Source organism: Nicotiana sylvestris, chromosome 12 (assembly GCF_000393655.2).
Source record: "Nicotiana sylvestris chromosome 12, ASM39365v2, whole genome shotgun sequence".
NCBI classification, from domain to species: Eukaryota; Viridiplantae; Streptophyta; class Magnoliopsida; order Solanales; family Solanaceae; genus Nicotiana; species Nicotiana sylvestris.
This window is the reverse complement of record NC_091068.1, coordinates 23291959-23364047: the sequence shown is the minus strand read 5'-3', so window position 1 is coordinate 23364047 and position 72089 is coordinate 23291959. Positions and strand designations below refer to the sequence as shown.

Below are 72089 nucleotides of genomic sequence, written 5' to 3'. Positions count from 1 at the left end.
CCCTAAATTGATAGCTTCTGTTTCATTTAAGTTGGGCTTGGGTTTTTCTTCGAACTGGCTTAATTCTCTGTTTATGTCTTCGAAGGCTTCATCCTCATCGTATTCCGATTCATTATCATAATCGACATCTTGTATAGTTAGTTTAGAATCAGATTGATCTTTTAGACTAGGTTGAATATCCGTTGTGCATGTCATGTAATTAGAACCAGTATGAAAAGAACTGTTTAGAAAAATAAAAGATGAAAACAGAATTAAAATATAAACAAAAATAAAGAGAGAATTTTTTTTTACTTTATTAAACTGCGGGTTAACATAGTTTCACACTTTTGTGGACTACAAAAATAAAACAAAAACTGGATTACAACTCTGAATAATCCCAAAACATAAGAAAGAAAATCCAAAGCCTACTACCAAGACTCCTTCCGAGTAGGAAGAGGAGTAGATGTCCAATTGTTGACCTTGGCCTTAGGACCCACAAACTGTATGTCTGCCTTACTGGAACCCTCTCCAGCTTCTATCATGTTGACATCAACGAACATCCTTTCAAAGCCCTCATTCAAATCTCCATCTGGCCCGATCAGGGGTCCGAGAACTTTCGGGACCGATAACTTTCTGAACCCTGCTCTGACAAATGATCTGGATAGGCGTGGGATTGGCTTAGGAAGGACCCAGACTCTTTTCTTCAACTTGCGGGCACGCTTTACATCCGCTGAGGTAGGCTTGAATCCTAACCCAAAAGTATCCAGGTTCTTGGGCAAGGAAATTGGCTGGACAATACCCTGCAGATCAACCCCCAAACCTTTTCCCGGTACAAATCCGTTGTTCAACATTTCTGAGGCTATCATGAAGGTCGCAGCTGCGATTCTGGGAGTCAGCAGGCCCCTGCTCTCAGAAATTTTGTCTACTGAGACTGCGTCAAAAACCTGATAAACCCATGGACCTTGGTCATCGTCGGTTTCTATGAAGGGCACAATGGCATCACTAATGGCATGTGTACCGTCATCCCCGTGTACCACAATCTCTTGTATATCCCATTCAAATTTGACCATCTGATGTAGTGTAGAATGCACTGCTTTGGCTGTGTGGATCTAGGGTCGTCCCAACAGAAGATTATACGACACCACCACATCTATCACTTGAAATTCCATGGTGAACTCGACAGGACCAATAGTTAATTCCAGTACGATATCACCCACTGTGTCAGTACCGCCCCCATCAACACCTCGGACGCAGACGCTGTTCTTGTGAATCCTATCATCATCCACCTTCAGTTTGTTTAGAGTGGCCAAAGGATAAATATTGGCACTGGACCCATTATCAATCAGTACTTGAGTGACTACCGAGTCTTCGCATTTCACAGTCAGGTAGAGTGCTCTGTTGTGTTCTGTACCCTCTACCGGCAACTCATCGTCAGAGACTGTCACTCGGTTTACCTCGAAGATTTTGTGCGCTATTTTCTCCAAATAGTTCACTGAGAGCTTGTCCGGGACATGGGCTTCATTCAGAATCTTCATTAATGCCCTACAATGATCGCTTGAATGGATCAACAAGGATAGCAACAAAATCTGGGCTGGAGTCTTCCTTAACTGCTCTACAATGGAGTAGTCCTGTGCCTTCATCTTCTTCAAAAACTCCTCTGCTTCCTCCTCCATCACTGGCTTCTTTATTGTTACAGGATTGGCCCTTCTCAATTCTGTGGGAGCAAAACACCTTCCTGAATGGGTTAAACCCTGGGCCTCGCATACTTCTTCCACAACCTCCTTACCCTTATGCATCACCGTTACTTGACTGTAACTCCATGGCACAACTTTCTCACTTGTTATCGGCAACTGCATTACTGGCCTGATAACAACTGGTTCTACGTGGGCCCCCTTCACTACCAATACTGGTGTGCTTGATACTCCTTGTAGCATTACCTTGACCGGTTCTGGCTTCTTCGTAACAACAGATGAACCTTTACCTATTACCACAACTGGCTTGTCATCTACCCTTCCCAACTGTACCACTGCCTTTCCACTGGTCGGCTTTTCGCTTGGACTGACACGAATCATCATTATCGTTTGTGAGGGTTTCTTGGGCTTCCCTCCTTCATGCACTAGTTCGATCATGTGGGCCTCATGGTGTACTGGTAATGGGTTCTCATTGATGTTGGGTGCCTCTGGTGCCTGAACCTCGATCCTATTTGTATAAATAAGATCTTGTACGGCAGTCTTCAACTTCCAACACTTTTCAGTATCATGCCCGGGAGCCCCTGAAAAATATTCACAGCTTACTGAATGGTCCAGATTTTTGGGAAGAGGATTTGGCAATTTGGGCTCAACAGTGCTTAATAGGCCTAACTGCCTCAACTTGTGGAATAAAGTAGTATATGTTTCTCCCAGTGGAGTGAATGTTCTCGGCCTCTGCACCATCTCGTTCCTGAAAGCCTGATTTCCGCGGAAGCTTGGCCCTGAAGGATTCTTGTAAGCCCTTGGTGGTGGGTATGTGCTTTGCGGAGGTGGGTATGTGTTTTGTGGAGGTGAATATGTATTCTGGGTAAAAGGCACATGCCATTGCGGGCGAGCCAGAGGCTGGGTGTATGTTTGGGCGTGATGGACAGAGAAATGTGGCTCTTGTGGTGGATAATATGGTTGTGGAGGGTTGTATGGAGTGTGTGGATAATTTGGGTAATAGGGTCTGGGTTGGTAGCGAGGGGAAGGACCTCTGGATTTGGACCAAGTACCTGCTTCGACTATTGCGACCTCCTCTCTCTTTTTTTTCCCGAGCGCACCTCCCATGCCGCTTTGGATAGCCTGAGTTGTGGCCTTGATCGCCGAATAACTCATTATCTTGTTGGACCTGAGTCCCTCTTCAACCATGCCGCCCATTTTTACTACTTCATTGAAAGATTTACCAACTGACGTCACCAGGTGACCAAAGTAAGTTGGCTCCAAAGTTTGTAAGAAGTAGTCCACCATTTCACCTTCCCTCATTGGCGGATCGACTTTTGCTGCTTGTTATCTCCAACGGAATCCGAATTCCCTGAAGCTCTCTCCAGGATTTTTCTCAAGTTTCAACAGTGTGAGACGGTCAGGGACGATCTCAAGGTTATACTGGAAGTGACCCGCAAATGCTTGTGCTAGATCATCCCAAGTATACCACCTGCTAGGATCCTGCCTCATGTACCATTCTAGTGCGGATCCGCTTAACCTTTGACCAAAATAAGCTATCAACAGCTCATCCTTTCCACCTGCCCCTCTCATCTTACTACAGAAGCCTCGTAAATGTGCCATGGGATCACCGTGTCCCTCATATAGATCAAACGTTGGCATCTTAAAACCTGCCGGCAATTGAACATCGGGGAAGGGACATAGATCTTTGTAGGCCACACTAACTTGGCTTCCCAATCCATGCATATTCCTGAAGGATTGCTCCAGGCTTTTCATTTTACGAAGAACTTCGTCCTTCTCCAGATTCTTAGCCGGCCTCTCAGTTTCTGCCGGGAGCTGAAGGTGAGGGGTGTAAGTGTATGGCTCGGCTGTTTTGAAGGTGAGTTCAGGAGGATAGTATTGGTTGTCATGAACCTGAAACACTGGTTCCTCGGGTGATTTTTGCAATGTGGCGGGTGGAGCTGCCACGAAAATAGGAACAGTTGGTGGAGAAGGATTTTGTTTGGGTGGTGGAGCTTGGGGATTATAGGATGTTTCCCCTTGACAGTATTGGGCAATGGGGAAACTCGTCGATGGACCAATGGGAGGGTGTTCCGGAGTCCGAGCCGGTGAGAGGGTAGGAGTAGGGGGAAGGATTGATGATGTTTGTCCCCTAGCCCAGGCTAGGTGCATCCCAGCTATCTCTTGTCTCAACCTGTCTACTTCCTCCTTCATCATTTGCATCTCTGTCTTTTCCTCCTCAACACTTTTGTCCGAACCAGACATACTTTCCGAAATTGGCCCTTTAGATCTTGTGTGGTAACGGTAATCTGCCAGATTATTCTAACGAGCTAACTGTTTCGAAATCTTTCTCTGATATAAACAACAAACTTATTAGTGTTAGAGTTTAACACATATTGCAATTTCACATTGGGAAATGCAATGTTCCTAGGCAGTTTAACCATTTCTAACATGTTTTTGCTTCGATTGCATACGTCATCCCGGTTTACTCTTTCTTTTTATGTCCTTTTTTCCTTTCTTTTATTCACAGTGCCTTTTCTCTTTTTTTTTTCTTTTTAGTGATGGTCGAATCTTATGTGGATTGCCTACGTATCATGTCCCCGCATGAATCAGACCGGGCGTAGATCTGCCACAAGTGCGGAAAATAAAGACACTATTTTTGGATTTTTCAACCTTTACTAGCAAAACATTTTATTATAAGACAAAACATTTTTGATAGGAAATTAACAGACTTGATACAAACTACAGAATTTTATACCAAAAAGGGAAATACAAACTCCGACGGTCAACAGACTCTGAAGACAAGGAAGATACAGATTCAAGCTATGAATGTTTCAAGAGTTTTGAATTTTTGCGCCCGCGGGGCGTCGTTCGGCTTTGCCGCGGGTTTTGGTGCAAGGTCCCTTTGCATATCCTTCAAATCTTCCATGATCTGGTGGACATAAATCATTATTGAAGCAAGGAAGGTGGTGCGAGACATATCCTCACAAGCTCGGCACTTTATGGTGATGTAGTGCCCGATATCGTCGATTCTTCCCTTGATTCTGTCCCTTTCCATAAGCAATCGCTCTATTTGTTGATTCCGCGTCCCCAGCATTTGAGCGTTGTAAAGGAGTTGATCCTGAAACTCATTCAGTTGTTTCTCCATTCGGGCCATTAGATCATAGTAGCGCTTCCTCTCTGCTCTGGCATCTCGGGCTTGTCTGAAGATCCGCCCTTCGAGAGTGGATATTGTTTCTCTCAATAGAGCGATGCTCCTTTCGTAATCCCTCCTCATTTGTTGCATAGACAGTGCTCGATGTTCTGCTTACTTTATCCATTTCACCTGGATTCTCGCTAGACCAGCTTTAGATTTTTCCAGGTCTTCTTAATCTCGAGGACTTTCTTCTTCAGACCGTTTATAAGCTTTTCATCAGCCCGACTTCTCTTCGGGTTTCTGGCAACTATTTTCATTTACCAGATTTAATCTTTGAGGATCTAGCTTTCGCGGGCTAATTTGTTCTTTTCTCCTTCATCGGCATCAACTTGCACCTTGTTCTCAAATTTCAGATCCTTAATCTGTTGTTTCAGCTTGCCTATTTCGGCCCGGTATTCCCACTCTTTGGCCAACCAGTCCCACGGTTCTTGCAATGCCTCAATGAACTCTTGAATGTGAGGTTTTTTGGCTGGTCGTTCTGGCTCATCTCTTACAACATTTCTCTTCATGTACCAGGCGATATAAACCGGTGAGACTTCACCTCTGGATAGGTTGCGCACTCAAGTGTTTACCGTTAAATATTGGCATTCATTCCATATAGAATGAATGGCTTCTTCATGAAATTGGTTGTTGGTACCAATCTCGATTGCATAAACACTGAGATCTTCATCTGCGTGTACCACCTGACACCTCCCTAACTGTCTCATCACCCGGTAAGGCACATAAGGTTGAATGCCTCGGAGTCCCATTAAGAGGAAGTAAGGACCCGTGGCGGGAATGTACACAATTTCTTCAACAGGAAGTCAACCCAATATCCACCCTATTTGTGCTGCAGTGATGGCGCGAAGGCAAGATACCCAGTCTTCAAACCCTTCTGGCAATTTGAGCCCTGAAACCCTTGTGTTATATCCTTCAATACAACCTTCGTTTGTAGATCTATAGCTCATATACTGAGGATGATGGCACAAGTGCTCGACTATCCACATCTGCAATAACAAATTGCATCCTTCAAAAAAAATCTGCCCTGGCTTTGCAGGCTGTGAGAGCTCGGTATATCTCGGACACTATCACAGGGGCAAACGTGCTTTTGTTGTTGGTAATTAGGACCTTGACGACTCCGGCCACCTTCAAATAAATATTTCTATCTTTCCGAGGAAATACCACAATGCCCAAGAATGCTACCATGAAGGCGAATCGCCTATGTTCATCCCATTTTGTCCGATTTCCTCTGATGCAAACCCCGCTTTCCAGATCATCGAACCCTCCTATATGCTCATACCTCTGGTATATGAACTACAAAGTAGAAAAAACCCTATCCAATTCAGAGTACATGACTCCCTTGCTTATCTTCAGTAGATCCATGAACTTGTGCGAATTGACGGCTCTTGGAGCAATCAGATATTTGTGCCTTAGCCCCTCAGTAATGTCCATATAACTTGCTACTTCTTCTAAGGTTGGGGTGAGTTCAAAATCCGAGAAGTGGAATACGTTGAGGGCCGAGTCCCAAAATGTAACCAAAGCCTTTATGATGTCACATCTGGGTCTGACGTTCAACAAACTTGTGAGACCTCCTAGATGTAGTTTGATCTTATCTCGCTCTGACTTTTCCAAATCCTCCCACCACAAGCGCAACTCCAAAGGGATCTTGCTCCTAACTGTTACCGGCAAACTTTGACCCAGACTCATTCTGTTTATTTGTTTGGGGTGATTAACACTCATTGGACTCAAAGAAAGAATAAACTAAAATTGACACACATTAAAATAAAACTCCGGTCTTGTCAATACGGCCTTTCAGCACTTCAAAGAAGATTTAAAGGCTGTGTTTTACCAACCGGACAAAACATTGAAAATGACCAAAAGTGGCTATTTTCGCAAAAACAGCCTTCCGATGTCTTTTTAGGGACATTTGGCTATTTTTACAAGAATTAAATCACCCGACTTATTTATGATGAAAGATTAAAATTTTTGACATTTTTGGCTATTTTTGCAAAAGGGGAGGTTGGACCCGATGAGGGTTGCCTACGTATCTCACATCCTGTGAGAATCAAACTGGTGTAGTTCGGGCAACGAAAATAAACTAATTCTGAAAACAAGACTTGTTTCAATAAATTATACTAAAAAAACATTTTTCATTTTCTCAAAATTTTGGCAGAGTTTGCTATTTGGGCATTGTTTTTTTTGTTGAAAAAAAGGTAATTATCTCTCTACACCGCTATTTTCTTCTTCTTTTTCCGATATTCCAGTATTTTTAGAAGCCGGTCAGCATGCAAGTCTGCAGCAAATAAATGCGTAAAACAAACAGGATGCAGCAGGATGGTCTTTTCATTTCAGGTCGCTTGTCCTAGACGGACCCAACCCCTGTGTTGAGTCCCCTATGTCAAGTGAACAGGATGCAAATAAGCGTTCCTACTAGGGATCCGACATGAGGTTTTGTTATACTAAGTTTATCCTGGGTGTTTGTTCTAGACCTGGCTTATCCGAGTGGACAACTCGAGCCGAGGATGGGAACTGCGTACCGGTAACCAAAAGATCATCCGGTTTTGCAACTCCTCCGAATCCTCGTTCTATTTTGGGATTTGACACTAACAGAAAGAAGTCACGACCAGCGTTCACTCCTCAAGAGAGAGAAGAGGAGGTTTCGGCATAGTTTATATATATACAGTTCAAATATTATCAAAGTGGTAGAAGCAACATTTTGCACATTAAATTCAAAATGTAATAAAAATAAGATAACAGATAAAGTCAAATATAACAATTATTCTAAGCTCGAATCCTTGAACCCTGAACCAGATATTCTGGGTTGGATCCCCAGCAGAGTCGCCAGAGCTATCACACCTCCTTTTTACCTACGCCCGCAGGGGCGTAAGGCGTAAGTGGAGTTTTTTCAATTAAAGGACAATCGAAACGGGATTTATTATTTAAGAATTAGAGTCACCACTTGGGAGATTTATAGTGTTCCAAGTCACCGATTTTAACCCCGAATCGAGGAAAAGAATGACTCTGTATTACAGTCCGCTAACCAGAAATCCGGATAAGGAATTCTGTTAACCCGGGAGAAGGTGTTAGGCATTCCCGAGTTCCGTGGTTCTAGAACGGTCGCTCAACTATCGTATTTAGCTTAATTATCTGATTTTAACAATTATGAACTTATGTGCCAATTTTAAATTTGAACAACTTTTATTATTATTATTTTTTTTTAAAAAAAGACTTACAACTTCGTGAAAACGGGTCTCGAACCACGTCACATCAATGCACCCGTGGTTATTGACACGTTTCGATGATGTTGAAATTTGAATTTGGGTCACATAAATGTGCACCCGAATTTAGAGAGATAACATTATTAAAATACGCGCCTAAAGAGACTAACACATTGTTATTTTTGGGAAAAAGCCGAGAAATTCCCTAAGTGGCCGATCCCGAAGTCTATATAATTATTAACCAATTATTGAGGGCCCCGCAGCTCGTGCGTTTTATTTGGTGAGGCTCATCTCGTTTATTTTAAAAGGATAATCCTAAAGTGACTACATTTTTTCTATTTAAGTTCGTCTCTAAAAAAGAGAAAAATCCTAGTTAATTACATGCTTAAAAAGGCCGCTACTTATTTATCGGATTAAGACAAATGCAAACTGAAAATTGCAATCGAGACAAAGGGAGATTGTTTCATGCCTTTTTCTATAATTGAATATTTCTAAAATTGAAATTATAAATAGAATACGGAATTTACAAATAATATTACCAAAATAAACTAATTATCCTCTAACTAATTTAAACCCACATTGTTAGATGAATTGAACCGTTGGAATTAATTGTTTACAACTATTTGAAACTAGAATTAACCTTAATCACTAATGCTTATTCGAAAGTTTGTTAAACTTAATCGTTAACTCGTCTTGTTTGAATTCAGCTCATGCCTATTGGATTAATGATCTTAGCAATTACTACTATGATCCTAACTTAAAATATAGTGGGCCTACTGATTCTACGAAATTACTGGCCATTTTTGATTCTGCCTAATATTTACAGATCTCCATTACTAACATGATTAAAAATTCACGAGCTTTGACTCATTTCTATTCCAGTTTGCATGAATTCAGAATTTTACTTCACTAATTATACTAAATCAAAATAATTTCCAGTAATGACTATCTATCAATTCATGTACCCTTAGGCATATAGAAAACAATTCAAACTACTTAGAATAGTTCTAGGTACAGTCCAATTTTCAGTATAGTTGTACAATGTAAATACATATCTAAGATGAGCATAAACATATACAATATTTCCTAATGTACATTCTAATACATTAATTGAACACACTTTAATAGGCAATCTGTTAAGCCTTTTAATTCAGCATTTTTGTAGTTTGAAGTCACATCAGAACTAATCTCAGAAATGTGTACCTAGAAAGGGACCACAAGGAAAAGGAAGAAAAGGATCAGCAAGAGCAGTAGCAACAACACAGCAACAACAACAGTAACGGAAACAGAACAGCCCAGTAACAGTGTTTAATAAAACCAGCAGAATTGCAGCAATACCCCAATGAAACAATAATGAATAACCAACCAAATTCAAGGAACAAACCAAATGAAAGCCCAGAAACACCAACAGCAATCAACGGGCAGAAACAAAGTGAACCAGAAATGCAATAGGACAATCGATTTCTGACTCTCTGTCTTTCAGACTCTTAAGGAAAGAAACTCAGAACTTCAATTCAACAAAAAAAACCGACACTAATTCTGATTTTCAGTAGTCAAAGCAAGACCTCACTCTTTCAGTTTTTAGTTCTTAAATTACTCACTTTTTTTCAGACTGAAAGACCAGTTAATGTTTAACCCTTAAATTCTGACTCCCCCCTTCAAGTCTATCTCTGTCCTCTTTTTATGGCCGAATGTCTAAGCCCCCCCTTTTTTTTATTCTCTAAGTCTTTCAATCCCCTTATCTTTTCCGGATCTTTAGGCCCTGATGGATAGTCAAAACTTAAAAGTGGTCTTCCACTATTAGTGGTCTATTAACTATTCAATCCCACTTGAAATTGTCCCCTCTCTTTTTTAAATCCACTAACCTTTTTCTCAATTAAGCCCTTAGCAGCCTGTCTATTGATTATTGAGGGTCCCACATTCCCAAATTACTCCTTAAATTACGCCTGAAACTACTACCCATCAGCTGTACCAACTCACCTAAGGAGGAAAACTAAGCATTGACTAAACTAGTTCCCAGATGATCACCTAAATTACTACAGCTATAAACCAATTCCAGCTAGTAATTTAAGACAGAAAAATACATCATATACAAGAGTTCCAGTGATTCAGAACAATGCTTATAATCAAACAGAATCTTAATTAATCAGACAACTAACAAATGAAAAACTATAAACAACAGAATGCCAAATGATTCAAACTATACGAACGACCTAATCAACGAAGCTTAATTAATCAATTACATATTACAATTGACATTAAACAATCAGAAATAGAGAATCAGGCAATTCACGGGTAATTTCAGTGGTATTGACAGAAACAGGGACTAACAGGAAGCTAATTAATCGATGCAACTTATTAATCGATTATACATACACAATTGGTAACAACAAACAGAATCAAACATACAAACAGGGTGATTCATGGCTTTGGACAAAACAGGGGACTTATGAAACTAATTATTCGACGACATTAATCAAATCGAATGTGTAGTTTATAACAGGTACAATTAATCAACAAACAGAAAAATCGACCAAATAAAAAGGTCACTAGGGATGAGAAGATGAATTGATAAAGAATGGAAAAATCAACAAAACTAAACTAAACAGATACACAGATAAAAAAACATGAACACAGAACAAGGGAAAAAGAAAAATACCTCAGAACATCAGAACTATACAGACCCAGGCTCGAACTCGGACTCGGACACTTGAGGTCGAAAAGACCTTAGTCGAAGTGTTCTCAACTGAGAACACTTTGATTAAGGTCGATTAGGCCCCAAATCCTCACTTAAGTTGGACGGATTCCATGATTTGGAATTTCTAGGGTTCCTGGTTTTCGATTTAGGGTTTGAATGTTTCTAGGCAGATTTGAACGGAACCAAAGTCATTTATGGTATGAGGGAGGTTTGGGGGTTGCCTGGTATGAATTTGGAGTGGATTGGGATAGGTTCATGTTTGGCTCGAATCTTCAAATGAAGATTCGAGGAGTTTTAGGAAGATTCGAGCCAGATGGTTAACATATTTGGAGCGAGGGTGATCTGATGGTCTTATGGTGTTGATTTGGTGACCGGCGGTGTTGTTGCCGACGGGTTTTAGGTGGTGGGGTGTCATGACGGCTAGGGTTTCGGTGAGGGGTATTTGGTTCAGTCTCTGAGTTGAGACGATGAACAGGAAGACGAGGGGGGTGTTTGGTTATGGGGGCTAGGGTAGGAGATTGAGTTTATATAGGGGCGGGGTTGTTTGATCCTAGCCGTTTGATCAAGCACGATCGACGGCCTGGATCATTTCATTTAATGGCACGACGCCGTTTGGTCTCTATACGAAATTGGGCCGACCTTGGTTGAGAATGGGTGGGGTATAGAGGAGGCCTTGAGGCTGTTGGACCAAGATAGATGAACGGCTCAGATCTGATCACCTAAAACGGTGTCGTTTCAATTATGCAGGGGCTGAACTGGACCGTTTGATTGAAACAAATCAACGGCCCAGATTTGAGACTCAGAAACGACGTCGTTCGAGTCTTCTAAGGAACTGGCTAAAATGGACCGGGTCTTTTAAATGTTTGGGCCTGATTTTTGTTCTAAAATTTTGGCCCAAATCCGATTTGCCTTATATTTTCAACTCTTTTCATTTTCTTCTTTTAATTAATAATTAACAAAAATTCTAAAAATAAATTGTAAAACCAAAATTAAACTACAAAATATTAATTAACTCTTAACAACAATTAGCACACAAGTTAAAACATTTAATTAAAATAAAATCACACGATGGCACACTTTAAATGACATAAAATAGACTAAATGCATATTTTTGTGATTTTCTTCTTTTAAAACCAAATTATGGTTCGATTAGTTCCTAAATGCACAATCAAATCCTAAATATGCATGCAACATATTTTTGTTTTTGTATTTTAATTAATTAAAATAGGATAAATATTCACAGGTAAAAACACAAATAATTATCCAATAATGCCACGCAAATTCTAAAAATTGTACACCAAGGAAATTTGTTTTAATTTTCGATTTCTTTTGGAGTAGTTTTTTTTGAAGCAAAAATCACGTGCTCACAATTATTTTCTTGCTGGTTTAACACATAACGCAAGTTATCTTTCACACTTTTTCTTGTCCGAGAATCTTTGATTTTAGGTAAAAATGTCTAACTCAGTGAACGCACATGAAAATAACGGCCTTGCGGACCATGGGGAGAGCGGCGTAGCTGTTCCAAGTATTGGTGTAGCACCACAAAACCCTAAAAGTACGCCAGAACCAATCCCCGCGAGTACGATCTCACGCAACGACCAACATATTGACATCAACACCCATATTAATGGGGATACACACCGAGAAAGTCAATGGGGAACTTGGGAAAATCCCGCCCGAGAAGAAAGAGAAGCAGACAACAGAAACGGAGTAGGAAAATCTCAGCACATCGTTCATAAGATCATTGGGGGTACCGATATTCCCCAGGGACCCGTGATCAAATGGGTAAAAGTGTTCGCCGTGACAGAAGGGTCAATTCGGGGCCGCATGCCGGGTGTCACGATCCAAACTGAGGGTCGTGACTAGCACACGGGCCATACTTGCCGATCACCAATGTACATTTTATCTAACATTCCTTACTATCTTTAAGGGCCGACGAGTTCCATATAAATGGTAGACATAGGTCAAGAACAACTAACAATGAAAGGTAATGACAGGAACATACATAACATAGGATGACAAGACTATCAAGAAACTATATATAAGGTATGAGCTACCATGCTGCCATAAAAAGCTATACAACCGAAATCAACCAACAAGGCATACCAAACTATACATGAGTCGACACCTGTCTATGAGCCTCTAAAGGAACATAAGTGTTGCAACATTACTGGAACAGGGCCCCGACATACCCATAATATCTATAACAAAAATGCCAACCAAGACCACGGCAAGACCGGAGGAGGGATATCACCAATAACCGCTGAACTGGGCAGTGTACTGTGGTGGGGGAGCTGCGTCTACCTGTCTATCAGGACCTCTATCACAACATGCAGCGTCCACAAATAAAAAGGACGTCAATACGAATAAAGTACTAAGTATGCAAGGTAGGAAAACATAAGTATGAACAGTAATGTAATTAAGGATAGAGAATATACAACCTGTAACATCTGGGTACCTCTGAGGGCTACTAACATGAAATGCATTATACAAACATATATATACATAAATTTTTAAAACATACGCCTCTGTGGGCATCATCATCATCATATCGTATCCGACCTAAAAGAGGACTCGGTAAAAATGTACACGGCCATGTTGAGCTCGGTAAAAGCCAACTGATCAGTGGTTGAAAAATAGGTGCCAAACTCGGCCGACTATATCGCAGCTCGGTAGAGTAAAATAGATACATATATATAATGCAAGCTCGACTCATAGAATCACGTTCTAAACCTTTCAGAGTGACGTAAGGTGTGTTTCCTCTATACACGTTATTAGGACTAACTCTTCACTATGAATCTTATAAGAATTGGGAAGTACCAACAACATTGATACCATAAGAATAAGAGAAGCAACATCAACATCAACATCAATCGCTCCATAAGAAGAGAAACAATGTAAGTACTGCTAGCTTCTAAGAGTAGAGTATCCTTGGAAGCTCGTTCATTACATTATGTACAATCAAAGTCGTGCAAAAAAAGGAAAGGGATAGCCTCACATACCTTGTATATACTTTCAACCTCAAGCTATACAAATGTCACGACTCCTTAGTCTACAATAGGAGAAATGACACTATCGTTAACATTTAAGCGCCGTAACTATTATGTAACGACCACAACCTATTTTACGATGAAACAGACATAACCTCCCCTATATATGACTTCACAAAAGTCAAAACAATCACCAAACAGCCCAACATTGCTCTATCACTTCATACACAAAACGACGACCATAATAGTATCAAATAATCCGAAGATGTTACGACGAACGACCAGCAAACTATCCTACCATTATGTGGTGTTTCTCTACACCCTTTCTCTTCTCAACTCCATAAAAGCAGTAGCAAAATAAACAACCCAATAGCAACACAAAACAACCCACAAAACACCCCCACAAGTTCCGCAACTCAAAATTCATTTTTCAGTTTATTTAAATACGTTTCAACTTGTTTTTCCTTTCAAATGGAGAAACACAACAAAAAGTACATAATTAAGCCTCTTATATAATAAACCAGCCATGAATGCAACTTAAAAATAAATTCTCAAACAACCAACCATGACGCAAAAACAAACAACATACCACTCTTTCGAAACTTGCTAGGTCTAGTCTTTACGATCGAGTTACAACTCGCAAACGCATAGTGGGAGGAGGAGAATATACTTACCTTGTATTGAATATAAACCACGAAACCTTGTCCTTTTTAATCAAAAATCAGTTCCCCAATGCAGCTACAAGAAGGAGAAAGAGAAACTAGCAAGTTGTCCGGACTTTTCGGCACTAGAATCACGTCGTAACACTAGAAATACCCTAGGGTTTGTGTGAGATTTTTGGGGAGGAGTTGCAGGGGTTCAATTTGGTTTTCAAGGTCTGAAATATGGGTGAAATAACTGAGTTGATAATCCCTTAAAAGTCCGCTCTTGGACGACTTTGGGGCTTTTAATTTTGTCCTCTCATTTTGGCAAGTAGGTGATGCACCTACTTGTCACCTACCAATCTGCGCAGGCTCTCAAAAATACGAATATCTCTATACTCCGAGATCGTATTGACAAACAGTTTAATGCATTGGAAACTAGACTCAAAGATATTTAATTTGGTGGGTATATCACCCCGTAATTCCTAGTAAATTGGGAGAAAAACTTAGTAACATTCGACCTAAAGTTTAAGTAAAACTATGAACCTAAGTTGCGACAACTTTTGTCGACTTTTGTTTCATAACTCGTTTGACTTCAAAACTTATGATAAGGATATTATATGATTCAAGTACCTTAAAACACAACCTCTTGGGTATATTAAGCACCACTAGGTTTACCCGAAAATACGAGTTACAACATCCTTGATTCATTTAACTTCTAATACTTGTTAATCACCCTTATACACCCTTGTATCACTTAAGACCAATAGGATTAACTTCTTATCATCTCAAAGATAATTCCTTCTTGGATTTACGTTGACTACTTATGGCATGAACTAACGCGTGTGGATATGGGTTGTAACACTGGGGACTTGCATTTAGCGAGAAAGCTTTCGGGACCTAGACTCAACCACACAACGATGCAGTGGTCATTTCTTTTCTCTTGAATAACATTCGAATTAAACGTGTACTCGTGGATGCAGATAGCTCGGCCAATGTAATCAGGTCGAAGGTGGTAGAGCAGCTCGGACTGATCGATCAAATTATACCTACCTCTTGAGTCCTCAACGGCTTCAACATGGCCGGCGAAGCTACGAAGGGGGAGATCACCCTCCCGCTCAACGTGTTCGAAGCAGTTCAGGACGCCATATGCCATGTCGTCGACGGTGACATGAGGTATACTGCATTGCTTGGGAGGCCGTGGATACACAATATGAGGGCAATATCGTTAACTCTGCATCAGATGATGAAGTTTCCTACGAAGGATGGTATAAAAATAGTATATGGAGAACAACAGGCGACGAAAGAAATGTTCGCGGTCCACTGGGAAATGCCAGGTTCTATACGCTCTACCTCGGAAGAGCTGGGACAAAAACATACCCTCGAGGATGAAGAAGAAGATTTCCTCACTCCTCGAACTTTTGTGGCCCCTGAAGATTCAGACAAAACAAGTCGGCAATTGAAGAACTAGAGCAAGTTGTTCTGATCGAACATCTCCCAGATCGAAAGGTATACCTGGGAATGGGGCTAACCCCCAAACTCAGGAGAAAACTCATTCAATTTCTTATTAATAATATTGATTGCTTCACTTGGTCCCACTTAGATATGACAGGGATCCCATCGGAAATAACCACCCATCGACTAAGTGTCAACCCTAGATTCAAACTGGTGAAGCAAAAAAGAATACCCCAGTCCGAAGTAAAATACGCATTCATTAAGGACGAGGTAACAAAACTCCTCAAAATAGGGTCTATTAGGGAGGTAAAGTATCTTGAATGGCTGACCAGTGGCGGTAGTTCCCAAGAAGGGAAATAAGTTAAGAATGTGCGTAGATTATAAAGACTTAAATAAGGCATGCCCCAAAGATTCATTCCCTTTGCCTAACATTGACTGTTTGATCGATGCCACGGACGATCATGAGACCCTCATTTTATCGATGCCTACTCGGGGTATAATCAAATTTAGATGAACCCCGAGGACAGGGAAAAGACTTCTTTCATCACGAAGTATGGTACATACTGTTACAATGTAATTCCCTTCGAACTAAAAAATGCGGGAGCCACATACCAACGCCTAGTTAATAAAATGTTCGACCATCAAATAGGCAATTCCATGGAGGTTTATATTGATGATATGCTAGTTAAGTTCCTACGCGTAGAGGACCATTTGACTCATTTTAGGAGACATTCGACATCCTCGGAAGCTACAACATGAAACTCAACCCTGAGAAATGTGCCTTCGGAGTGGGTTCGGGTAAATTCCTAGGCTTCATGATGTCAAACAGGGGAATCGAGATCAACCCTGACAAAATCAAGGACATCGAACAAATCACGATAGTAAACAATGTGAAGGCCGTGGAATGGCTAATAGGGCGAATAGTAGCCTTGGGCCGATTCATATCGAGGTCATCACACAGGAGTCATCATTTCTTCTCCTTACTCAAAAAGAAAAACAACTTCGAATGGACTCTTTAATGCCAACGCGCCTTGGAGGAGTTGAAGCGATATTTAACTAGCCCGCCTTTACTCTACACACCAAAGGAGGATGAGACACTGTATTTATACCTGGCCATATCCGAGATAGAGGTAAGCGGTGTGCTAGTTTGAGAAGAGCAAGGTACGCAATTCCCTGTTTATTATGTAAGTTGGATCTTGGGAGATGCCAAAACCAGGTATCTGCACTTAGAAAAATTAGCTCTTGCATTAATAAGCGCATCACGAAAATTGAAACATTACTTTCAATGTCACCATATTTGTGTTTTAACAACATATCCTTTTCAAAGCATATTGTATAAGCCCGAATTATCGTGTCGATTGGCTAAATGGGCCATCAAACTCGGGGATATGATATCGAGTATCAACCCCGAATGGCTATCAAGTCCCAAATTTTGGCGGATTACGTGGCCGACTTCTCGCCCTCCATTGTGCCCGAGGTAGAGAAAGAACTCTTACTTAAAATAGGCACATCTTCTGGGGTGTGGACCCTGTCCACTGACGGCGCCTCAAACGTTACAGGGTCCGGGCTCGGCATAGTTCTGAAGCCACCTACGAGCGGCATAATCAGGTAATCTATAAAAAATGCAAGGTTGACTAACAACGAAGCCGAATATGAGGCTATGATTTCAGGTCTGGAGTTAGCCAAAGGCCGAGGAGCTGAAGTCATCGAAGTAAGATGTGATTCCCTCCTAGTGGTAAATCAGGTAAATGGGATCTTTGAGGTTCGAGAAGACAGGATGCAAAGATACTTAGACAAGATTCAAGTCACATTGCACCACTTCAAAGAATGGACTTTGGTCCACCTACCTCGAGAGCAGAATAGCGAGGATGATGCCCTTGTAAACCTGGGATCATCTGTCGAAGAAGATGACCTATTCCCTAGGGCCGTTGTTCAGCTATCCAAATCGGTGATCGAGGAAGGCCATGCCGAAATCAACTCCACTAGCCTAACATGGGATTGGAGAAATAAATACATCGATTATTTGGAAAGTGGGAAACTGCCCACGGACCCAAAAGAGTCGAGGGCCCTGCGAACCAAAGCAACCCCTAGCAGTGTGCCTGGGACCGGGGGACACCGATTATATGCCTCGAGAAATCCATGAGGGCATCTGCGGAAATCATTCAGGTGCCGATTCCTTAGTCCGAAAGGTAATCAGAGCAGGCTACTATTAGGACAACATGGAAAAGGATACCAAAGAATTCGTCCGTAAATGCGACAAATCCCAGAGATTTACCTTGAAGATTCACCAACCCGGTGAACGGCAGTATTCAATCTTGTCAATATGGCCATTCATGAAATGGGGGATGGACATCGTTGGGCCTCTACCAACGGCACCAGGTAAAGCTAGATTTATTTTATTTATGACTGACTACTTCTCAAAGTGCAGCCTTCGAGAAGATAAGAGAAAAAGAAGTCATTAACTTCATCTTGGACCATATCATGTGCCGATTCGGAATCCCTTCCGAGATAACATGCGATAACAGGAAATAGTTAATCAGAAGCAAAGTAACATAGTTCCTCGAGTATCATAAAATCAAAAGAATCATATCAACACCCTACCATCCGTGTGCTAAGGGTCAGGCCGAATATACAAACAAGATCATCATTCAAAACTTAAAGAAGAAGTTGGAAAGTGCTAAGGGAAAATGGAGAGAAATATTACCCGAAGTGCTTTGGGCATATCGAACAACTCCAAATCAAGCACAGGAGAAACACCCTTCTCTTTGGTATATGGTGTCGAGGCTTTGATATCTGTAAAAATCGGGGAGCCAAGCACCAGATTTTGACACAGCACCGAGAGCTCAAACAACGAGGCCAAAAATAAAGGATCGAAAGGTATTATAACAGGAGAACAAATCTCCGACATTTCGGGGTCGGGGACTTAGTCCCAATGAAGTCACCCTCAACACCTGAAACCCTAATGAAAGAAAGCTAGGCCAAAACTGGGAAGGACCGTACCGCGTCCTCAGAGTGATCGACAAAGGGTCCTACAAGCTCGGTACAATAGAAGGCGAACAACTTCCAAGAAATTTGAACATATCAATGCTCAAACATTACTACTGCTAAGGTGTCCGAAGGAATATGCCGAAACTCCCCCGAGCCTTTGAAGACCTCGGGTTTTTAGAGAATGCGTTGCACTCTTTTCCTTCGACCGGATTTTGTCCCAATAAGGGTTTTACTGGCAAGATTTTTAACGAGGCAAAACCTATATCCTACGCGAGGAAAATTTCATAAGTATCCAAGGTTTCTCTTCAATCAACCTCGAACACTTGGGGGCATCCCCCCAAAAGATCACCTTCTCGAAGAAGTCAAAATGAACCAAAAGGGGTCTCACTAGGAAAATGATGTATCGTGCCAAATGGTCGAATGAACCGTGTCCGCATAAAATAATTGAGCCCCTGACGGCAAGAACATGTGTACTTGTGCCAAGTAATCAAAAAATATCTTTCCATCAAAACACTTTAAGTTTCAAAGAAGCACGATATTTTAACAAAAAAATGGCTTCGGAGCCAGAAATTTCCCGAACACATAGGGACTAATGCGAAAACTCGAGGCCACATGACCTTCGGGTCAGAAATTTTGAACCCGTAATCCCTCAATGAGGCAGCACCATGTTTACAAAAATAATGGCTCTAGAGCCAAAAAAACTATCGACGTCTCGGGGACTGTCGTCGACTGTCTTCCTTGCAAGCAATAAGTAATGTCGTGCCCCCTTTTTCTCGCGAAATCGGGTTTGTGACATTTGGAAGGACAACTCTTTCCCTCTTGGGAATTGGGTTTTGGAACTTGAAGGATCGCCACCTAATGATTAAGTGCATTAGGACACTAAGAAGGGTTTGAGTTTGAAGAACCAGAGTTTGGGTAAAGGCTAGAAATTATCTCGAGGGGAAGGTGTTAGGCACCCCTCAAGATCTACTAGTGTGGTTCCTGGCCATGTTACAATTGTGACTTCACATAATCAAGTAAGCAATTAAGGGCCTCAAAGAGAAGAGGATTTTCACATATTATTGCAAGCAAATTGAAAGTTTGGAGAGAATAAGGAAAGCAGAAATAGTTCTGATAATAAAACAAATTAAAAGAGAGGGGGTCCTAAGTTTACAAATAATATGGATCATATCAATGCAATACCCGGCAATCGCTCCTCAGAAAAGGGGTTTCACGTGGTATTAGAGCACCGGTCATCATATCCATATCTACCCTTCCCACCCTGTTAAGAAATTAAAGCGCGGAATAGTATCGTTACTTATTACATGCTAGTACCCGCCCCAATCCTATCAGTTCCGGAGGCATTTGGGACTACTAGTCCTAAAGGGAAGGGAAATTTGGCTTTTCAGAGTTTTAAACGGATAAAATTCTAGGGCGACAATCAAAACATATAAGGCAGGTATGGGAGAACATGTAACAGTTAACGGGCTCAAACATGCCTCCTCAACTTAAAGATAGATTGTTTAGCATGTCTTGCATGTACTGGTTATGGTCTAAATTCAATTAAAGCGTAGGATAGGCTAATTCATCACATATTTCTCAGATGAGGAGTCCGAATTAGCCTTCCCAATTTATCAAAGACTGATGCAGTTAATTAATTACCTAATGGATTGCCTAAGTGAGACCTATAGGCATGATATCTAACAGTGCTTACTCCGATTTTAAAGAAGGCTTACTGATTGTAGAAAACACATAAGTTCTGCAGATGTTAAACGACATTACCGCTGATTTTAGACTTTTAAATGAAATAAATGAATCAAATTCAACTGGTTACTCCTATATGCATGACTTCTAGGCATTTTTGATTTTAAGATGATTATGAAAGTGCAGGAGTCCTATAGACATGGTATCTAGAGTGAAACTTATTATTACTTAACCTATAACTGTTTGCCTAATGATATATGTATAATGCAGAAGTGCCGAAGACCTATAGTCATGATTTCTATATGCAGAAGTGCAGAGAAACCCACAGACAGGACCGAAAGTGCAAAAAACCTATAGACATGATCTCTATGTATGCAGAGGTGCAGAAAATCCTATAGACAGGATTTCTAATGTGGAAGTGCAGAAACTATACGCAGGATTTCTAATGAAATGCGGCAAGTGCAGAAATTGTAAATGGTAACACCTATAAGCATGTTGTCTACCCTTTGCATACATAAGTGACCCTCCCCTTTTCACTAGAACCCCATAAGTTATTACAATATAGTATAGACCAGAATGAATTAAGAAAAGTAAAATAACATCAGAAATCAAGCTACAACCAAGGAGCCTAATTCAGACTCAAGGTCCAACAATATAAGGTGAACCAACTTCCAGGATTTGGTTTCCAAAGCCTTCTCTTATTTAGGATGTGTCAAAGTTCCTCAAGAGCCTCAAATAGACTCCGGGTAGTGCTTACAACCCAAATATATTACAGAATTAAGAGCATAGTGCAGTGTGGAAATGCCAGCCCTCAGATGTCCAAGTTTAGAGGGAACTCAAGGTCCCAAAGAAAGGCTCATAAGAGGGGGACAGAACTTAGAATCTAAGAGTAAGTGTAAGTGCATAGAGGCGGAATTAGGGAGAGCCATGGTAGGTTGGTGGTCATGCCCAGCAATCAGGAGTGCTGGCACACCCCTGACTAGCCTATTAGCCTTATTTTGAGAGTTAGGATCCATTGAGGATCAGGTTCAGACCTAATCAACAATTTGGATGTTGTCAGGCCATGAACCTTAACTCAAACACATAGAAGGGGGTGGGGGTATAGGGAGTTCTTAACACACAGCAGATGCAAAGAGAGAGTAGCATTCTCAATACAGAACATGAACAACAAAGTAGACAGGAGTGTAGCAACTGTAAAATAAACACATAAGGATGGTGCTGAAATCGAAATTAAGGCATACCAGTTTCAGGGAAACAAATAAGTGAAAGCTAAAGTCTTGTAAACCAATTTGCAAGCAAACAATACCAAAGATCTCAGAAGAGAGTAGAGTATTGAAAGAGTATTGTAATTGAGAGGTGTGTGTGTAAAGTGTTGAATTCGAAGTACTGAACTAAAGGTTCAAGGTGTCTAAGTGCAGAAGGGTTGTGCCCCTTTTGTAGTGCAAAAAACAAGTAAGAAAAGGTAAGGGAATAGTTTGCAATCAATCACACAGAATCTCCCTTCAGTTAAGGGATTCTGATTTCAAATGGGTAGAAGACAATTAAGGAAAGAATTGGATTAAAATCTTTTCCAATGAAACACAAGAAGGGTAAATACACAGGGCTTATTTAAGTCAAAAGTCCAATGGTACACGGTTTGTTAAAAAATAAGGAAAGGGAATCAATCAAAGAGCTAGTAAAAAATCGAAATTGCAGGCTTTGTTCGAATGAACCAAGTCAGAAAAAGGTAAAGAAGGTTCAATTAGAGAGAATCAGTAACAATCAATCAAACCCTATTAAAGGAATTCAGAATCAATCAATAGTTGGCAAAACCCTTTTTGAAAGAAGAATTTCTTATATATAAAGCACACAAGTATGTGAATCAAGAAGGAACTATCATATTACTTAGAAAAGAGTCTAACATAGAAAGGTTCAGAATCATAAGCAAAAGGATACAAGTCTAGTTTGTAGACTCATAATGAGTCTAAGAGTCCAGGGTCCCAAAGTAGAACCCTAACCTGAACACAAAATCAAACTTGCCAAAGAAAACCCCAAATCCTAGGGCTTCCACTTGAATCAGACACAGAGGTGAGAAGGTAAGCCATTGAAACAGACTCAGAGGTCTCTTTCAGAGACTCATGAGAACCAACATACATGATAGCAGGTTTGAAACAACAAAGTGAAAAAAAAGTTGACTTAAAGAGCATAAAGAACATGTTTAAGAAAAGTCGGAACTTAAGCAAGTTCAGGAGAGGAGAAGGGTGATATAAGCTTAAGAAACAGTAGTAATACATGCTTGGAACTCCAACAAGAGTCCAGTAAAACAAATAAAGTTAAAAAACTCAGCAAAAACACATACAGTAAGAGAATACTGGAAAGTATAGCAAAGATCATGTAGGAAAACATAACAAAAATTAACATGCGAGCCTACTCTAAAGGCATAATAGAGTACAAAGGTACAGAAGAGTCATGTATAGCAGAAAGAAAGGTAGAAAAACAACACATTCGTGGTAAAACATAGTATAGGCAAACACACATAAAGAAAAGAAAAAGGAAGAATCAGAAAGACGTTTTGAAATCCTTTCGAAAACTCTAAGTCAAAGACAAACGATTTTGAAAAGAACATTTGGGGAAAACACTTTAAAAATCAAGTACAACACAAATACAACATAGATCTAAGAAAACACACAGATAAAAACCTCGAATAGCTTAGGGTTTCGACGAAACCCTAGAAATGAGAAAGGCTTGGAAGAAGGTCCGATCTTGAGTCGGATGAGTTAGAATCAGGCTCCTAATGCTTGAATATGTCGGAGCATGGCCGGAGAAGCCATAGAACTGTAGATATGAGAGGATCTGAAGGAGAACCATCGAGGTTAGGCCTCGAAGCTTCGAACAACCATGGTTTGATGGTGGAGGGGGTGAGTACCAACCATCCATGGCCTGAGAAGCCATGGATTCCGGTGAAAGGCGGTTGAAAATGGGTAGGAGGAGGCTATGGTTCCGAAGAGTTTTGAGAGCTCAGAGACGGCTGAGAGGTGGAAATTAAGGATTAGGGTAGGTCATTTGAGTTTAATTATGGAAGGGTGAATTATGGTCGTTGATCTGTATGATCAACGGCCTAGATCTAAGAGGGTAGGTGGGAACCGGGTAGGGCCATTTGGATTGGGTTATGAGTTGGGTCAAATAAAAAAATGGGCCGGTCCGGTTGGGTGAGGATTGGGTCAATTTAAGGGCTAAAATTGAAATGAAATGGGGCTGTAATTGAAATGAAATGGGGCTAAATATTAAATAGCCAGTTTTTCCTTTTATTTTATAAAAAATAGTAAAAATAATTTTAAAAGCAAATTAAAAGTACTGAGCCAATTAATAATATATAAATATCAATTTTAAAATACTAGCACCAATTGTACAATTATAAAATGCTATTAATCTTAAAGTAGGCTAGAATTGCAATTATATGCAATTTAGTCTTTTAAATACCAAATAAATTGGTAAAAGTGTAAAAAATTATCTTAACTATATTTTGGCATAAATATAGGAATTAAATAAATCATTCACCAAAATTGATGATTTTGGGAATAATTATGGATTTTGTACTGCTAAAATGGATAGTAAATTGATTTTAAAAACTCTTCAAAAGATTGGAAAAATACTAAAACACTTGGGTATGCTTATGTATACATATATATGCTATTTTGAAAGTGTTTTGTATGTAAAAATACATAGGAAAAAATTGGGTATCAACAGCTGTCCCTCTTTACCCGGGAAGGATGAAAGAGTTGCTAGGTAAAGATATAATGGCCAATTTTGACCGAATGAAACGATTTGAAGAATTTTGACCGAGCTCTGGTTCCTGAGCTGCCTACATATCATTGGTCTTACAGGAATCAGGCCATATGTAGTTCAGGATCCATTGGCGGAATATACCGATAGAGATTTCGAAAAGCGAACGCGATGTTTGGGTCGAGAAGGATGGTCAGAGTCTGATGGGCTGCAGGAACTGGAGCGAGATCACCCCTGCTGAGACGGCCATTGCCAGTCGGTTTACCTGCAAATGAGCATATATTGTGCATAAATTTAAACGTGATGTAAGTTCCCATTGGACCATGAATGTTGTCCTCGGACGGTTAGGATGACGTCCTCAGACCAAGACATCCTGGGCCATGAAGCGTATGATAAAGGATTTGCAGGCTATGAAATGATATTCTCGGGCTATGATAATGATGCCTCCGAACTATGATGCCTTTGAATAATGATATGCAAGAGATAAAATTGGGTCCTCAGGCCATGGCATGGCGTTCTCAGGCTATGCAAATGGTGCCTCCGAACAATGACGCCTTTGGACAATTTGGCGATCTTTCAGCCCATGAAATGCAGAAGGTGGCGATATTTCAGCCGATGCAAGATATAAATAAAAGGTGGCGATATTTCAGCCGATGCAAGAGTGATAAAGTGGTGATATTTCAGCCATGTAGGATGGAGACAGTGCTTAGTCTCGGAAGGCAGAACAGTAGCCTTATGCAATACAGAGCAATGTAGGATGGAGACAGTTCTTAGTTTCGTAAGGCGGAAAGGTAGCCTTATACAATGTAGGGAAATGCAGATGGAGGTAGAGCTTAACCTCAGAAGGCAGAAAGGTAGCCTTATGCAATGCAAGAATGCAGATGGAGGTAGAGCTTAACCTCGAAAGGCAGAAAGGTAGCCTTATGCAATGCAGGAATGCAAATGGAGGTAGAGCTTAACCTCGAAAGGCAGAAAGGTAGCCTTATGCAATGTAGAGAAATGCAGATGGAGACAATGCTTAGTCTCGGAAGGCAGAAAGGTAACCTTATGCAATGCAGGGAAATACAGATGGAGACAATGCTTAGTCTCAAAAGGCAGAAATGTAGCCTTATGCAAGGAGGAATGCAGATGGAGACAATGCTTAGTCTCTGAAGGCAGAAAGGTAGCCTTATACAATGTAGGGAAATGCAGATGGAGGTAGAGCTTAACCTCAGAAGGCAGAAAGGTAGCCTTATGCAATGCAGAGAAATGCAGGATGGAGATAGTGCTTAGTCTCGGAAGGCAGAAAGGTAGCCTTATGCAAGGAGGAATGCAGATGGAGACAATGCTTAGTCTTAGAAGGTAGAAAGGTAGCCTTATGCAATTCAAAGAAATGCAGATGGAGACAATGCTTAGTCTCGGAAGGCAGAATGGTAGCCTTGTGCAATGGAGAGAAATGCAGGATGGAGACAGTGCTTAGTCTTGGAAGGCAGAAAGGTAGCCTTATGCAATGCAGAGAAATGCAGATTGAGACAATGCTTTGTCTCAAAAGGCATAAAGGTAGCCTTATGCAAGGAGTAAAAGGGCAAAATGATGATAGAATTTTTTTAGCTGATAGCATATCGAGATATTGCGACTGCTGGGGATACTGTGTCTGCTGGGAGCACTGTTTGCGGATGGCAGCTGTGAGTAAGTACAACGGTTTTGAGAGTTATATTCCTGAGCAATGTGAGTCTCGTGAGTATATAGTATACTTGATGATTTTGCAACTCAAGTGCCTGCATTCAAAGAAAAATCATGAGTTTTGTAAAGAGGGGAGGTTAGTTCGTATTCTCGCTGGCTCTGCTTGACCTGCTCGGCTCCATTCCGCTGATATTGGGCATATCATTGGGGTAGCGTTGCTAAACGAAGCAACTTTGGTAACAGACATGCATGATTTAGTAAAACAATGTGACAATAAATACATAATTAAGAATTATTTTCTTTAGATGAACTGACGACTGGGACGTGGTCCAAGATACTGCAACTTCTCTCACTTCGGAATTGTGAGGGTCCTCCTCAAAATTCTGGCCCAGTTTACTGGGTGGCTGCTTCCGACGGCTGCTTGCGTCGAATGGCTGAAATCACTTCAGAATTTTGAGGGTCCTCCTCAAAATTCTGCCCCAGTTTCCAATATCGAGGGGAAATAAAAATTTTATTGAATTATGACTGAACCCATAGGGCTTCCTACGTATCCCCTCTTAAACGGGAATCAGGTCAGGCGTAGTTCAAATTACATCATATAAGGAAAGCATAAAAGTCACACATAGTATCGCTTCACTACATCTGAATTGATCAGCTTCGGCCAAACTTCACCGTCCATTTCTGCAAGTATGAGGGCTCCTCCGGTGAGGACCCGGTGAACCATGTATGGGCCCTTCCAGTTGGGAGAGAACTTCCCTTTGGCTTCCTCTTGATGTGGAAAAATCTTCTTTAACACCAGCTGCCCCGGTGTAAACTATCTCGGCTTGACTCTTTTGTTGAAGGCCCTGGGCATTCTGTTCTGATCGGTCTGACTGTGACAAACTACATTCATTCTCTTTCCGTCTATAAGAGCTAGTTGCTCATAGCGACTCTCTACCCATTCTGCATCGCCAAGTTCGACTTCCTCTATGATTCTTAAGGAGGGGATTTCTACCTCGGGGGGAATGACTACTTCTGTACCATAAACCAACATATATGGAGTTGCCCCGGTTGATGTGCGGACTATGGTGCGGTATCCCAACAAGGAAAATGATAACTTCTCATGCCACTGCTTATGCTTTTCTATCATCTTCATCAGTATCTTCTTGATATTCTTATTGGCAGCTTCTACAGCTCCATTCATCTGAGGTTTGTAAGCTGTAGAATTCTTGTGTTTGATCTTGAAGGTTTCACACATGGCATTCATCAGGTCGCTGTTGAGATTGGAACCATTATCAGTGATGATTGACTCCGAAATTTCGAACCGACAAACAATGCGATTGCGGATAAAATATGCTACCACTTTCTTAGTCACTGCTTTGTATGATGTTGCTTCAACCCATTTGGTGAAGTAATCAATTGCCACTAGAATGAACCTGTGCCCGTTTGATGCAGCATGCTCGATAGGTCCGATAACATCCATCCCCCAAGCGGCGAACAGCTATGGCGAGCTTGTTGCCGTAAGCTCGTTTGGAGGCACCTTTATCATGTCTGCATGTATCTGACAGTGATAGCATTTTTGGACATACTGGATGCAGTCCGTTTCCATAGTCATCCAAAAATAACCAGCTCGAAGTACTTTCTTGGCTAAGACAAAGTCGTTCATATGCGGACCGCAGGTCCCTGCATGAATTTCTTCCAATAGCCTAGATGCTTCCTTTGTGTCGACATACCTTAGTAACCCCAAATCAGGAGTCCTCCTATACGTGATTTTTCCTCTATGAAAGAAGTTGTTAGATAGTCTCCGAAGTGTGCGTTTTTTAGTAGGATTTGCGAGTTCTGGATATTCTCCTTTCGTCAAATATTCCTTGATATCATGAAACCAAGGTTTTCCGTCTGCTTCTTCTTCTAGATGAGTGCAGTAATCTGGACGATCATAGATATTTATCGGAATAGGATCAATGAAGTTCTTGTCTGGGTGTTGTATCATGGATGATAGGGTAGCCAATGCATCGGCAAACTCATTCTGAACTCTGTCTTTGTGAACCTTTTCCTCAATTCCTGTACATGATGCAGATAAGGGAGTATCTTGGAGTTCTTGGTTGCTCATTCTTTTCGGACCTGATGTATAAGCAGGTCTGAATCTTCGATCACTAGCAATTCCTAAATGTTCATGTCAATGGCCATCTTGAGCCCTAAGATGCAGGCTTCGTACTCGGCCATGCTGTTGGTGCACGAGAACCTGAGCTTGCAGACACCGGATAATGCTGGCCGGTTTCTAATACTAGGACAGGTCCTATGCCAATTCCTTTGTAGTTTGCTGCTCCGTCGAAAAACATTCTCCAACCATTATAGGGTTCTGCAATATCTTCCCCTATGAAAGATACCTCTTCATTGGGAAAATACATCTTTAGAGGCTCGTATTTTCCATCCATGGGATTTTCAACAAGATGATCTTCCAGTGCTTGTCCTTTGATTTCCTTCTGAGTCACGTAAACAATGTCGAATTCACTCGACAGGATTTGCCACTTGGCTAGCTTGCCAATGGGCATGGGCTTCTGAAAGATGTACTTCAAAGGATCCATTCTTGATATGAGATAAGTAGTATAGGCACAGAAATAGTGCCTCAACTTCTAAGCTACCCAAGTCAGGGCACAACAAGTGCGTTCCAATAGAGAATATCGGGCCTCGTACGGGGTGAACTTCTTGCTGAGATAATAGATGGTCTGCTCCTTTCTTCCCGTTTCATCATGTTGCCCAGAACACAACCGAAAGCTCCATCTAATACTGCAAGGTAGAGTAATAGAGGTTTACCTGGCTCGAGCGGGACCAAAACTGGCGGCGTTGACAGGTATTCCTTGATTCTGTCGAAGGCTTTCTAACAACCATCAGTCCATTTGGTATCAGCGTCCTTCTTCAACATCTTAAAGATTGGCTCATAAATGACAGTGGATTGAGCTATGAACCGACTGATGTAGTTAAGTCTTCCCAAGAAACTCATAACCTCTTTCTTGTTCTTCGGTGGTGGCAATTCTTGGATGGCTTTGACCTTTGACAGATCCAGTTCTATTCCTCGACGACTCACAATGAACCCAAGTAGTTTTCCAGCAGGAACCCCGAATGCACATTTGGCGGGATTCAGCTTCAAGTTGTATATTCTTAGTCTGTTGAAGAACTTCCTCAAATCTTCCATGTGGTCATTGGATCTCTTGGATTTGATGATGATGTCGTCTACATATACCTCGATCTCTTTGTGTATCATGTCATGGAAAATAGCATTCATGGCCCTCATGTAGGTGGCCCCGACATTCTTTAACCCGAACGACATCATCTTGTAACAATACATACCCCACGGCATAATGAAAGCCGCTTTCTCCGCGTCTTCCTCATCCATCCATATATGATGATACCTAGCAAAACAATCAATGAACGACTGCAGTTCATGCTTGGCGTAGTTGTCAATTAGAATGTGTGTGTTTGGCAAGGGGAAGTCATCATCGGACTAGCCCAATTGAGGTCCCGGTAGTCGACACAGATTCTAACCTTCCCGTCCTTCTTTGGCAATGGCACAATATTGGCTAACCATGTTGGATACTCTACTACCCTAAGAACCTTGGCTTTGACTTGCTTGGTGACTTCTTCCTTAATTTTCAAACTCATGTCAGGTTTGAACTTCCTATGCTTATGTTTTACTGGTGGACATGTCGGATCGGTTGGCAGTTTGTGAGCTACAATAGATGTACTGAGACCAGTTATGTCATCATAAGACCAGGCGAATATGTCCTCATATTCCCTTAAAAATTCCGTGTATTCTTTCTTTTCTGATAGTGACAGATGAACGCTGATTCGTGTTTCTTTGACATTTTCTGCATCTCTCAGGTTGATAATCTCAATTTCGTCCAGGTTAGACTTTGGTCTGTTCTCAAAATCCTCAACCTGTTAAACAACCTCTTCTGGTTATTATCTTCTTCTAAGTCCGTATCCGTTTGTTGTGTTGCCTCGTCGCACGTCACAATCGTTGGTTCATCAAGATAAGTAATAGTAATGTTGGGTGAATAAAGTAAACGATAAAAAGTAATAAGAGAAAGATTTATAAGAAACTGAAATGCTTTGATAATTTTTTATAATTGTTTTGAACATTGGAGCTCTTATTTCAATATTAAAAATACGGAAAGAAAGTCAATTAGCGAAAAAAATAAAGATAATGCATTGTGCTTTGTTCAGCCTTGCTACCCCGAAGCTTTCCGGGCCCTGGTGGTTCTAATGGACCAATTGTTGAGGCGTGCAATGAGGCACACAGCTTGTATAGAAGGGCTTTCCTCCCCCTCCTGCTCGAAAATGACACAACAATCCATATTATCATATTTCAAAAACAAATCCCTCATCGCCGCTAGTGCCTCCTCTTCTCCCGACCCATATATGACATTGGCGGGCAGGAAAGTCTGTTCCAAGTGAGGTATTGGATACTCTAGTGGGTAGTAGGGACTGTGCCATGGTGGCGACCAATGGTTGAATTCCTCCCAAGTGTATTCATATCCCAAACCGAAAGTGGTACCGTGTTTCTTCAACTTGATAGGCTTAGCGATTCCTTGGAGATTCTTGCCAAGTCCCTTGCCAGGTTCGTATCCACACCAATTTAGTATACTTTCAAATTTGCTATCCCACTATTTGTCCTTGTCCATGGCGTTGACTCGCTCAATGTGATGGTGGTTTCTCCGCCTATCTTCTTTCTTCCTCCAATTGCTAGGATGGTCTGGTGACTGTATATGGGATTGCTACCGTCGCCGTGAATAATTACCTCTTGGTGATTCCACTTGGATTTCACTACTTGATGTAGGGTTGATGCCCCAGCCCCAACGGCATGGATCCAGGGCCGTCCCAATAGCAAGTTGTAAGATACTGGGACGTCTATCACTTGAAAATCAATGTCGAACCAAGTCGGTCCCATTTGTAGACACAAACTGATTTCCCCAATAGTGGACCTTTGGGATCCATCAAAAGCTTTGACATTGATAGCTCCACCCTTGATCTCATGCAGGCTCTTTCCCAATATTCTAAGAGTCACCAATGGACAAATATTGAGGCTGGACCCTCCGTTAATCAGGACTCTGGTGATGAAATAATCTTCGCACTGCACAGTGATGTGCAAGGCCTTGTTGTGGCTTAGCCCTTTAGGTGGCAACTCATCTTCGTGGAAAGTGATTTTATGACTCTCCAATACTTGCCCCACCATGTTTGCCATTTCTCCTCCAGTTATGTTGTTGGGTACATATGCCTTGCTCAACACCTTCAATAAGGCATTCTTATGTGCGTCAGAGCTTTGTAGCAGAGCCAAGATAGAGATCCGGGATAGCGTTTTGTTCAACTGATCAATGACCGAATACTCTTTGGCTTGTATCTTCCTCCAGAGATCATCAGGCCCAGTTTCAGTAACGGTTGGTCGTCTAGAGGCCTGCTTACGGGACTTGGCTAGGTGTTATGGGGTATAAACCCTGCCGGTTCTTGTCATACCCTATGATGTAATTGCTTCTCCAGATTTGGTTTTCCCTTTCCTTCTTGCCTCGGCGGTGTAATCCCATGGTATGGATTTTGGGTGGAATGGTATTACGACTGTCATGGCCACTGAGATGGGTACCTTTGCCTTGGATGGTAACACAACCACTTCAAATGGTACAGGTTTCTTTGGAGACCTAAACGCGACCTCAATAGGTCATGGCGTCTTTGCAGAAGAAGGTGCTTCGAACTCAAGTGGTATGGACATGTCTACTTTAGCGTCTTCAGAAGGCTGGATCTGGACCACAATCGGATTAGGTGTAACTGTTGGTTCCTTTTGCTCGTCACCTTCAGCGATTAATCTGATCGACCCTTTGGGGTCCCAATCGTCCTCTATCTTAATCATGTGAACGCCCCCACCCTTGTGGTCAGGTAGAGGGTTGTTGCGGACATTCGAAGCTGCCTCCTTTGCTATGATGATCTTGTTGTCAATCAAAGCTTGGATCTTATCCTTTAGAGAGTGGCACTCATCAATGGTATGCCCCTTCATGCCGGAATGGTATGCACAGGTTTTGTTTGGGTTAACACATTGGGAGAGGTTTTCGGGGTTTATGGCAGGGATAGGGGTGATGTAACTAGCAGTTTTGATCCTTTCATACACCTGGTCAATAGGTTCGACAATGGCGGTATACTGTTTGGGGGGTCTATGGTCGAAGTTTGGTTGGGTTCTAGGAAAGTTTTGGTGGGTGGGAGGTGGTTGATAGTGAGAGGGTTGAGTATTGTAGGCTTGATAGACATGTGCGGGTTGGGAATATCTGGGCGAAGTGGACTGATATGTGGGAGGTGGAGGTGATTGGTAAGTAGGTCAAGCTTGGTAGGAGGGCGAGGGTACTTGGTAATTTGGGGTAGGTTGATATGTGAGTAGAGGTACTGGGTAGGTTTGGTATTCAATTGGGGATTTTGTTCTTTGTGAAACCATCACGGTGCTCACGTCCCTTTTCTTGGACGTGCCACCAGACTGTAGAGCCTTGTTGGTGGCCTGCAAGGCTTTAAAGTTAGTGACCATACCGCTTTTGATACCTTCCTCGATCCTTTCCCCTAGCTTGATGATGTCGGAAATTTTTTGGCTTTCAATCAGCATTAACCTTTCATAGTACTGTGGGTCTTGAGCTCGGACGAAAAACCTGTTCATTTGTTCTTCTTCTAAAGCTGGTCTGACCTTAGCAGCTTCTGATCTCCAACGAGTAGCATACTCGCGGAATGTCTCCGAGGGTTTCTTCTTTAAGTTCTGGATGTAGAACACGTCTGGTGCATTTTCAGTGTTGAACCTGAACCTGTCCATGAAATCGGACGCCATACTTACACGATTTGACCACTTCTTAGGGTCTTGGTTGATGTACCAAGACAAAGCATCTCCTTTCAGACTTCTCATAAAGAGTTTCATGTGAATCTTTTAATCCCTTCCTACTCCGACCAACTTGTCACAATATGTCCTTAGATGAACTCTCGGATCCCCGGTAGCGTCAAACATTTTGAACTTAGGAGGTTTGTACCCCTCAGGCAGTTCGACATTTGGCTGGATGCAAAGGTCCTCATAATTCAGTCCCTCAATCCCCTTGCTTCCCTCGACACCTTGAACTCGGCTAGTCAGCTTCTTATGTTCCGCGGCCAGATTCCTGATAAGAGAGTCAGACTCCGGTGTGCTTGAAATAGGTTGAGTATAATGCGGTGTGGTTTCCACATAGATGGGGGTGTTGTGGGGATGATCATTTGTGGAGTTTAGTGGTTCAGGAATGAGCAGTGGGGTGTTGTCTGAAGTATGGCATGTGTTGCAGTGGTGATGTGGAGTGGGTTGGTTTTGTGGTTTCGGGATGCTTTGTGGAGGTGTGGGGTTTTGAGTGTTGGCAAAGTTGACATTTGGGGTAGTGAGGGAAAATGACAAATTCGCCAAGTTCCGAACTTGGTCCAGTTCTTCCTGAAACTTCAATAACTTCTGTTCGAGCTGGGAGGCACTTTCCTTGGAAACCTGAATACCCTGAGGAACCTCTACCCTTTCAACTGAGTTCTCCTTTCTGATGTTGCTCAAATCTTCCATCTTTCCCTTGTTATTGTTTTTGATAGAACTCGGAGGATGAGGTGGTGGAGGGCCCTTAGATCTTGTGGAGTATGATGACGATGCCAGAGTTCACGAACTAACTTTTGGGGAGGGGAATAAACAAAAGGTAAAAACAAAAAGGTAGCAAGTTAGTGCGGATTAGGAGAAGAAAAAGTTGCATTATTTAAACACATAGTGCAAGAATATAAATCGTGTCCTAATTTGGGAGCCTTGTTGTGCCCGAGGTAGGCCTAGCGACAAGTTGATTTGGAGAACTTATAATGCTAAATGCCTCATTTTATTGATAAAAATAAGACGAATCCCAAAATGACACTAAAATAGCAGAAAAATAAAATGTCACTAATGGCCGTTGGCCTTATTACATTTTTAAAGCAAAAGAAAAGACTCCTAACTACTTGGTCCTAGAAGGACCTTCCTTAGACTCAGCATCTTTAGTTCTATCGAACAGCTTCGCCAGCTCACACAGTCCCAGCAGCAAATAGGCTCTAGCCAAGTGTCCTCCTTCGTTTCCCTTAGCGTTCTGGCAGTTTTCAATCCTCTGGATGAACTTCCATTCCAATTCCACTAAACCCCGCTCCAAATACCCTAGTCTCTTGTTGGCGCTGACAACCATATCTTTCCATTCTTCAATCAACTTTTGATGGGTTTCTTGAATCTCCCGGTGCTCACTTTCGCATTCCCCTATCCTCTTGCGCAATTGGTTGTACTTGACCTGTGCTTCAGCCTTTTCAACTATGATTTTGTGACCTCGAACAAACCCAGGTTGGCCTAGACCATTGTGATTATCCTCCAGCCATCCTGAATAGTATGGGGTGCAGCCAACATGGTATCTGTCTGGCTCGATAGTATCTCTTCCCATGATGATCTTGTAATGCCACATATGCTGAGCTTGGCACTTATAAGGACTGTCATCAGCTTGGAAATCAGCTCGGAAGTGACTCATCTTGTCGATCCTTGGTATAACCTGCTTCCTACCAGCCTGTCTCATGACCCGGAGGGGGACATAAGGGTAGGTTCCTCTTAAACCGATTAGTATCAGAAATGATGCATCCCCGGATCGGGTGATGAACTCGTCAATAGGGAACAATTCGAACATCCATTGTATTTGATCCTCAGTCAGATTTTCAAACAGCTCCACCCATCCTTTGGCATCTTCTGGTTGAGCGAATATGTCGGGCATATAGTTCATTCGCCTTGGTTGATGGAAGGATACATGATCATCCCAGTCTCTCCGCTGAATCTCTTGCCGATATTCACCCCTTTGGAGATGCTCCATAAGCCAGAGCTGGAGTAGCAAGTTGCAGCCTTCGAAGTGTGGGGCTCCTTGTTGACATTTTTCCAAGGCTCAGTATATTTCTGCAACGATCATGGGCACTATGCTAAAGGGTTGCCCACCAATTCCCTCCATTAAGCTTTTAGTGACCATAGCTAGCCTGGTGTGAATCAGTGCTTACTTCATAGGAAACACTATCATCCCCATGAAGCAGAACATAATAACAAAGACCCTTCTGTGGATATGCCCCAATGAGGTGAGGGCGAATTCATCTGGGTAAGTGCGGTAGGACTTACTATGGTCATACCTTTCGTACAGATAGTCAAAAGGAATGTAGGAATCCTTCAAACAGGTCAAGTCTGTGTTTTTCCTTAGTCCCATCATTTTGAGAAAACCTCTACCCTTGCGATTTTCCGGCATAGGTAAACCCAGAGTCTCCCACGGAATACCAGCTAATCCTCCTATTTCCTCGAGCAAAGGTTTCATCTCAATCTCCCCGAAGCGAAACACAGACCTATCACAGTCCCAAAACAGAGTAGAAGCTTCTATGATTTTATTGTTGGGTTGGACATCCAGGAGAGAAGGCAAATTTCCTAGGTATTTCCGGACAAGAGCCTGATCACTAGAGTGAAGATCCTCCCACCAGCTTAGCAACCTTGGGTGGATGTTGGTGACCATGCCAAATCTGGGGACTTCGTGCCTCATTTCTGCAAAACGAAGTGTTAGACCCTTACCCCGCTGGACTCGACTATTTAAACCAATAATTAGCATAAGCGGCATTTAGTTCTCCAAATAAATGCACAGAATATGGTAACGTCCGTTTGGGTTCCTAGGAAACCCAGTGGACTTTGGACAAGGCTATCTTGAAGAGTCATTATGTGGACAACATAACTGACTCGACTAGGTTTTGACAGTGATGCATGCACAATTAAACAAAGTAGGGTTTCTATAAGGTATTAGACTGATACCCTTGAGCGGACAACTCAAGAGGAAAAGGCATGGAACCTTCGACTACACCGTTGATCAACTGGTTTTACCGCAAATATGCCTTTGCCAAATTTAGGGGTTAATGATATCAGAAGGGCACAACCACTCATTATAAGCATTACAATGGTATTTTATTTGGCACGAGTGGAATATGATGTTGAATATGCAGTTACAAGTTGTCATGCATTTGCACGTTCATAAAGTAATGATTACAATAATTGCTTATTACAACAGTATTGGAGGAAAGTGGTAAAAAAAGCATTAGAGAAAAGAAACAAAGAGCCAAGTCAGTTTCGTAATAGAAGAGAAATAAAGACATTAAATAAAGGCAATAAAGAAGCAGTAAAGTCACAAATAACATGAAATGGTAAAAGCCTAAAAGAAATTTCCCAGCAGAGTCGCCATGCTGTCGCGCCCTTTTTTTCTCGTGAAATCAGGCTTGTAACATTTGGAAGGACAACTCGTTCCCTCTTGGGAATTGGGTATTGGAACTTGAAGAGTCACCACCTAATGATTAAGTGCATTAGGCACTAAGAAAGGTTTGAGTTTGAAGAACCAGGGTTTGGGTAAGGGCTAGAAATTATCTCGAGGGGAAGGTATTAGGCACCCCTCAAGATCCACTAGTGTGGTTCCCGGCCATGTTACAATTGTGACTTCACATAATCAAGTAAGCAATTAAGGGCCTCAAATAGAAGGGGATTTTCACATATTATTGCAAGCAAATTGAAAGTTTGGAGAGAATAAGGAAAGCAGAAATAGTTCTGATAATATAACAAGTTAAAAGAGAGGGGGTCCTAGGTTTACAAACAATATGGATCACATCAATGCAATACCCGGCAATCGCTCCTCAGAAGAGGGTTGCACGTGGTATTAGCACACCGGTCATCATATCCATATCTACCCTTCCCACCCTGTTAAGGTATTAAAGCGTGGAATAGTATCGTTACTTATTGCATGCTAGTACCCGCCCCAATCCTATCAGTCCCGGAGGCATTTGGGACTACTAGTCCTAAAGGGAAGGGAAATTTGGCTTTTCAGAGTTTTAAAAGGATAAAATTCTAGGGCGACAATCAAAACATATAAGGAAGGTATGGGAGAACACGTAACAGTTAACGGGCTCAAACAGGCCTCCTCAACTTAAAGACAGATTGTTTAGCATGTCTTGTAGGTACTGGTTATGGTCTGAATTAAATTAAAGCGTAGGATAGGCTGATTCATCACATATTTCTCAGATGAGGAGTCCGAATTAGCCTTCCCTGGTTGTAACTTATCAAAGACTGATGCAGTTAATTAATTATCTAATGGTTTGTCTAAGTGAGACCTATAGGCATGATATCTAATAGTGCTTACTCTGTTTTAAAGAAGGCTTACTTATTGTAGAAAACACATATGTTCTGCAGATGTTAAACGACATTACCATTGATTTTAGACTTGTAGATGAAATAAACGAATCAAATTCATCTAGTTACTCCTATAGGCATGACTTCTAAGCATTGTTTATTTTAAGATGATTATGAAAGTGCAGGAGTCCTATAGACATGGTATCTAGAATGAAACTTATTATTACTTAACCTATAACTGTTTGCCTAATGATAGATGTAAAATGCAGAAGTGTCGAAGACCTATAGTCATGATTTCTGTATGCATAAGTGCAGAGAAACCTACAAACATGATTTCTATATGATATGCGAAAGTGCAGAAAACCAATAGACATGATCTTTATGTTTGCAGAGGTGCAGAAAATCCTACAGACAGGATTTCTAATGCGGAAGTGCAGAAACTATAGGCAGGATTTCTAATGAAATGCGGAAGTGCAGAAATTGTAAATGGTAACACCTATGAGCATGATGTCTACCCTTTGCATACATAAGTGACCCTCCCCTTTTCACTAGAACCCCATAAGTTATTACAACATAGTACAGACCAGAATGAATTAAGAAAAGTAAAATAACATCAGAAATTAAGCTAGAACCAATGAGCCTAATTCAGACTCAAGGTCCAATAATATGAGGTGAACCAACTTCCAGGATTAGGTTTCCATAGCCTTCTCTTATTTGGGATGTGTCAAAGTTCCTCAAGAGCCTCAAATGGACTCCGGGCAGTTCTTACAACCTAAATATATTGCAGAATTAAGAGCATAGTGCAGTGTGGAAATGCCAGCCCTCAGATGTCCAAGTTTAGAGGGAACTCAAGGTCCCAAAGCAAGGCTCATAAGAGGGGGACAGAACTTAGAATCTAAGAGTAAGTGTAAGTGCATAGAGGGGGAATTAGGGAGAGCCATGGCAGGCTGGTGGTCATGCCCATCAATCAGGAGTACTGGCACACCCCTGACTAGCCTATTAGCCACATTTTGAGAGTTGGGATCCATTGAGGATCAGGTTCAGACCTAAGCAGCAATTTGGATGCTATCAGACTATGAACCTTAACTCAAACACATAGAAGGGGTGGGGGTATAGGGAGTTAACAACAAACAGCAAATGCAAAGAGAGAGTAGCATTCTCAATACAGAACAAGAACAACAAAGTAGACAGGAGTGTAGCAACTGTAAAATAAACACATAAGGATGGTGCTGAAATAGAAATTAAGGCATACCAGTTTCAGGGAAACAAATAAGTGAAAGTTGAAGTCTTGTAAACCAAATTGCAAGCAAATAGTACCAAAGATCTCAGAAGAGAGTAGAGTATTGAAAGAGTATTGTAATTGAGAGGTGTGTGTGTAAAGTGTTGAATTCGAAGTACTGAACTAAAGGTTCAAGGTGTCTAAGTGCAGAAGGGTTGTGCCCCTTTTGTAGTGCAAAAAACAAGTAAGAAAAGGTAAGGGAATAGTTTGCAATCAATCACACAGAATCTCCCTTCAGTTAAGGGATTCTGATTTCAAACGGGTAAAAGACAATTAAGGAAAGAATTGGATTAAAATCTTTTCCAAAGTAACACAAGAAGGGTAAATACACAGGGCTTATTTAAGGAAAAGTCCAATGGTACACGGTTTGTGAAAAAAACAAGGAAAGGGGATCAATCAAACAGCTTGTAAAAAATCGAAATTGCAGGCTTTTTTCGAATGAACCAAGTCAGGAAAAGGTAAAGAAGGTTCAATTAGAGAGAATCAGTAACAATTAATCAAACCCTATTAAAGGAATTCGAAATCAATCAATAGTTGTCAAACCCCTTTTTGAAAGAAGAATTTCTCATATATAAAGCACACAAGTATGTAAATCAATAAGGAACTGTCATATTACTTAGAAAAGAGTCTAACATAGAATGGTTCAGAATCATAAGCAAAGGGATACAAGTCTAGTTTGTAGACTCATAATGAGTCTGAGAGTCCAGGGTCCCAAAGTAGAATCCTAACCCGAACACAAATCAAACTTGCCAAAGAAAACCCAAATCCTAGGGCTTCCACTTGAATCAGACACAGAGGTGAGAAGGTAAGCCATTGAAACAAACTCAGAGGTCTCTTTCAGAGACTTATGAGAACCAACATACATGATAGCATGTTTGAAACAAAAAGTGAAAAAAAAAAAGTTGACTTAAAGAGCATAAAGAACATGTTTAAGAAAAGTCAGGAGAGGAGAAGGGTGATATAAGCTTAAGAAATAGTAGTAATACATGCTTGGAACTCCAACAAGAGTCTAGTAAAACAAACAAAGTTAAAGAACTCAGCAAAAACACATACAGTAAGAGAATACTGAAAAGTATAGCAAAGAACATGCAGGAAAACATAACAAATATTAACATGTGAGCCTACTCTAGAGGCACAATAGAGTACAAAGGTACAAAAGAGTCATGTATAGCAGAAAGAAAGGTAGAAAAACAACACATGCATGGTAAAACATAGTATAGGCAAACACACATAAAGAAAAGAAAAAGGAAGAATCAGAAAGACGTTTTGAAATCCTTTCAAAAACCCTAAATCAAAGACAAACGATTTTGAAAAGAACATTTGGGGAAAACACTTTAAAAATCAAGTACAACACAGATACAACATAGATCTAAGAAAACACACAGAGAAAAACCTCGAATAGCTTAAGGTTTCAGCGAAACCCTAGAAATGAGAAAGGCTTGGAAGAAGGTCCGATCTTTAGTCAGATGAGTTAGAATCAGGCTCTTAATGCTTGAATATGTCGGAGCATGGCCAGAGAAGCCATAGAATTGTAGATATGAGAGGATATGAAGGAGAACCATCAAGGTCAGGCCTCGAAGCTTCGAATAACCATGGTTTGATGGTGGAGGGGGTGAGTACCAACCATCCATGGCCTGAGAAGCCATGGATTCCGGTGAAAGGCGGTTGAAAAGGGGTAGGAGGAGGCTAGGGTTCCGAATAGTTTTGAGAGAGTTTGATAGCTCAGAGGCGGCTGAGAGGTAGAAATTAAGGATTAGGGTAGGTCATTTGAGTTTAATTATGGAAGGGTGAATTATGGCCGTTGATCTGTATGATCAACGGCCTAGATCTAAGAGGGTATGTGGGGACCGGGTAGGGCCGTTTGGATTGGGTTATGGGTTGGGTCAAATAAAAAAATGGGTCGGTCCGGTTGGGGTTAGGATTGGGTCAATTTAAAATACTGTCACCAATTTTATAATTATAAAATGCTATTAATCTTAAAGTAGACTAGAATTGCAATTATATGCAATTTAGTCTTTTAAATACCAAATAAATTTGTAAAAATGTACAAAAATTATCTTAACTATATTTTGGCATAAATATGGGAATAAATTAAATTATTCACCAAAATTGATAATTTTGGGAATAATTATGGATTTTGTACCGCTAAAATGGATAGTAAATTGATTTTAATAACTCTTCAAAAGATTGGAAAAATATTAAAACACTTGGGTATGCTTATGTAGGCATATATATGCTATTTTGAAAGTATTTTGTATATAAAAATACATAGGGAAAAATTGGGTATCAACAAGTAACTCATCTGTAAGACCTCAAGCAAGGCATGAACTATACTTGTACCAAGTAACTCATCTGTAAGACCTCAAGCGAGGCGTGAACCATACTTGTACCAAGTAACTTCTCTATAAGACCTCAAGTAAGGCATGTTAGAATTTGTAAGACCTTACAAAAGGCATAATCCCGATCTTAAAGTTAAGGCTATATATCCAAACTTATAAGACCCCTTAAAAGGCATACCCTCAATATAGACGCTGAAACTACTTCACTCGGGGACTGAAAGGCTCCGGCCAAATATAATGACTACGGTCACATGGTTGTACCAGCCAAACTAACGCGACTCAGGGACACCCTATCGTTGCTATAAAATCACTGGCCTTCAATTACTTCGAAAAAACTTCGAAAAGAACCGATTAATCAGGCTACCCTCGGCATAAGCAAAACAGCTTCGATCATATCAGCTCCAAACGATATGCTTCGAAACAACTCAGCCATCGAGTGAAACCTCCCAAGGTGCTCATTACTGCTACATAACGACTCACAATCTAGGTTCTTATCAAGCCGTTGAAGAGTGGGGCGAACACAAAACTTCAAAAAATCTTTTAGCCAGGGAAAAATAAAGCCTATATAAGAGGTCGTACCGACCCTATGTGTAAGAGCCACTGTCGCCAACTTAAAATTAAAGGTCGTGCGGACCCAATGCGTAAGAGCCATTGTTTCCAGCCTATATTAAGAGGTCGTACTGACCCAATGCGTAAGAGCCTAAGGGCCAGCTTAAAAACTTAAGGGTTAATGAACTCGAGTCGAAATCCGACTCTGAGACCGAGCCCAAAATAGTTAACTAGAAACACCCAAGGGCAAATGCGTAAGAGCCACTGTCGGCAGCCTATATTAAGAAGTCGTACCAACCTAACGCGTAAGAGCCTAAGGGCCAGCTTAAAAACTTAAGGGTTAATTAGCTCGAGTCAAAATCCAACTCGGAGACCAAGCCCAAAATAGTTAACTAAAAATGCTCAAGGGAAAAATGCGTAAGAGCCTAGACGCCAATCTATATCAGAGGTCGTACCGACCCAACGCATAAGAGCCATTGTTGTCGGCCCAAAAAATCTCAGGACTAGTTCCTAGATCTAAAGGTCGATAAACACGAGTCGATAACCCGACTCGAGGACTGGGTCCCGAGTGGCCGACCTTCGACCGTTGTGAATCGCTCAGCAATAGAGAAAAACCAAGGGTCTAACTCGAGGTCCAAAATCTCAGACCAATTGTCAAAAAACATCGCAGATTATTCCTAAAAGACAAAGGAAAAATGAGAAGCAATGGAAAACAAAAGGCCTTCTAAATATATTGGTCATAAAGGTACGTTTACAAGGCCTATAAAGCCCTTACAAGGGAGGTATCAAATAAAGCCCTAATCTACTATCGGGTCTATGCCTTCGACGGCTCCTTCAGAGGTTGTGCCACAACGGTTCCTGCCACGGTCCTAGGATCTTCAACGACCTCTTTCCCTATGGGGATTCCGCCTTCATTCTCATCATCTCCTAAGCCACTGCTCGAAACACCTTAAGGAGCAAGCAGGGCAGTAGTTTTGTTCTCTAGGGTTTTCACCCTCTCAAGCTTGGTAGACAGATTAATGCCCCCCGCGTGTATATCCTCAAGAGTCCTCCTCTGAGATTCTAACCGAGCATGTTCCATGGCTCGAGTCAATTTCAGTTCGGCCTCCTCGGGCATCCTCCTAAGTTGAGAATTTATTAAAATGACACCCTCTTTGTGCGAGGATATGAGTGCCTCGGCTTTAACTTTGATCCCTGATAGCGCAACAACTAACTCAGTATGAAGACCTCTATACTTATCACTCTCCGCCCTTGCATCATGAAGTTGATGCCCGACTAAGTCCATCTTTCCATGGAGGATATCCATTTCGGACGCTATGTCACTCATGTGCCGTTTGAGTTCGAGAATTTCGGAGTCTCTAGCTCGGAGCTCCTCCCTCATTAGGGACTCTTTCTTCTCAAACTGTGCAAATCAGATCAAAAGTGTCAAAATGCTGAGATCTGGTAAACATTCAGACAAAAGCAAACAAAAGCTACGTAACCTGCTCATCGAGATAAGTCTTCTCATGCTCATAGTGGGTCACCTCAGCTTGAAACCAAGCAAACGTTTGATCATATAACGCCCTGGACTAAAACTAAGAAAGAGACAAGTTAGAAAGACGAAGGTCAGGACGACAGGCAGAATTTACAAGAACTACCTGCTCATAGAGCCTATCCATCTAACTAAAAATGAGTGAGGCATCGAGCTCAGGAATTTTCTCGGGCGCAGCTAAAGGCCTTTCAAATGCATCTTTATCTCCTATGGGCACCCCTATATTGCAAGGTTTTTTATTCTGGACATCCCTCTTTTCCTTAGCAGGCAAGGTCGGTCCAGGAGGAGAATCACTCGTGTCAATAACACAGATGGGATCAATCAGGGTTGTCTCTTGTCCTCGAAGAGCTCCAGAACTGGATTCCTCCGGACCGACCGCTAAATGCGCCTCAGCTCGAGGAATATTTTGGCTGACAACTGGCTCATGGACGTTACCCAAGGCCTCTTAGATGGCCTCTTCAGCCCGAGGATGGACAACGACAGCACCAAGTTCCAGCTTGGAAGCCTCTGTCTTTGCAGTATAAGGAGCAATCAGGTTTTTCCCTCCCTAGGATACTATCGAGGAATCAATTTTTCTCCTCACCTTCAGCTAGGGGACTCCCACTACTCCTCGAGTTAAGGCTGCTAAATTAGCCTTAGGTTCTTCCACTTTGATCTTCTTGTATTTCGAAGACTCAACCGACAGTTCCCTTCGTCTTTTCTTCTCTCCGTCGGATCCTGGGGTATCTGCTTTACCAACTTGTGTTTCCCTCATCAGGGGGACCTCCCCCAGACCTGCACAAATACAAAATATAAACACAGTGATTGAGGGCGCTGTTGGCAGCAGTTCTGCTAAGAAATATAATTACAGCAAAAGTAAAGACTCACTGTGGTCCTTGGCTTCCCATCGAGCTTTGGATAGATCACGGCACACGCACTCAACGAATGGACAAATCGAATCCAGCTAGTTGACCCAGCCCGAGAGGTCCTTAACCGCATTAAGGTACACGACAACGGGTACGTCATCAGAAGAGTCAGTTCGTGGGAAGATGTACCCAAAGAGAAGCAAGAGAATATTTAATTAGCACATCTACTTACGTTGATGTTACACTTTTTGGGGAATGGCATCATGTCCGCTGGAATCAGGTCCGAAGTCCTAACTCGGACAAAGCGGTGTATCCACCCTCCGTTCCTATCTTCGTCAGTGCAAGAAAAAAGGGCTCTCGAGGCCTAACAGTGGAGATTTATCAGGCCCCCACGGAAGAGTCGGGGTCTATACATTCTGATCAGATGGTCGAGAGTGAAGGACACCTCATTAATCATGTTCGCATAATATCTGGTCATGTAAACAGTGCGCCAGAACGAAGGTTGAATCTAACAAACAGTTACTCGATATCGTTTGCAGAAGTTGAGGATCACAGGGTCTATTGGAGGCGAGGATGGCTCCACCGGGCCAAGGGTAAATGGATAAGTGTACACACCAAGGAAGCCAGCCCTGTATGTTGTTATGTCCTCCTCTCGAGAAGGAATTTCCACAAACACTGCGTCCCCCCAGCGACAGTCGGCCTTCATGCTTTTGATGTCTGTTATTGAACTTACATATTGGGATACAGGCTCGTATCGCCCCGGCTTCGAAGAAGGTTTCTTGGTCTTAAAATTGGAGGTCGTTCCAAAAGCCCCTGGAATGCATTCCCCAACGTAAGGGGGGATTGTTGCTTTTCCCTTAGGTGAGCACGAGGAAAAAGAAGGCACATCTTCCTGAGGAACAGAGGTGTAAGTTTTTTCCATCTTTGCTAAAATGTTTCAGAGGAGAAATGAAAATTACGTTTCAGAAAAGAGTACACATGGGAGAGGTAGGAAGAACTCTTTTGAGGGCTTGGTGGTGCAGTGGAATATAAGGAGCGAAAGAAGAAGTATTTATAAAGTTCTGACACGAACGTTGGTGCAGGCCAAAGGATAGCCAACTGATGTAATTAATTCGAAGGCTCTTAAAGGTTGTGTGGACGCAACCGTTGGACACCTCATCTTTTCGTATCGATCGCCCGATAGGGCATGGTTATCGTCATGATAGAAGTGCCGAAGGGGCAGGAATTCGAGATCGTTTCTTATCGTTTTACTCTAAGAAATGCGGGGACTATCTGTATACAGGTGAAATTGGAAAACCCGATTTCACGATCATTACGTCCTTTCCTTGAGGGCCCGGGGGCACAGCTCGAGGTTTCGACCTCAAGTGTTCTTTATACCCGTTTTCGGTGTTGTACTAGTCAACGATTATCATGAATAAACGGGAAGTTCCCTAGGCACGTGGTCCAAACTGACAACACCTATAAGAATAGTACCAGTCTGTGCCAGATTGCTAAGTAGTTGTACCAGCTATTTTACTTTGTAATAAATACACATGTACTATGTTGGGATTCCTCTCCCTATATAAAGGGGATCTTTACTGCTTTTTGCAGACACGATATGACTACTACATTCAATACAAGAACATTCTCTCTACTCTCTAACTTAAGCATATTCTCTTGATTTCATTGCTTACATATTGCTTATATTTGTTGTGTTCTATTTATTGTTCTTCATTTATTGTTCATTATTGGCCATAAAGAGCCTTCATCAAAGCTCTCAAAAATGTTAGTCCTTCATCGGCCGTTCATAGCTGCGCATCGAGCTCGACCTCGAGGCCCCGTATAGTCAGGCTCGAGGCCCCGATTCTCAACCACTCTGTTAGCCTAAACGCACCATTTTCAAGTTCTCATCTTATTTTCCAGTCTCATACTTATCATCTATTGCCTAACAACTAGCATAAAAACATAATACATATTTTTAGAATCACAAAATCAAATCTAATTGTAATTACCATTTTCAAAGTAACCATTTATAGCTGTAAAGTACTTCGTTGTTTGAATGGAAATGAATTCAAATAACCAGGGAATCAAACATTTTTATGTTAATTCCTTTTCTAGAAGGATTTGAAACAAATCTGGTCCTCATTCTTTTTCCCTTTTCCTTAATTGTCGGTGCTAATCCTAAATGATCATAATTAGACAATACATATTTTACTTTATTAAAATTTTGTTATTGGATTGCACTTAGAACACCAATTATTATTTTGTTAAGAAGTTAAAGAAAAGTACAAAAATAATAAGGACTACCTTTTATGCGGGGCTGAGAAATTTTTGCTGCGCCATTCATTTATGGTATAAGTTTTAGTATGTTCATACACAAAAAGATGGCAATTTATGAAGTAATATTTTTTTTTCGTATAGTGCTCGTGCATTTCTAGATAAAGAATAATGGTGCACAGATATATGTCTTACTTCTTTAGAGCTTCCTCATTGGTTTCAGGATTCTCTTTGGAAACTGGTTTCTTCGACAAGTTTTCACCAACTTGTACCAATAAGTTCATATTAGCCTCTGTAGCATTATCCATTTGGGTTGTAGTACCAGTTAATGCATTTTCCTTGTATTACAGACAAATAAAGGAACATAAAATAAAAGGAGAAGAAATGGTAAATTGAAAAAAATTGCATGAAGCTGTGAATGTGTCACTTGGAAATTTGTTGACCTATCCATTTGTGAGAGAAGGTTTGGTGAAGAAAACACTAGCATTGAAGTTGAAGGGAGGTCACTATGATTTTGTGAATGGAGGATTTGAGCTGTGGGGACTTGAGTTCGGTCTTTCTCCTTCTCTTTCCGTATGAATGAACTTAACCACCGTTTTAAGTGGTTTTTTTCCCTAGCACTTTTGCTTTTATGTAATTTACCAAATCGAACTGTATGTTGTTGTATGTATCAACCAATATCAAAGAGCACCAGTTCTTATATTTCTGAATAAATGATGAAATGGGAGTTCTTCTTCCTTTTATTGTGAAATTTTCTTTGTGATAATAGTAGTAGTACTTTTGGTTTCAAAAGTTGGATGGGTTATTACGAAAAGTCTCTATATGAAGAATTAAGGAAAATGTAAATTTTTGCCTTAAAAATAATTTGTGTCGACTACGGTCATCATTTTGTGTAAACGAACTCGGATCAGTATTTTGACAGTCCCGGGAGGTCCTTATCGTGATTTGGAACTTGGACGTATGTCCGAAATTTAATTCGGAAGTCCCTAACGTGATTTGACTTATTTTTCCGAAAACTAACATTTTTGAAAGTTAAAATTTTCAAGGTTTGTCCGGAAGTTGATTTCTTAGCTAACTGGTTTGAATTTTTATGTTGAGACTTGGAATAGTTCTGTATTGCTATTTGAAACTTGTCTGCAAAATTTAATCTAATTTTGAATTGATTTGACGTGATTCGGATATGCGGTTGTAAATTTGAAAGTCCTTGAGTTTCTTTTAAAATTTCATGCATTTTGATGTCTGATTCATGGTTCTAGGTGTTATTTGGTATTTTGATCGAGCGAGCTTGTTCATATGATGTTATTACAATTTTGTGGATGTTTGGGCTGGAGCCTTGAGGGCTCGGATGAGCTTCGGACATGTTCCAGAATGGTTTTGAACTGAAATTTGACTGCTAGTGTTGCTGGTGCTCAGGTATCGTAATTGCAAGCACCAACATTGAAATTGAGAAGGTGATAGTGGGGCTCAGTTGCCGCAATTGTGTCATCCCTTCGCATTTGCGAAGTCTTCCAGATTTGCCTTGGTTCAGAATTGCGAACATTTATTCGCATTTGCCAAACTCCCAACTTCGATTTGTGAAGCCTTTTCTTGCAAATGCGAGGTTTTATGAGGCTATCAGGGTTCGCAAATGCGAGCCCTAGTCCGCAATTGATTGCGAACCCACTGTCGCAAGTGCGACATCTACAAATTGTAAAAGAGCTGGGAGACGGGATTCTTGGAAATATTCTGAACCCTAGACTTAGGAGACGATTTTGAAGAGGGAATTTCATCTAAAAATTTTGGTAAGTGATTCTAATCTTTTTCTAATCATGTTCTATCAATTTATCTTAGATTTTAACATCAAAATCATGTGAATCAAAGTGAAAAATTGCGAAACCTTGTTAAATATTTGAACATCAAACAATTGAGTTTTGAGAATCGATTTGGACACGGATTTTAAAACTAATAATATATTTGAACTCATAGGGTCATGGATAGTCAGAATCTACTATTGTACCCGGATTTTGATCAGGCAAACCCCGGATTGACTTTTTGACTTCTTGGAAAAAGTGTAATGATCTTAGCTTTATCTATTGTAATTGATTTTTCTAGTATTTTTTTATGATATTAAGCCAATTTTGGTTAGATTCGACTGGTTTGGAGGTAAATTTTAGAGGAAAGACCATGGTTGAGGTTTGATTTGATTGGACTTGATTTTCTTTCAAGCCATTTTGATGTTCTTGAACTTTGGTGATTGAAAAATTGAGATGAGAGGTAGAGATTGTCCTACTGGGCGTGTCAGAATTTGTAGACAATAAATTTGTGTCGAGAAAACAAAATCAAGACCGAACCATGACCAAATCCATATAGGGGTGGCCAAACGAGTAAACTTTGTTGCCGAGGGAAAAACCCACTAAAGCAACTTCAGCACCACTTAGTGTACAAAGTTCACTAGCCTTCTTGAAGAGACCAGCGTGTCGTCTAGAGAAACTCGCTTGTAAGTTTCTCTCATTTTGTATCTTCACCATGTCAATTTTTTTCCGACCATTACTCTTTCTTCCCATGGCTAAACCTATGCTTTGAAAAACAAGGAGAAGTGTGATTTTTGGTCTCACCCTTAAGAGTTTATTTATAACTGTAAAATCATTTCATTGTTTGAATGGAAATGAATTCAAATAACCAGGGAATCAAACATTTTTATGTTAATTCCTTTTCTAGAAGGATTTGAAACAAATCTGGGCCTCATTCTTTTTCCCTTTTCCTTAATTGTCAGTGCTAATCCTAAATGATCATAATTAGACAATACATATTTTACTTTATTAGAATTTTGTTATTGGATTGCACTTAGAACACCAATTATTATTTTTTTAACAAGTTAAAGAAAAGTAACAAAAATAATGAGGAGTACCTTTTATGCGGGGGTCAGAAATTTTTGCTGCATGCGCCATTCATTTATGGTATAAGTTTTAGTACGTTCATACACAAAAAGATGGCAATTTATGAGGTAATATTTTTTTTTGTCGTAAAGTGCTCGTGCATTTCTAAATTTACTCTAGTTTTTATGTGGATATCTTCTTATATAGTCTTGCTTAGTAAAAATCATTCCATTATAAGCTTTAAATATGTTAAAATATTTATTCTCTTACTCATAAAGTATAAATTTTTGAGAAATTAATATAAATCTTAAGATAATTAATTAGAGAGTAATTTAAGCCTTTACAAACTCGCGAATCCTAATCGTAATACTTATGGCAAGTGAAAGAATATAATTTTGTAGTCCAAACCCTAAACTTGAATCATAATTTTTCGAATAACTTTAATCTTTATTAACCTCTTAAAACGCCCTTCTAAACCTAACATGATAAATAGTACATGCAAAAATAATTATAACTACGCCTCGGTTCTAAATAAATTGGGGTTAATTATATATGAATTATCTCTGTCCATGTTTCTCCATGTAAACTCATATCAGGCCAATATATGTTATAGTAAAATAAAATTAAATTAAATGGATAGAACTGATTATTTTCCAAGATTAATGATACTATTGGAGATGGCTGTGCAAGATTATTTGGTAACTTGAATGGATTCAATTGGTTATTTCATCTTATGTCAAGCCAGGATCTAAGGCTGTCCAACGGGACGGGCCGTCCCGTCCCGTCCCGTCCCATCCCGCTTCAAGTTAAATGGGATGGGCCAATGTTAAACGGGACACGGGATGGGACGGGACGGCCATTTCATCCCGTTTCGTCCCGTCCCGTCCCATCCCGCATCCAGTCCCGCGTCCCGCCAAAAATTAATTTTTTTTTTTTAAACTAGTCGTTGGGCAATGGCTTAAATGGCAAAAATAGTTGTTGCCAACGGTCCAAATATCCCCTACACCCCCCAAAACACCCCCTACCCCCAAACTTTTAATATAACCCCTAAGTTTATTAAATTACACTTTGGCCCTATTTTCTACAATAAATACCCCCATTCTTCTTCATTTTTTCCCACAAAAATCAATCTTCTCTCTCAAATCTCTTATCTTCTAATATTCTAATATTTTATATTATTCTCTCTAATGAGATATTAACCACTGGGAGCGATGACGGCATAGAGCTCATGGAACACTAATCAACATTGCCAATTCCAGCAGAATTTCCGAGAGATATTATTGATAAGTTACAAAGAAGCTATATATGAGCTTACAAATATTAGTATGGTAATTGTAAGTGGCTACTAAGAGGCCTAGTTCAAACAGAACCCTTTCCTAGAAGGTGGATGCATAGATTAGGTGCTTTTAAAAAGAATTATATTTGTATTTGAGATTTGAAAGTTCTATTAATAAAATAAAAGGCTCTAAGCATTGAATTTTATTATGAATTGTTTTAGTTACTTAATAGTTAATACTTTAAAATTATATTAAATAAATTATAACTCTATTATAAATTTATAATTACTAGAATATTTCATTACAAGTCTTTATTTTTAATATTTTATAATTCTGTACATAGTTTTCTAATTTTTATTTTAACATAGTAACATTTAAGTTTATTAAATAATTAATCAAAATCTAGCCGTTGCAAACTTTAAAACAAAGTAATTTTTAAAAAACTAAATGTTTTTTAAAAAAAAATACACTTAACGCCCACGATCCCGTCCCGTTCCGTCCCGTTCCGTCCCGTCTCATCCCGTTTGTTAGCGGGACCGGATGTGATGAACGTTTCGTCCCGTTTCGTCCCATCCCACCACCGTCCCACTTAAATGTCGTCCCGTCCCGTTCCGTTAATTTGGTCCCGTCCCTTCCCGTTGGACAGCCTTGCCAGGATCAACCTAGCTAGAATAGCCAGGAAGTCATACCTTGCTAGACACAAATATATAGGCCATGATATTAAATAATTAGCTAGAGAAATAGCTAATATTGGCCAAGCATCCTAGTTATTTTTAGCTAGTGATTAGGGAATATTCCAAGCAAAAGTGGACAGAGGCTAGGATGTTTATAAGATTAGCTAGGCTAATAATTTTCAATGAAGTCAACATTTCTTCTTTTTTAAAAAAAAAAAATAAAAAGAAATTCTATCTAATTTAGGAGGATCTATTCATATTTTCCCAACGATCGGGTGTGGAGGTGCTTTACCAATTGAGCTAGTCTCACTTGGCAATAAAGTCAACATTAATTCAACTAACTTTGCTGGAATATAGCCTAGGAACAGCGTTTATTTACTAGGAATTGGTGCCTAGCAAAAAATCCTGGTTAACTCAGCAGGGATGAACCAATTTAAAGACTGAGGGTGTTTGAATTGGCTTTTAACCTGATCAAATTTGCTTTTAAGCTCTTTTTAGCTTTTTTCAGTGTTTGGTAAAGTTAAAAAGTGTTTAAAATAAGCCAAAAGCAATAAATTGGGCAATCCCAACTTAATGTTTTTTTGACTTAAAAGCTATTTCTGCTGAAAATCTACTTTTTTTAAGCTAATCCAAATAGGCTCTAATTGATACAATTAAAGTGGCTCCGAGATGTATCTTTGCGCCAGGATAATGATGTTATTGGAACACGTGAACATATGTTGGAATAAAAGTTGGAAAAAGATACAAAACTGGTCCGAAACCTCCCTTGTGGTACCTCGGTTGGGGTTGGCCAAAATGCGTTACAATGTACTCTCCTCCAAAGAGCACACTGTATAGAACACGACGACAATAACAAAAACAAACCCAATAAGCATTCATAAGCACGATGTCCAAATTCACCATATGAAGCTACTGGAACCATCCAAACTCCAAACCGGAGTCGTTTATAAAAAAGTCAAACTCCGGTCAACTCTTTCAACTTAAGTCTTCAACATTGGGACTAAATATCTCAATTCACTCCGAAACACCCCCGAAATCAAACCAACTAACCCGGAAAGTAACCACAAATGAACATAGAAGAAGCAGTAAATAGGATAACATGGCTACAATACACAAAACGAATGGCCGGATCACTATAAATGGAGTAAAGGCAATAAATAAGAACAACAACAAGATAAAAATACGATCGAATCCAAGAAAACAGTTAGACTCTAATAGCATCTCTCCAGCAAGAATGGTTGGAGGCTTTAGCAAATGATTCAGGCTCACGGGGCAGGTGAGGCATTGTGTCGTCGAAGAGAAAGCAATTGACTCTTCCATTTCTTGGTAGGAGTGCATATCTCTAATAAGAGAAGGAGAGCTACTTTTTTTATAGTACATTAATGAGCAGGACTGAAAGCCATTGAATAGTGAGACTCTAGAGTAGTCATAGAAAGAGGATCGAGGGCTCTGCAGGCATAAATTGTTCAGGTACGCCGTCAGTCTAAATTTCTAGCAGTCTTTTTCAGTTGTAATTGTTTTAATAAAAAAAGAATAAAGAAAGTCCCGAAGAGCGGAGCGGCCGTCCCCCCCCCCCCCCTATTCTGAATGGGAGTTCGGATCTATGTTCAAATGAGGGATAGTAATAGCAATATATGAATAAAAAGATCCATAAAACGGCAAGTTTTTCTATATTTATTTTCATTGGTTTGGCTTAGAATAACACAACCAAAAGTTTACACATAGTCCTTATAATTAGCATATTACATAGAGAGGGATATTTCTATTGAAACTTATCCCTCTCTTTTTATTTCTGAAATTGCAAAACACGTACGATAATCCTATAACAACACAAGATTTGACGGCCTAATGCATGCCTTGCAAGCGTTTATTCTTTAGCATAATTATTATGAGTCGGCTTTGTTTGCACGTCTTTTCTTCCTTTCTGAGAGCAATTTAGCAAACCTGCGTACAAATTAGGACAGTGTTATAAGTAGCAATAAAATAGATTTATAACTCAAACTAAAGTTTAGACTCTAAATAGATAAAGAATAATGGTGCACAGATATATGTCTTACTTCTTTAGAGCTTCCTCATTGGTTTCAGGATTCTCTTTGGAAACTGGTTTCTTCAACAAGTTTTCACCAACTTGTACCAATAAGTTCATATTAGCCTCTGTAGCATTATCCATTTGGGTTGTAGTACCAGTTAATGCATTTTCCTGGTATTACAGACAAAGAAAGGAACATAAAATAAAAGGAGAAGAAATGGTAAAGAAAGTATTCACTCTTACATTACAACTTGCAAATAATCTTGTACTCCCGCCGTTTCAATTTATGTGACATTATTTTATTTTTATTCTATTATAAAAAGAATGACAACTTATTAAGTTTTTGTTTGACCATAGATTTTGGAAACTCTTTTTCAAAAAATTTGAAAACATTGTTTGTTCAAAAATATGATCAGTTTTTGAGTTAAAAAAAAATCAAGTTCTCAAAAATTGATTTAGGACAGTTTTGGGTTAAATTTTTTCTTCCACACACAAAATTTCAAATTTTTTTCAAACAAAATGCATGTCCAAACACAACTTCAATTTTTAAAAATTATTTTTTAACACAACTTGAAAAACTCTTTTTTCAAGTTGAACCAAATCCTTGTCCAAACGCTAGCTAAGTTTGTAATCATTTAACTTAAATTTCATATTTTGCCCTTGATGAAAAGCTTTTATAGTCTTACAAGTATCTATAACTTGTTTTACATCATAAGTTTCAAAAGTTTTCATTTCTCTCTAAACTCCGTTATAAAATGGAACGGAGGGAGTAACTAGGAGTGTTACGTTGTTTTTGAGCGAGATTGCCTTACTTCAATCCTGAGGTAATTCGTTTCAGCACCAAGAGCGCGATAGATGGTGGCGATGTAATAATCATTCATAATAACACTTGCTTCAGATGACATTTCAATAAGAGGGTTCGAATTATTATGAAATAGCCAGGAAACAAGACCCCAATTATCTGCCTCCTTTGCTGTGTATGTCCCAGCAAAATCTGCAGTAGTGCCAGTCCCTAATGAGAGCAGCAAAACTTGTTTGACGTCCAATGGCTTTATAGAAGCAACTGATGGATCCACACTTTTGGTTACTGTGCTTACGGCAATTAAGGCCTGTCAACCAAAACCCATTATGGTTACTAAAGTATAGGTAATGAGCATGCATGCTGAAAAAGTCACGTGAAATAATCCACAGTACTAATTAAATAGACATCTAAATTAACTCTTTTGGATTATCTAACAAAAAAAGATTCAGAATTAAGATGATTTATGAGGGAATGTACCGGATTGACAGCAACAACACCACCATCAATAAGATTGAACTCATGCTGATTTCCTTTACCATCATCATTCTCAAAGTAATATGGAGGAAAATAAGTTGGAGCAGCAGCGGTACCATAGCATATGTCAGACATCTTAGCATCCAGATGAGGTGAGTTTGCTATCTGTATTTGTTTCATAATAAAGAATAATTACTAACGGCAATATTTCCATCTACATATCCAAATGATATGATTTATGGAAGACTTACCTCCGATTTGGTGAATATTATTGGCTGAAATTTCTTCATGTCAAAAGTTGGAATGACAACATTTGTTAAAGTCTGATGCAAACGAGTCTCTCCCAACTTGTCTTCCAGAACTTTGTGAAGATATTTTCCATCATATTTGGGGCCCAAAATGGGAGGCCAAACTCTGCAATTGAAACCAAATCTGTTTTATTATACTATTCTAGAAATTAAACATACAGCCTTTTGTCAGGATAGGTTTGGGAAAATGCATAAGTACCTCCTCACTTATAACTGGGTTTTCAACTGCACACTTAAATTTTGTAGGGGTTCTATTACCCCCTTGACAATTTTAAAATAGAATAAATTTATCCTTAAAATATCACGACCACGTCTATGTTGTGTTCTTTCTTTCTCTGTTCTTTCTGTCGCCTCCATTATCAATAACCCCAAAAATCACCATAATCATATCACTAAAATTAACTTTGTTTACCACTATATTATTTCATATGTCATGGTCAAAGTACCCAAAATTATTATATTCTTCAAATTTACCCTAGTTTTGATTCTGATTTCGGGAATCAAATTGTATCTCGTCTCAAATTTTTTCATATGTCATGGTCAAAGTACCCAAAATTATTTGACTACATACAGTACGGATCTCATACCCACACTTATACTAGTATTGTATCGACTCGAGTTCGGCACCTAAACTACCGTGTCGGAGCAACTTAGTTTTTAGGGGATCAGTTTGGGTGTATGGGTGAATATTTTAGGTTTTCTTTGGGTGTTAATATTTTATTTGGTCCAAAAATACAAAAAAAAAAAATCCATGTAGGCTGTCATGTCATTTTTTCACCGGAAAGTTTGATAATTTTAGTTGAGTGATCATTTGCTTGCATTAGTCATAGTTTAATGACTTTAGTCAATAATTTTAAATTATTGAATGACGTTATAAGTAATGAACTCTTATTTTTTATATCGTTTAGGTGATCTAATAGTTAGCTAAACTTAGAATAGAAGTTTTAAATATATATATATATATAAAACTATATGTACCCCTGTGGAAAAATCTTAGGGCCATGCTCGAAGTAAAAGGATACAATATCTTTGGCAGCAGAGAAGGGACGACCCTTTTCATTTGGAGCACTTATCATAGTGGTCAATATGCCACCTGTACTTGTCCCCGCAATCACATCAAAGTAATCTGCAAGTCTTGCATCTTCATTATTGTCTAATTCCTGACTCAAAAACAATCATTCATCAATCAGGAAAATATAAGCCCCAAGTAATAAAAAGAAAAAGTCAAGAAACAATTAAGAAACCATGGAAAATATGTTTACAGTATACCTGGAGTTGGCTTTCCAAAAAAGAAAGAACAGTAGCAGGGATGATGCCTTTAATGCCACCTCCATCAATGCTTAGAACAGTCGCTATTTCTCCCACCACAGAGGATGTTGATCCAGTAGTTGCCAGTACCAAAAAAAATAGAATAAAATAAGATCCAGTAGTTGCCATTTCAGATAATTAGAGTATCTTTTTTGGACTACAAAAGTTGCAAATAATAATTAATTGCTCAAGTATTGAAATTTCCTTGGTGCTTTGATCATCAAACAAGAAGGGTTTATATAACCATGTAAACAGTGTAACGCCTCTTGGATCACTGTGTTACAATTTTCCCACGAGGTTAGGGTTTTCTTTAATGTCTTTTGGCTTTTACTACGATGACAAACATGAAGATGACTGGTAACGGTCTTTTTATTTATAAAATTGCAAATAGAAAGAATTAGCACATGCCATATTCACGGGCATATCTAAGGTGGTCCCAGGGTTACATATAGTATACTTTTTCAAAATACTTAAATATATATATGTACACTCAAGCTCAAAGTATTATATAATATGATGATTATTGGATGCACTCCTCTAAGTGAAGTTGGGAGTTAAATAGTATCTCAAGCTCATTTATGTTTTTACTTAAATGAGATCATTTGTACTTCAAGTTTTTTTTTTTTTTTGGTAAATAAACACTTCAAAGCTAACTTAAATGACTTCTTTGTCAGATTCAAATTTAATCATATACCACTTTAGCGTTTAGGGAGTAATTTTTACTTCAATGAGTGATTAAACCCGCAGACTAAAAAGATGGCATAAGTACTGTTTATTCATTGAAAATAATATTAGAATTATAGATAATACGAAGTTAATTGATAGTGTAGCCACACCGAACTAGCAATATGGATAAAATCTACATCAATTATGTCTATATAAGCGTGATGATCTGATAAGTGATTTTGGGTTTTAACCTTTATTTACGTGTTATGAAACTTCGGCTATTTCCGTTTAGTATTTTTCGATTTCCGTGCACAGTCCGTGTTTTGTTCCGGAAAGTCTCTATATGAAGAATTAAGGAAAATGTAATTTTTTGCCTTAAAAATAATTTGTGTTGACTACGGTCAACATTTTGTGTAAACGAACTCGGATCTGTATTTTGAAGGTCTCGGTAGGTCTTTATCGTGATTTGGAACTTGGACGTATGTCTGAAATTTAATTTGGAAATTCCTAACTTGTTTTGACTTATTTCGCCGAAAACTAGCATTTTTGAAAGTTAAAATTTTCAAGGTTTGTCCGGAAATTGAGTTCTTAGCTAACTGGTTTGAATTTTTGTGTTGAAACTTGGAATAGTTCTCTATTGCTATTTGAAATTTGTCTACAAAATTTAATCTAATTTTGAATTGATATGACGTGATTCCGATATCTGGTTGTAAATTTGAAAGTCCTTGAGTTTCTTTGAAAATTTCATGCATTTTGATGTTTAGATTCATGGTTCTAGATGTTATTTGGTATTTTGATCTAGTGAGCTTGTTCATATGATGTTATTACACTTTTGTGGATGTTTGGGCTGGAGCCTTGAGGGCTCGGATGAGCTTCGAACATGTTCCAGAATGGTTTTGAACTGAAATTTGACTGCTAGTGTTGCTGGTGCTCAGGTATCGTAATTGCAAGCACCAACATTGAAATTGAGAAGGTGATAGTGGGGCTCAGTTGCCGCAATTGTGTCATCCCTTCGAATTTTGCGAAGTCTGCCAGATTTGCCTTGGTTCAGAATTGCGAACATTTATTCGCATTTGCCAAACTCCCAACTTCGATTTGTGAAGCTTTTTCTTGTAAATGCAAGGTTTTATGAGGCTATCAGGGTTCGCAAATGAGAGCCCTAGTCCGCAATTGATTGCGAACCCTCTCTCGCAAGTGCGACATCTACAAATGGTAAAAGAGCTGGGAGACGGGATTCTTGAAAATATTCTGAACCCTAGACTCAGTAGGAGACGATTTTGAAGAGGGAATTTCATCTAAAAATTTTGGTAAGTGATTCTAATCTTTTTCTAATCATGTTCCATCAATTTATCTTAGATTTTAACATCAAAATCATGTGAATCAAAGTGAAAAGTTGCGAAACCTTGTTAAATATTTGAAAATCAAACAATTGAGTTTTGAGAATCGATTTGGACACGAATTTTAAAACTAATAACATATTTGAACTCATAGAGTCATGGATAGTCTGAATCTACTATTGTACTCAGATTTTGATCGGGCGAACCCCGGATTGACTTTTTGACTTCTTGGGAAAAGTGTAATGACTTTAGCTTTATCTATTGTAATTGATTTTTCTAGTATTTTTTGATGATATTAAGCCAATTTTGGTTAGATTCGACTGGTTTGGAGGTAAATTTTAGAGGAAAGACCATGGTTGAGGTTTGATTTGATTGGACTTGATTTTCTTTGAAGCCATTTTGATGTTCTTGAACTTTGGTGATTGAATAATTGAGATGAGAGGTAGAGATTGTCCTACTGGGCGTGCCAGAATTTGTAGACAATAAATTTGTGTCGAGAAAATAAAATCAAGACCGAACCATGACCAAATCCATAGAGGGGTGGCCAAACGAGTAAACTTTGTTGCCGGAGGAAAAAACCACTAAAGCAACTTCAGCACCACTTAGTGTACAAAGTTCACTAGCCTTCTTGAAGAGACCAGCGTGTAGTTTAGAGAAACTCGCTTGTAAGTTTCTCTCATTTTGTATCTTCACCATGTCAATTTTTTTCCGACCATTACTCTTTCTTCCCATGGCTAAACCTATGCTTTGAAAAACAAGGAGAAGTGTGATTTTTGGTCTCACCCTTAAGAGTTTATTTATAACTGTAAAATCATTTCATTGTTTGAATGGAAATGAATTCAAATAACCAGGGAATCAAACATTTTTATGTTAATTCCTTTTCTAGAAGGATTTGAAACAAATCTGGGCCTCATTCTTTTTCCCTTTTCCTTAATTGTCAGTGCTAATCCTAAATGATCATAATTAGACAATACATATTTTACTTTATTAGAATTTTGTTATTGGATTGCACTTAGAACACCAATTATTATTTTTTTAACAAGTTAAAGAAAAGTAACAAAAATAATGAGGAGTACCTTTTATGCGGGGGTCAGAAATTTTTGCTGCATGCGCCATTCATTTATGGTATAAGTTTTAGTACGTTCATACACAAAAAGATGGCAATTTATGAGGTAATATTTTTTTTTGTCGTATAGTGCTCGTGCATTTCTAAATTTACTCTAGTTTTTATGTGTATATCTTCTTATATAGTCTTGCTTAGTAAAAATCATTCCATTATAAGCTTTAAATATGTTAAAATATTTATTCTCTTACTCATAAAGTATAAATTTTTGAGAAATTAATATAAATCTTAAGATAATTAATTACAGAGTAATTTAAGCCTTTACAAACTCGCGAATCCTAATCGTAATACTTATGGCAAGTGAAAGAATATAATTTTGTAGTCCAAACCCTAAACTCGAATCATAATTTTTCGAATAACTTTAATCTTTATTAACCTCTTAAAACGCCCTTCTAAACCTAACATGATAAATAGTACATGCAAAAATAATTATAACTACGCCTCGGTTCTAAATAAATTGAAGTTAATTATATATGAATTATCTCTGTCCATGTTTCACAATGTAAACTCATTTTCAGGCCAATATATGTTATAGTAAAATAAAATAAAATTAAATGGATAGAACTGATTATTTTCCAAGATTAATGATACTATTGGAGATGGCTGTGCAAGATTATTTGGTAACTTGAATGGATTCAATTGGTTATTTCATCTTATGTCAAGCCAGGATCTAAGGCTGTCCAACGGGACGGGCCGTCCCGTCCCGCGTCCCGTCCCGTCCCATCCCGCTTCAAGTTAAATGGGATGGGCCAATGTTAAACGGGACACGGGATGGGACGGGACGATCATTTCGTCCCGTTTCGTCCCGTTCCGTCCATTCCCGCGTCCATTCCCGCGTCCCGCCAGAAATTATTAATTTTTTTTTAAACTAGCCGTTGGGCAATGGCTTAAATGGCAAAAATAGTCGTTGCCAACGGTCCAAATAGCCCCCACACCCCCTACCCCCAAACTTTTAATATAACCCCTAAGTTTACTAAATTATACTTTGACCCTATCTTCTACAATAAATACCCCCATTCTTCTTCATTTTTTCCCACAAAAATCAATCTTCTCTCTCAAATCTCTTATATTCTAATATTCTATATTATTCTCTCTAATGAGATATTAACCACTGGGAGCGATGACGGCATAGAGAGCTCATGGAACACTAATCAACATTGCCAATTCTAGCAGAATGTCCGAGAGATATTATTGATAAGTTACAAAGAAGCTATATATGAGCTTACAAATATTACTATGATAATTGTAATTGGCTACTAAGAGGCCTAGTTCAAACAGAACCCTTTCCTAGAAGGTGGATGCGTAGATTAGGTGCTCTTAAAAATAATTATATTTGTATTTGAGATTTGAAAGTTCTATTAATAAAATAAAAGGCTCTAAGCATTGAATTTTATTTATGAATTGTTTTAGTTACTTAATAGTTAATACTTTAAAATTATATTAAATAAATTATAACTCTATTATAAATTTATAATTACTAGAATATTTCATTACAAGTCTTTTTTTTTTTAATATTTTATAATTCTTTACATAGTTTTCTAATTTTCATTTTAACATAGTAACATTTAAGTTTATTAAATAATTAATCAAAAATCTAGTCGTTGCAAACTTTAAAAACAAAGTAATTTTTAAAAAACTAAATGTTTTAAAAAAAATACACTTAAGGCCCACGAACCCGTCCCGTGCCGTCCCGTTCCGTCCCGTCCCATCCCGTTTGTTAGCGGAACGGGATGAGATGAACGTTTTGTCCCGTTTCGTCCCATCCCGCCATCGTCCCGCTTAAATGTCGTCTCGTCCCGTTCCGTTAATTTGGTCCCGTCCCGTTGGACAGCCTTGCCAGGATCAACCTAGCTAGAATAGCCAGGAAGTCATACCTTGATAGACACAAATATATAGGCCATGATATTAAATAATTAGCTAGAGAAATAGCTAATATTGGCCAAGCATCCTAGTTATTTTTAGCTAGTGATTAGGGAATATTCCAAGCAAAAGTGGACAGAGGCTAGGATGTTTATTAGATTAGCTAGGCTAATAATTTTCAATGAAGTCAACATTTCTTCTTTTTTTTTTAAAAAAAAAAAAAAAAAAATTCTATCCAATTTAGGAGGATCTATTCATATTTTCCCAACGATCGTGTGTGGAGATGCTTTACCAATTGAGCTAGTCTTACTTGGCAATAAAGTCAACATTAATTCAACTAACTTTGCTGGAATATAGCCTGGGAACAGCGTTTATTTACTAGGAATTGGTGCCTAGCAAAAAATCCTGGTTAACTCAGTAGGGATGAACCAATTTAAAGATTGAGGGTGTTTGGATTGGCTTTTAACCGGATCAAATTTGCTTTTAAGCTCTTTTTAGCTTTTTCAGTGTTTGGTAAAGTTAAAAAGTGTTTAAAATAAGCCAAAAGCAATAAATTGGGCAATCCCAACTTAATGCTTTTTGACTTAAAAGCTATTTCTGCTGAAAATCTAGTTTTTTTAAGCTAATCCAAATAGGCTCCAATTGATACAATTAAAGTGGCTCCGAGATGTATCTCCGCGCCAGGATAATGATGTTATTGGAACACGTGAACATATGTTGGAATAAAAGGTGAAAAAAGATACAAAACTGGTCCAAAACCTCCCTTGTGGTACCTCGGTTGGGGTTGGCCAAAATGCGTTACAATGTACTCTCCTCCAAAGAGCACACTGTATAGAACACGACGACAATAACAAAAACAAATCCAATGAGCATTCATAAGCACAGTATTCAAATTCACCATATGAAGCTACTGGAACCATCCAAACTCCAAACCGGAGTCATTTATAAAAAAGTCAAACTCCGGTCAACTCTTTCAACTTGAGCCTTCAACATTGGGACTAAATATTTCAATTCACTCCGAAACACCCCCGAAATCAAACCAACTAACCCGGAAAGTAACCACAAATGAACATAGAAGAAGCAGTAAATAGGATAACATGGCTACAATACACAAAACGAATGGCCGGATCACTATAAATGGAGTAAAGGCAATAAATAAGAACAACAACAAGATAAAAATACGATCGAATCCAAGAAAACAGTTAGACTCTAATAGCATCTCTCCAGCAAGAATGGTTGGAGGCTTTAGCAAATGATTCAGGCTCACGGGGCAGGTGAGGCATTGTGTCGTCGAAGAGAAAGCAATTGACTCTTCCATTTCTTGGTAGGAGTGCATATCTCTAATAAGAGAAGGAGAGCTACTTTTTTTATAGTACATTAATGAGCAGGACTGAAAGCCATTGAGTAGTGAGACTCTAGAGTAGTCATAGAAAGAGAATCGAGGGCTCTGCAGGCATAAATTGTTCAGGTACGCCGTCAGTCTAAATTTCTAGCAGTCTTTTTCAGTTGTAATTGTTTTAATAAAAAAAGAATAAAGAAAGTCCCGAAGAGCGGAGCGGCCGTCCCCCCCCCCCCCCTATTCTGAATGGGAGTTCGGATCTATGTTCAAATGAGGGATAGTAATAGCAATATATGAATAAAAAGATCCATAAAACGGCAAGTTTTTCTATATTTATTTTCATTGGTTTGGCTTAGAATAACACAACCAAAAGTTTACACATAGTCCTTATAATTAGCATATTACATAGAGAGGGATATTTCTATTGAAACTTATCCCTCTCTTTTTATTTCTGAAATTGCAAAACACGTACGATAATCCTATAACAACACAAGATTTGACGGCCTAATGCATGCCTTGTAAGCGTTTATTCTTTAGCATAATTATTATGAGTCGGCTTTGTTTGCACGTCTTTTCTTCCTTTCTGAGAGCAATTTAGCAAACCTGCGTACAAATTAGGACAGTGTTATAAGTAGCAATAAAATAGATTTATAATTCAAACTAAAGTTTAGACTCTAAATAGATAAAGAATAATGGTGCACAGATATATGTCTTACTTCTTTAGAGCTTCCTCATTGGTTTCAGGATTCTCTTTGGAAACTGGTTTCTTCAACAAGTTTTCACCAACTTGTACCAATAAGTTCATATTAGCCTCTGTAGCATTATCCATTTGGGTTGTAGTACCAGTTAATGCATTTTCCTGGTATTACAGACAAAGAAAGGAACATAAAATAAAAGGAGAAGAAATGGTAAAGAAAGTATTCACTCTTACATTAATCAACTTGCAAATAATCTTGTACTCCCGCCGTTTTAATTTATGTGACATTATTTTATTTTTATTCTATTATAAAAAGAATGACAACTTACAAAGTTTCCGTTTGGCCATAGATTTTGGAAACTCTTTTTCAAAAAATTTGAAAACATTGTTTGTTCAAAAATATGATCAGTTTTTGAGTAAAAAAAAAAAAATCAAGTTCTCAAAAATTGATTTAGGACAGTTTTGGGTTAAATTTTTTCTTCCACACACAAAATTTCAAATTTTTTTCAAACAAAATGCATGTCCAAACAGAACTTCATTTTTTAAAAATTATTTTTTAACACAACTTGAAAAACTCTTTTTTCAAGTTGAACCAAATCCTTGTCCAAACGCTAGCTAAGTTTGTAATCATTTAACTTAAATTTCATATTGTGCCCTTGATGAAAAGCTTTTATAGTCTTACAAGTATCTATAACTTGTTTTACATCATAAGTTTCAAAAGTTTTCATTTCTCTCTAAACTCCGTTATAAAATGGAACGGAGGGAGTAACTAGGAGTGTTACGTTGTTTTTGAGCGAGATTGCCTTACTTCAATCCTGAGGTAATTCGTTTCAGCACCAAGAGCGCGATAGATGGTGGCGATGTAATAATCATTCATAATAACACTTGCTTCAGATGACATTTCAATAAGAGGGTTCGAATTATTATGAAATAGCCAGGAAACAAGACCCCAATTATCTGCCTCCTTTGCTGTGTATGTCCCAGCAAAATCTGCAGTAGTGCCAGTCCCTAATGAGAGCAGCAAAACTTGTTTGACGTCCAATGGCTTTATAGAAGCAACTGATGGATCCACACTTTTGGTTACTGTGCTTACGGCAATTAAGGCCTGTCAACCAAAACCCATTATGGTTACTAAAGTATAGGTAATGAGCATGCATGCTGAAAAAGTCACGTGAAATAATCCACAGTACTAATTAAATAGACATCTAAATTAACTCTTTTGGATTATCTAACAAAAAAAGATTCAGAATTAAGATGATTTATGAGGGAATGTACCGGATTGACAGCAACAACACCACCATCAATAAGATTGAACTCATGCTGATTTCCTTTACCATCATCATTCTCAAAGTAATATGGAGGAAAATAAGTTGGAGCAGCAGCGGTACCATAGCATATGTCAGACATCTTAGCATCCAGATGAGGTGAGTTTGCTATCTGTATTTGTTTCATAATAAAGAATAATTACTAACGGCAATATTTCCATCTACATATCCAAATGATATGATTTATGGAAGACTTACCTCCGATTTGGTGAATATTATTGGCTGAAATTTCTTCATGTCAAAAGTTGGAATGACAACATTTGTTAAAGTCTGATGCAAACGAGTCTCTCCCAACTTGTCTTCCAGAACTTTGTGAAGATATTTTCCATCATATTTGGGGCCCAAAATGGGAGGCCAAACTCTGCAATTGAAACCAAATCTGTTTTATTATACTATTCTAGAAATTAAACATACAGCCTTTTGTCAGGATAGGTTTGGGAAAATGCATAAGTACCTCCTCACTTATAACTGGGTTTTCAACTGCACACTTAAATTTTGTAGGGGTTCTATTACCCCCTTGACAATTTTAAAATAGAATAAATTTATCCTTAAAATATCACGACCACGTCTATGTTGTGTTCTTTCTTTCTCTGTTCTTTCTGTCGCCTCCATTATCAATAACCCCAAAAATCACCATAATCATATCACTAAAATTAACTTTGTTTACCACTATATTATTTCATATGTCATGGTCAAAGTACCCAAAATTATTATATTCTTCAAATTTACCCTAGTTTTGATTCTGATTTCGGGAATCAAATTGTATCTCGTCTCAAATTTTTTCATATGTCATGGTCAAAGTACCCAAAATTATTTGACTACATACAGTACGGATCTCATACCCACACTTATACTAGTATTGTATCGACTCGAGTTCGGCACCTAAACTACCGTGTCGGAGCAACTTAGTTTTTAGGGGATCAGTTTGGGTGTATGGGTGAATATTTTAGGTTTTCTTTGGGTGTTAATATTTTATTTGGTCCAAAAATACAAAAAAAAAAAATCCATGTAGGCTGTCATGTCATTTTTTCACCGGAAAGTTTGATAATTTTAGTTGAGTGATCATTTGCTTGCATTAGTCATAGTTTAATGACTTTAGTCAATAATTTTAAATTATTGAATGACGTTATAAGTAATGAACTCTTATTTTTTATATCGTTTAGGTGATCTAATAGTTAGCTAAACTTAGAATAGAAGTTTTAAATATATATATATATATAAAACTATATGTACCCCTGTGGAAAAATCTTAGGGCCATGCTCGAAGTAAAAGGATACAATATCTTTGGCAGCAGAGAAGGGACGACCCTTTTCATTTGGAGCACTTATCATAGTGGTCAATATGCCACCTGTACTTGTCCCCGCAATCACATCAAAGTAATCTGCAAGTCTTGCATCTTCATTATTGTCTAATTCCTGACTCAAAAACAATCATTCATCAATCAGGAAAATATAAGCCCCAAGTAATAAAAAGAAAAAGTCAAGAAACAATTAAGAAACCATGGAAAATATGTTTACAGTATACCTGGAGTTGGCTTTCCAAAAAAGAAAGAACAGTAGCAGGGATGATGCCTTTAATGCCACCTCCATCAATGCTTAGAACAGTCGCTATTTCTCCCACCACAGAGGATGTTGATCCAGTAGTTGCCAGTACCAAAAAAAATAGAATAAAATAAGATCCAGTAGTTGCCATTTCAGATAATTAGAGTATCTTTTTTGGACTACAAAAGTTGCAAATAATAATTAATTGCTCAAGTATTGAAATTTCCTTGGTGCTTTGATCATCAAACAAGAAGGGTTTATATAACCATGTAAACAGTGTAACGCCTCTTGGATCACTGTGTTACAATTTTCCCACGAGGTTAGGGTTTTCTTTAATGTCTTTTGGCTTTTACTACGATGACAAACATGAAGATGACTGGTAACGGTCTTTTTATTTATAAAATTGCAAATAGAAAGAATTAGCACATGCCATATTCACGGGCATATCTAAGGTGGTCCCAGGGTTACATATAGTATACTTTTTCAAAATACTTAAATATATATATATATATATATATACACTCAAGCTCAAAGTATTATATAATATGATGATTATTTGATGCACTCCTCTAAGTGAAGTTGGGAGTTAAATAGTATCTCAAGCTCATTTATGTTTTTACTTAAATGAGATCATTTGTACTTCAAGTTTTTTTTTTTTTTTTTTTTTGGTAAATAAACACTTCAAAGCTAACTTAAATGACTTCTTTGTCAGATTCAAATTTAATCATATACCACTTTAGCGTTTAGGGAGTAATTTTTACTTCAATGAGTGATTAAACCCGCAGACTAAAAAGATGGCATAAGTACTGTTTATTCATTGAAAATAATATTAGAATTATAGATAATACGAAGTTAATTGATAGTGTAGCCACACCGAACTAGCAATATGGATAAAATCTACATCAATTATGTCTATATAAGCGTGATGATCTGATAAGTGATTTTGGGTTTTAACCTTTATTTACGTGTTATGAAACTTCGGCTATTTCCGTTTAGTATTTTTCGATTTCCGTGCACAGTCCGTGTTTTGTTCCGGAAAGTCTCTATATGAAGAATTAAGGAAAATGTAATTTTTTGCCTTAAAAATAATTTGTGTTGACTACGGTCAACATTTTGTGTAAACGAACTCGGATCTGTATTTTGAAGGTCTCGGTAGGTCCTTATCGTGATTTGGAACTTGGACGTATGTCTGAAATTTAATTCGGAAATTCCTAACTTGTTTTGACTTATTTCGCCGAAAACTAGCATTTTTGAAAGTTAAAATTTTCAAGGTTTGTCCGGAAATTGAGTTCTTAGCTAACTGGTTTGAATTTTTTTGTTGAAACTTGGAATAGTTCTGTATTGCTATTTGAAATTTGTCTACAAAATTTAATCTAATTTTGAATTGATATGACGTGATTCGGATATCCGGTTGTAAATTTGAAAGTCCTTGAGTTTCTTTGAAAATTTCATGCATTTTGATGTTTAGATTCATGGTTCTAGATGTTATTTGGTATTTTGATCTAGTGAGCTTGTTCATATGATGTTATTACACTTTTGTGGATGTTTGGGCTGGAGCCTTGAGGGCTCGGATGAGCTTCGAACATGTTCCAGAATGGTTTTGAACTGAAATTTGACTGCTAGTGTTGCTGGTGCTCAGGTATCGTAATTGCAAGCACCAACATTGAAATTGAGAAGGTGATAGTGGGGCTCAGTTGCCGCAATTGTGTCATCCCTTCGAATTTTGCGAAGTCTGCCAGATTTGCCTTGGTTCAGAATTGCGAACATTTATTCGCATTTGCCAAACTCCCAACTTCGATTTGTGAAGCTTTTTCTTGTAAATGCAAGGTTTTATGAGGCTATCAGGGTTCGCAAATGAGAGCCCTAGTCCGCAATTGATTGCGAACCCTCTCTCGCAAGTGCGACATCTACAAATGGTAAAAGAGCTGGGAGACGGGATTCTTGGAAATATTCTGAACCCTAGACTCAGTAGGAGACGATTTTGAAGAGGGAATTTCATCTAAAAATTTTGGTAAGTGATTCTAATCTTTTTCTAATCATGTTCCATCAATTTATCTTAGATTTTAACATCAAAATCATGTGAATCAAAGTGAAAAGTTGCGAAACCTTGTTAAATATTTGAAAATCAAACAATTGAGTTTTGAGAATCGATTTGGACACGAATTTTAAAACTAATAACATATTTGAACTCATAGAGTCATGGATAGTCTGAATCTACTATTGTACTCAGATTTTGATCGGGCGAACCCCGGATTGACTTTTTGACTTCTTGGGAAAAGTGTAATGATCTTAGCTTGAAGAGACCAGCGTGTCGTTTAGAGAAACTCGCTTGTAAGTTTCTCTCATTTTGTATCTTCACCATGTCAATTTTTTTCCGACCATTACTCTTTCTTCCCATGGCTAAACCTATGCTTTGAAAAACAAGGAGAAGTGTGATTTTTGGTCTCACCCTTAAGAGTTTATTTATAACTGTAAAATCATTTCATTGTTTGAATGGAAATGAATTCAAATAACCAGGGAATCAAACATTTTTATGTTAATTCCTTTTCTAGAAGGATTTGAAACAAATCTGGGCCTCATTCTTTTTCCCTTTTCCTTAATTGTCAGTGCTAATCCTAAATGATCATAATTAGACAATACATATTTTACTTTATTAGAATTTTGTTATTGGATTGCACTTAGAACACCAATTATTATTTTTTTAACAAGTTAAAGAAAAGTAACAAAAATAATGAGGAGTACCTTTTAGGCGGGGGTCAGAAATTTTTGCTGCATGCGCCATTCATTTATGGTATAAGTTTTAGTACGTTCATACACAAAAAGATGGCAATTTATGAGGTAATATTTTTTTTTGTCGTATAGTGCTCGTGCATTTCTAAATTTACTCTAGTTTTTATGTGGATATCTTCTTATATAGTCTTGCTTAGTAAAAATCATTCCATTATAAGCTTTAAATATGTTAAAATATTTATTCTCTTACTCATAAAGTATAAATTTTTGAGAAATTAATATAAATCTTAAGATATTTAATTAGAGAGTAATTTAAGCCTTAAACTCGCGAATCCTAATCGTAATACTTATGGCAAGTGAAAGAATATAATTTTGTAGTCCAAACCCTAAACTCGAATCATAATTTTTCGAATAACTTTAATCTTTATTAACCTCTTAAAACGCCCTTCTAAACCTAACATGATAAATAGTACATGCAAAAATAATTATAACTACGCATCGGTTCTAAATAAATTGGGGTTAATTATATATGAATTATCTCTGTCCATGTTTCTCCATGTAAACTCATTTCAGGCCAATATATGTTATAGTAAAATAAAATAAAATTAAATGGATAGAACTGATTATTTTCCAAGATTAATGATTACTATTGGAGATGGCTGTGCAAGATTATTTGGTAACTTGAATGGATTCAATTGGTTATTTCATCTTATGTCAAGCCAGGATCTAAGGCTGTCCAACGGGACGGGCCGTCCTGTCCCGCGTCCCGTCCCGTCCCATCCCGCTTCAAGTTAAATGGGATGGGCCAATGTTAAACGGGACACGTGATGGGATGGGACGGCCATTTCGTCCCGTTTCGTCCCGTCCCGTCTCATCCCGCGTCCATTCCCGCGTCCCGTCAGAAATTAATTTTTTTTTTTAAACTAGCCGTTGGGCAATGGCTTAAATGGCAAAAATAGTCGTTGTCAACGGTCCAAATAGCCCCTACACCCCCCAAAACACCCCCTACCCCCAAACTTTTAATATAACCCTTAAGTTTATTAAATTATACTTTGGCCCTATTTTCTACAATAATACCCCCATTCTTCTTCATTTTTTCCCACAAAAAATTAATCTTCTCTCTCAAATCTCTTATATTCTAATATTCTATCTATATTCTATATTATTCTCTCTAATGAGATACTAACCACTGGGAGCGATGACGGCATAGAGCTCATGAATCACCAATCAACATTGCCAATTCCAGCAGAATGTCCGAGAGATATTATTGATAAGTTATAAAGAAGCTATATAGGAGCTTACAAATATTAGTATGATAATTTGTAATTTGCTACTAAGAGGCCTAGTTCAAACAGAACCCTTCCTAGAAGGTGGCTGCGTAGATTAGGTGTTCTTCAAAAGAATTATATTTGTATTTGAGATTTGAAAGTTCTATTAATAAAATAAAAGGCTCTAAGCGTTGAATTTTATTTATGAATTGTTTTAGTTACTTAATAGTTAATACTTTAAAATTATATTAAATAAATTATAACTCTATTATAAATTTATAATTACTAGTATTTCATTACAAGTCTTTTGTTTTAATATATTATAATTCTTTACATAGTTTTCTAATTTTCATTTTAACATAGTAACATTTAAGTTTATTAAATAATTTATCAAAAATCTAGTCGTTGCAAACTTTAAAAACAAAGTAATTTTTAAAAACCAAATATTTTTTTTAAAAAAAATACACTTAAGGCCCACGAACCCGTACCGTCCCGTCCCATCCCGTTTGTTAGCGGGACGGGATGGGATGAACGTTTCGTCCCGTTTGTCCCGTCCCGTTTTGTCTCATCCCGCCACCGTCCCGCTTAAATGTCGTCCCGTCCCCTCCCGTTCCATTAATTTGGTCCCATCCCGTTTCGTTGGACAGCCTTGCCAGGATCAACCTAGCTAGAATAGCCAGGAAGTCATACCTTGATAGACACAAATATATAGGCCATGATATTAAATAATTAGCTAGAGAAATAGCTAATATTGGCCAAGCAGCCTAGTTATTTTTAGCTAGTGATTAGGGAATATTCCAAGCAAAAGTGGACAGAGGCTAGGATGTTTATAAGATTAGCTAGGCTAATAATTTTCAATGAATTCAACATTTCTTCTTTTTTTTTAAAAAAATAAAAAACATTCTATCCAATTTAGGAGGATCTATTCATATTTTCCCAACGATCGTGTGTGGGGTGTTTTACTAATTGAGCTAGTCTCACTTGGCAATAAAGTCAACATTAATTCAACTAACTTTGCTGGAATATAGCCTGGGAACAACGTTTATTTACTAGGAATAGGTGCCTAGCAAAAAATCCTGGTTAACTCAGTAGGGATGAACCAATTTAAAGACTGGGGGTGTTTGGATTGGCTTTTAACCTGATCAAATTTGTTTTAAGCTCTTTTTACCTTTTTTCAGTGTTTGGTAAAGTCAAAAAATGTTTAAAATAAGCGAAAAACAATAAATTGGGCAATCCCAACTTATGTTTTTTTGACTTAAAAGCTGTTTCTGCTGAAAATCTACCTTTTTTAAGCTAATCAAAATAGGCTCTAATTGATACAATTAAAGTGGCTCCGAGATGTATCTCCGCGCCAGGATAATGATGTTATTGGAACACGTGAACATATGTTGGAATAAAAGTTGGAAAAAGATACAAAACTGGTCCGAAACCTCCCTTGTGGTACCTCTGTTGGGGTTGGCCAAAATGCGTTACAATGTACTCTCCTCCAAAGAGCACACTTTATAGAACACGACGACAATAACAAAAACAAACCCAATGAGCATTCATAAGCACGGTGTCCAAATTCACCATATGAAGCTACTGGAACCATCCAAACTCCAAACCGGAGTCGTTTATAAAAAAGTCAAACTCCGGTCAACTCTTTCAACTTAAGCCTTCAACATTGGGACTAAATATCTCAATTCACTCCGAAAAACCCCCGAAATCAAACCAACTAACCCAGAAAGTAACCACAAATGAACATAGAAGAAGCAGTAAATAGGATAATATGGCTACAATACACAAAACGAATGGCCGATTCACTATAAATGGAGTAAAGGCAATAAATAAGAACAACAACAAGATAAAAATACGATCGAATCCAAGAAAACAGTTAGACTCTAGTAGCATCTCTCCAGCAAGAATGAATGGAGGCTTTAGCAAATGATTCAGGCTCATGGGGCAGGTGAGGCATTGTGTCGTCGAAGAGAAAGCAATTGACTCTTCCATTTCTTAGTAGGAGTGCATATCTCTAATAAGAGAAGGAGAGCTACTTTTTTGATAGTACATTAATGAGCAGGACTGAAAGCCATTGAGTAGTGAGACTCCAGAGTAGTCATAGAAAGAGAATCGAGGGCTCTGCAGGCATAAATTGTTCAGGTACGCCTTCTGTCTAAATTCCTAACAGTCTTTTTCAGTTGTAATTGTTTTAACAAAAAAAAGAATAAAAAAAGTCCCGAAGAGCGGAGCGGTTGTCCCCCTGACTGATACAATTAAAGTGGCTCCGAGATGTATCTTCGCGCCAGGATAATGATGTTATTGGAACACGTGAACGTATGTTGGAATAAAAGTTGGAAAAAGATACAAAACTGGTCCGAAACCTCCCTTGTGGTACCTCTGTTGGGGTTGGCCAAAATGCGTTACAATGTACTCTTCTCCAAAGAGCACACTGTATAGAATGACGATGATAACAACAACAAACCCAATGAGTATTCACAAGTAGGGTGTCAAAAATCACCAGACGAAACTACTGAAACCATCCAAACTACATTCCAAAACTCTTTCAACTTAAGCCTTCAACTTTAAGAC

General features: G+C 38.9%; 3 protein-coding genes across 3 annotated transcripts; all 3 read right to left on the bottom strand.

The window, feature by feature from the left end:
• Positions 1–46099: 46099 nt before the first annotated feature.
• On the bottom strand, positions 46100–48451 carry LOC104229244 (agamous-like MADS-box protein AGL62). Its single transcript, XM_070163419.1, has 2 exons — positions 48239–48451; positions 46100–46246 (listed from the first exon to the last, which is right to left on the bottom strand). The coding sequence occupies exons 1-2, from the start codon at positions 48449–48451 to the stop codon at positions 46100–46102; spliced, it is 360 nt and encodes a 119-aa protein (XP_070019520.1).
• Positions 48452–52361: 3910 nt separating this feature from the next.
• Positions 52362–55882, bottom strand: LOC104241612 (patatin-T5-like). Its single transcript, XM_070164893.1, has 7 exons — positions 55597–55882; positions 55306–55487; positions 54271–54433; positions 54023–54184; positions 53556–53852; positions 52772–52914; positions 52362–52658 (listed from the first exon to the last, which is right to left on the bottom strand). The coding sequence occupies exons 1-7, from the start codon at positions 55762–55764 to the stop codon at positions 52601–52603; spliced, it is 1173 nt and encodes a 390-aa protein (XP_070020994.1). The 5' UTR covers positions 55765–55882; the 3' UTR covers positions 52362–52600.
• Positions 55883–62266: 6384 nt separating this feature from the next.
• LOC138884104 (patatin-T5-like) lies at positions 62267–65845 on the bottom strand. The gene is made up of 7 exons (XM_070164892.1): positions 65507–65845; positions 65216–65397; positions 64181–64343; positions 63933–64094; positions 63466–63762; positions 62677–62819; positions 62267–62563 (listed from the first exon to the last, which is right to left on the bottom strand). The coding sequence occupies exons 1-7, from the start codon at positions 65672–65674 to the stop codon at positions 62506–62508; spliced, it is 1173 nt and encodes a 390-aa protein (XP_070020993.1). The 5' UTR covers positions 65675–65845; the 3' UTR covers positions 62267–62505.
• Between the last annotated feature and the right edge of the window lie 6244 nt (positions 65846–72089).

Excerpts from the sequence above, each read along its gene's own strand:
- LOC104229244 (XM_070163419.1), bottom strand. The coding sequence starts at position 48,451 with ATGGGAAGAAAGAGTAATGGTCGGAAAAAAATTGACATGGTGAAGATA. Across the intron at positions 46,247-48,238 it reads CCTATATGGATTTGGTCATG|GAAAATGCATTAACTGGTAC; the intron begins GTTCGGTCTTGA and ends CTGTAATACAAG.
- LOC104241612 (XM_070164893.1), bottom strand. The coding sequence starts at position 55,764 with ATGGCAACTACTGGATCTTATTTTATTCTATTTTTTTTGGTACTGGCA. Across the intron at positions 54,434-55,305 it reads CCTAAGATTTTTCCACAGGG|AGTTTGGCCTCCCATTTTGG; the intron begins GTACATATAGTT and ends TTTCAATTGCAG. Across the intron at positions 52,659-52,771 it reads AATGAGGAAGCTCTAAAGAA|GTTTGCTAAATTGCTCTCAG; the intron begins GTAAGACATATA and ends ATTTGTACGCAG.
- LOC138884104 (XM_070164892.1), bottom strand. The coding sequence starts at position 65,674 with ATGGCAACTACTGGATCTTATTTTATTCTATTTTTTTTGGTACTGGCA. Across the intron at positions 64,095-64,180 it reads TAATATTCACCAAATCGGAG|ATAGCAAACTCACCTCATCT; the intron begins GTAAGTCTTCCA and ends AAACAAATACAG. Across the intron at positions 62,820-63,465 it reads CGAATTACCTCAGGATTGAA|GAAAATGCATTAACTGGTAC; the intron begins GTAAGGCAATCT and ends CTGTAATACCAG.